Below are 71258 nucleotides of genomic sequence, written 5' to 3' on the forward strand. Positions count from 1 at the left end.
TGGGCAGGGTTTCAGGTGCTTTGCTTCAAATCATGTTACTCTTCTTCCTCTCCTCCAGCACTGGGTAGTTTGTCATATTTTTTTATTTCAGCACATTAATTTATACAGCTCTCCATCATTGCCTTCTCTAATCCCAAGAAAAATACTTGGGCTTACATGGGCTTCTAAGTATTCTTATTTTTGCCAGTAAGGGTGGGGAATAGTCTTCGCAACGAGTTTCAAACTTGCATATGTTACCCACATCAGTGAGGGTTTTCAGATCTAGACCAGAAATACAGGTGTGTGGTATGACTGGATTGCTAAGCGATACAATTTTCTCTGGCCCCCAAAAAGCAACTGATTCTGGTGTCTACTTGTCCAGTGTTACAGTGAAAGGCCATTTCCTCGTCTTGTGTAAAATACTTTACTACACTCTTGTTACGTGCTTGTCTCTTGATAGAGTTGCATTTACACTGTGAGACATACTACTCCTCTTTCCTTTTCCTGGCTCCAAAGACCATAGAGGTCTTTGGCCATGCTCACAATTTCCCCCCTCCTCTTTCTGTCCAGAGCATGTTTTCCTCATTGATGGTATTTCACATTGAGTTCTTGGGTCCTGCTCAGCATTAGCCCTCTGTCTTCTTTGGTCAGTCATGAGACTGGACATGATGTGGATGTCCTTCAAGGCACTTAGCTGATCTGTCTTCTGTCATTTAACTACATGCCCTGCCCACTGAAGTCATTGGGATTTCACTACATTTAATAGACTTGGTTCTCCATAGACCTCCTGCAGTTCCCTATTAATTCTTCTCCACACAGCATTCTCCCTTACTGGGCCAAAAATTCATTGCCACACTTTATTTTATATGGATGAGATACCTTGGCACTTACTAAAACGGTGGAAAGAGCTCAGTATCTTTGAAAATAATCAGCCTGGTAATGGTCTTGTCTATCTGAGGCTTGGTCTGTCTCGATAGTTTATTGGAGCTGAAAATCATTTGCAGGGAGAAGTAACAGACCTTAATTTTGTCCCTCACTAAATTATTGTTGGTGACTAATGCTCCTAGGTATTTAAACTGTCTGACTTGTTGATACTGTGACAAAGCTCTTCCTTTACCTCAGTGGGTCCAGCGCTTCCTTCTAGTGGCAGGTCAGGGAACTGCTTCACCCCTTAGTGTTCTTCCACCCTCTAGTTGTGGGTGAGGGTAATACAGCCTCTCTAAGATGGCCACTCCTTGTTGGCTCCCAGTCTTGTCTCTGGGTCTCACAGGACCTTGCCTCTTTGCTGGAGCTCTTGCCCCGCCAGTGAATGGCCGGTGGGGGAGAGGGGGTTCCACCCCCGACTCCGGGCCCCAACCCAGGGACCCTACAAGTAGCAGCCTCATGCTGTGGTTTCAGGAAAGCTGCTAGCTTCCGTGGGATACTTCCCCGTGCCCCTTGACTTAACGTCTGTACCCTGCTCTGACAGGGGCCTTTCTTGGCCTCCTTGCCAGGGGAGACTCTCGACCCCTGACAGCCTCACTGTGATGGGGAGGCTCTTGAGGTGTCCTTCCTGGTGCCCTATCAAGGGGCCCAGTACAGGATTCATTATTCATTGAGGGAAGCCCGGTGCTTCCTCTGCTGGGTGACAGGGCACGTCCAGAGGGACTGCCCCCTAGCTCATCATGGAGGAGCGCCTGGGTCCCCTGAGATCCCAGTAGACACCGGCCCTGCCACTGCCAGTGACCCAGAGCTCCCGGTCCCCGTGGATGCCCCTCCTCCTCCTCCTGTGCCCATCTCCACTCGGGACATGGAGGCAGCCCTCCCATAGCTCCCAGACAAGCGGACGGGCTCCGTTGCCGCTACAGCACGTCCTGGGGTGGGGCCCACAGAGGAGAGGGTGGCCAGGTTGGTCTCAGGCCTAGGAGAGGGCTCACCCCAGGGGGAAGTCTCCCGTCCCCTTGTCACCCCGTCCCCTCTGCCCCTGACATCTTTTCTCTTGACCCTGGCCCCTCCCCACTGGCCAGCCCTCCGCTAACACCGTGGAGGGCTGGGTGCTCATCGAGGGGAAGTGCGGCAAGCGCAAGAAGGCCCAAAACCTCCCTGCCACCTCAGACGCAGAGGAAGCCCTCCGAAAGTCTTTGCGGGGGGTCACCACTGACGGGGCCTCTGCCGTGCTCCCCAACGAGGTCCAGCAGGAGATGCCACTCGAGGAGGAAGTCACAGCAGTGAAGAGGGGCAGCACAGCCCCACTCCTGGAGGCCCTTTTAGATTCCCTCCCTGGGGAGGCCTCAGAGGAAACTTCCCCTGCCGCCTTGTCATCTGTGCTCCCTGTCAGCACCGAGACGATTGTCACCTCGGCTTCCAGCAGGGTGGACCCCATGGTGGCGGAGAGGGACTTTGGATCCATCTTTGAGGAGATCGAGGCCCTGGGTCTGACCCCAGTCACCCAGGGGTAGGACAATCCCCTGCCAGCAGGCCTCGATCTGGGTGGCGACCTCCTCATGCTGCTCCTTCATCTTCCTCCTTCCCCAGACTGCTGTCCCCGCCCTTGCCTTCGTGTCACCCCCCAGACCCTTCCACCTGCCTGGACGCATGCCCCTGACCCCATGCTGGGTCAAGTGGAGCTGAAACCCTGATCCCAGCCCTGCCCCTGCCTCTGTCCCCACCACCGCCTTGATCCTGATCCCCCTCCTGCCCTTAGTACCACCCCCATCCACCTCCTGTCCCCTCCCATACTGCTGCTGCCCCCAGGGTTGTCATTTCCCATTCCATCCACCAAGTCCTGGAAGGCGGCATTTGTGTTCCCCCTTCCACCTGGAGTTGCTGTTTTCCATTCGTCACTGTCCCTTGTGCCAGGGGCCGAGCTGGGCAGCACAGCGCCCACAATATCGGCGCCGTGTTGGGGATCAGCCCCCTGTTTGTCCGTCTCGGCTGGCCTCAGGGTTACCATGGGGACCCAACTGGAGAGCAGCCGGGATTCTTCGATCCCAGACCCTCTTGCGCTGCAGGACGAGCTGTGCTCTTTCCTGGATGACTCCCAAGGGGCCAGGAACAGGGTGCAGCTTGCCCTGCAGCACTGGGGGGACTTCCACCTCCTCCTCTGGACTGTGATGGCTATACTGAGGAAGGGTAAAGGGACGGGTGGCAGGACATCGTGGCCTACCAGCAGGCCCACGGCTTCCGTGACTCCCTGATGACCTTCGGAGTCGGTCACGGATTGCTGTGGGGCCTAACGGGGGCTGCTGGCAGTCCTGTCTGTGAGGATCCTCCCCAGCCTCCTCATGGCCCTAACCACCTTTGCCACATTAAATGTCCGGGGTTGTAGGATGGGTCTCCGCAGGTGTCAGGTGCTTCTCCTTCGGGAAGGAGAGTACTCTGTGGTATTCCTGCAGGAGACCCATATGGATCCAACCGCCAAGGCCAGCTGGCCGGCTGGGGTGAGGGGACAGGGTGTATTTTAGCCATCTCTCCACCCGGGTGGCAGAAGTGGACACCTTGTTCTCCCCTGACCCACAGCCCAAGGTGCTGGGGGTTTCTGAAGACATGCCAGGTTGCTGAAGAGATGCCAGGTTAATGACTACGCCCCAAATTTGGGCCCGGTGCGGGTGTGTTTTTTTTCAGCAGACATCTGCCTTCCTCAGCACCTTGGATCCTCACGAGTGCCTGGTCTTGGGCGGGGAATTTAACACCACCCTCAAGGAATGGGACCACACGGGAACGGAGCACTGCAAGGCCGCCACAGACATCCTCTGGGAGATCATCGACCATCATTCCCTGGTGGACATCTGGCGCAACCATCACCCAGATGACGTCTTCACCTTTGTCTGGGTGGGGGAAGATCGGTCACGCCACTCCCAGGTGGACCGAATCTATTTCTCCCATTACTATATGTCACAGGCCCACTCCTCCAGCGTCCGGCCAGCCCCATTCCTGGATCACCATATGGTGACCATGATGGCCTCTCTCACTGTGGAGAGGCCAGGGCCGGCCAACTGGCATTTCAATAATAGCTTGCTGGAGGACGTGGACTTCGTGGTGTCCTTCCGGGAGTTCTGGCTGGACTAGCAAGGGCACAGGCATGCATTTCCCTGGGCGCGGCACTGGTGGGACATGGGGAAGTTGTGTGCCTGGCTCTTCGGCCATGACTACACTTGGGGGGCCAGCTGGCAGAGGGATGCGGGAATAGAGCAGCTAGAGTGGGAGGTCTTCGAGCTGGAGAGGCATCTGGCCACCAGCCCCAAGGATCCATCCCTCTGTGGAGAGTGCCAAGAGAAGCAGGAGGCGCTCCGGGCCCTCGAAGACCTTTGTGTTCAGGGCGCCTTCGTTCGATCCCGCATCGGAGATGAATCATGCCTCCCTCTTCTTCTACGCCCTGGAGAAAAGGAACGGGGCCCAGAAGCATGTCACCTGCCTTCTGGCAGAGGACGGCGCCCCCCTCACGGATCCTGCGAAGATGCGTGGAAGGGCCAGGGCCTTCTACACTAGCCTCTTCTCTCCAGATCTGACTGAAGCCGCCGCCTGCAGGGTGCTCTGGAATGAACTTCCCACGGTCAGCGCAGGCAACCGGAACCACTGGAGCTACCTCTCACTCTAGCCGAGTTCTTAGAAGCCCTCCATCTCATGCCCACGAACAAATCCCCAGGCATGGATGGGCTGACCGTGAAGTTTTACCATGCGTTCTGGGACATCCTCGACCCAGACCTTGCCACCATCTGGGCTGAGTCTGAAGGCAGCTGAGTACTCCCCGTCTCGTGCAGGTGAGCCGTGCTCGCCCTGCTACCCAAGAAGGGGGACCTCCGCAACCATTGGAACTGTCTCACTCCTCAGCACGGACTATAAAATCATAGCCAAGGCCATCTCACTGAGGCTGGCGTCCGTGCTGAAGGACATGGTCATCCCAACAAAACCTACACTGTCCTGGGCCATACCATCTTCAACAACATATATTTGGTCCAGGACCTCTTGGAACTCGGGTGTAGGGGTGGTCTGTCATTCACCCTTCTGTCCCTGGACCAGGAGAAGGCATTCGAGAGGATGGACCATGGGTATCTCCTGAGCACCTTGCAGGCATTCAGCTTCAGGCCCTGTTTCATGGGCTTTCTCCAGGTGCTGTATGCCTCCGCAGAGTGCCTGGTCAAGCTCAACTGCACTCTGATCAAACCAGTCGGCTTCAGGTGAGAGTGTGCCAAGGCTATCTGCTGTCGGGCCAGCTGTACACTCTGGCCATCGGGCCCTTCCTCCGTTTCCTCCACTGGAGGATGACAGCATTGATGCTCTGTGAGCCAGAGCTGAGGCTGGTCCTGTCAGAGAATGCCAATGACATACTCCTTGCGGTCCAGGACCTGGGCGACCTGGTGCAGTTGGAGGCCTGCCTGGTCATCTACTCGGCGGCCTCCTCCGCCCGGGTCAACTGGGTCAAGAGCTCTGGCCTGATGGTAGGGGCTGCATGGAGGATGAACTCCCTCCCACCTGTGCTTCAAGCCATCTGATGGAGTGTGGATCCATTGCTCTATCTGGGCATTTACCTTTCTTCCACCCATCCCTTCCTGGCAGAGGACTGGCACGATTTTGAGGGCGGGGTGTCTGAGCAGCTGCAAATATGGACAGGACTGCTCCGGTTTCTTTCCCTTTGGGGGAGGGCACTGGTGCCCAACCAGCTAGTCCTGTCCATGCTCTGGCACCGGCTCAACACCCTGGTCCCACCTCCGAGGTTCCCGGCCCACCTCCAGAAGACAATTCTGGAGTTCTTTTGGCCAGGACTGCACTGGGTCTCTGCAGGGAGCCTGAGTCTCTCCCTGAAGGAAGGAGAGTAGGGCCTATGCTGTCTCTATAGCCAGGTCCACATCTTCCGCCTCCAGACTCCTTTATAGCGCAGGCGCACACCTTCCTCTGCCGCCTCCGAGGGTGCCGATATGACCGGCAGCTCTTTTATCTCCATCCGAGAGGTCTTCTGCGAGACCTCTTCGAGCTGCTGGTCTTCTACCAGGATCTCCTCCAGGCCTGGAGGCTGGAGGGGTAGGATCTCCTTATGAAGCCCCTGCTACACAACCCTCAACTCCGTGTGCAGGTGGCGGAGGCCCCCTTGGTGTGACGGAGGATGGTCCTGGCAGGATCACCAGGATCGAAGACCTCCTGGACTACGACCAGGGGGACTGGGTGGATCCCCAGGTGCTGGCTCGGCACATGGGGCTCTCCACCCTTCAAACCCCGCAGCATATACTCCAGGAGGTGAGGGCAGCCTTGCTTCCCACTACTTGGGTTTATCTCGAACGGGTCCTGCAAGAGGGCGCTCCCTGCCCCCTCCTCAGTCCTACTCCTCTGGAGCTTTTCATCGGGCCGCTGCCCCGTGTGCCCGCCCGGCTACCCTCTCCCCATGTACCGAGTCAGCTGCTAGACTTGCAGCCGATCCGTTTCTGCACCACACCCAGGGACCATCTGTACACACTTGTGCTCCATACCCTTCATTTCCTCATCCTCGTGTCTCGCCCAGACACCAGTTGGCGAGACCTGATACCACCTATGGAGGATGAGGACCCCCGGTAGGCCAGCCTCTATTCCACCTTGATCTCGCAGCCTGCTGGGGACATCAGTTGGTGGCTCCTTACGGAGCCATGAGCACAGATGTGTACTTGGCACGGTTCACCCCTCACCCCGACACCTGCGCCTTCTGCGGCATGAGAGAGACCCTGGCCCACATTTACCTCGAGTGCGCCAGGCTGCAGCCCCTGTTCCAGCTCCTCCAGATCCTCCTGCTGAGGTTCTGGCTGCACTTTTCCCCGCACCTGTTCCTCAACGCACACCCCATCTGGGGCCCCACACAGTCGCAGGACCTTCTTGTCAACCTCCTCCTAGCGCTGGCCAAGGTGGCCATTGTAGAAGAAAACACAGTCTTCACTTCTGTTTGGGTGGGCAAGGAAAAGACCTTTATTACAAGGTAATTCTCTGGGGCAACAGCTTCAGCTGAACTGCGCCCCCAATCTGTGTCACGTGAGGGTTTTTATACAGACTTATTACCAAGTCATTGTTATACAGCAAAATGCATTAAGCATGTGTAATACAAAGAAGAAATAATGGTGAGTTGCACAAACAGTGTCACGCATACAGCTGCACAAGGAATTTCCCATATTTGGTTACAAAAGAAGGCATGCACATAGCTTATTGCTAAATTGGAAAAATACAACTTCAGTCAAAAGAAAGAGACAGTTTGCTATCTTATTTAGCTTCAGAGAAAACTTCGCCTCCCACCTAGCTGACCATGCTTATCGATTAACACATTCCTAACTTCCTCTTGGCCTTCAGCTAGATGCTCAAACTGTCTTTGTGACAAACTTCATGTTTCCACACCATATATAACACCAGGGAGAGGTGGTTGGCTGGGGGGGTCGTTCTGTGACTGTGGGTCCTATTTCCATTCCTCCGTCCGTTCACGCATCTGGGCAGAGTTTCTCTGGGCAGCATCTGCTGGCTCCGTAGACACCTTCGGGGAGCAGTAGGTGCTGTCCAGGGTTCTCTGCTCGGTGTCCCCTTCCAGTTCCCTCTGTTTGAACCTATGACCCCCACACTCACTCCTGGTTTTTTTTTTCATTAGTTGTCCCCTGAAATCAATTGAGTCCCGGGTCCAATGGCTTCTCCTCTTAGACTGGAGGAGGGGCCTTTAGCAGTTCCACTTCCCGGAATTCAAATAGTAGCACTCTCCGCTATCCATCTAGTCTGACCCTGACACAATACGTTTGGCCATCAACTACTAGGCAAGATTATCCAAGATCATCTGGTTAGTTCACTACCCTATATTTGGTGTTATCTTCATGGATTATTAGTCCCATTTTTCTTGCCACATCCTTCAAGTCTCCAGTCATCCTTTGTAACATATCTTCTATCTTTCCTATGATAGCCAGATCATTAGCAGATCCAAAGAGTTGGTGCAAGCCCTTTAAATTCACTCTATCCTGAAAATTTTGCAATGATCATACCACTTTTTCCATAGCCACTATAAAGAGTATCAGGGTAGTACAGCTCTCCCTTCCTTAGAACAGTATCGATATCAAACAGGGCAGACAGATCACTCCCTATTTATGCTCTTTACTAGTGTGAGACTTAAAGTCCAGGTATAGTTGTGACCCTTCCGTGCCTAGGGTAGCCACCTGAAAATGCCAAGGTCAGGGCAGGCTGCAAAAGGAGAGCAGATTCTCCCAGCACTGGTGGGTGGCACTGAAACCAGACTTCCCAACCAGCCACAAACGGTGCTTCTGATCTCCCACACCGGTTATCAAGAAGCCAGTATACAAATACACACAGCCCCCTTTACTGCATTTCAGTCTCTGGCTCCCAATCAGCCACTAGTTCCAGTAAAGAGACCAGTTATTTAAACTCTATGCTCTTTACTAAAAAGGTTCCCTCTGACCCCAAAGGATCCGCCACAGTACCAGATCAATGTAAGTTTGGATCTTACCCAAAATACCATGCTGCCAGCCAATCCTTTAGTAACTAAAACTAAAGGTTTATTATAAAAGGAAAGAAACAAACCATAAGAGAAATGTTAAAGGATTTAAGCAATCAGATATATACAAGTGATTTGAAAGTCGATATACATCAGGTTTCTAGAAGAATTGTAGAGTTTGCAGGCTTGTATAGTCGCTCTGGTTTACATCCAGTACTTGGATGGGTCTCAGTCCTTTGTTTCACAGCTTCAGTTCAGTTGTAGATGAGCTGATCCAGAGGTAGGTTGGTATCTGAAGCTGAATCCCGACTGAAGAACAAAATGGATTCCCAGGCCTCTGCCTTATATATTCTTTGGCCCCTGCCATGCTGTTTGTGGAATTTTACAGGAACCAAAATGGAGTTCAGAGTCACATTAGCAAGTTCTGGTGACTCATCAGGTATACCTCTGGCTTTTCCCCCTGGGTCCCTTGCATCTGTGGATGTCTCAATGGGCCATTAAGCAGGCTATTGTTCTGCTGCCACTCTGTCTATGGTGTGTCTCAGACAGCACAATTTGAAATACAGATATGTCAAATATATCCATAACTTCCATTGCACATATAACACATGAACGTAAACATTATCATCTTACTTAGCACATTGTAGCCTTTCTAACAGTACCTGACATAGCATATCTCACATGAATTATTATGAATCTGACATACTGATGTCAAACAAGGTCTGAGAAGGGGGATCCCGTGGGGGCCTGGGTATGCACACCCTCCATCTCCCCGTGCTGTGGCTTTATACTAAGCCATGTCATTAAGCATGACAGCTCTAGGACAACTTTTCATGAGGACTAATACTGCTGACTCATGGCTTACTGGGTAAATCTTAAGTGGCCCTGAGACATCTGGCATCTGACCACGTGGCTTTCTGTTGTTCCCTTGCCTAGCTCTGTACTTACAACCAGATGAACATTCCTCTTACCTACCCCGATGGGCTCCATCAACCCCTCCTCCAGAAATGATCACTCAGGTAAGTGATATATGCTTACTTGGGTTTGAAGAGTAGCATCTGTAGACTCATTGCAGTCTGGATGTCTGAGATGTACAGGGAAAAGGAGTACTGATGACATGCAAAGGCAAAGGGGCTTTTATGGGAAACACCAATGCATTTGGGATCTCTATATGTAGCAACTGCCCCTTATTTGCTTCCTGTTCCTCTTCTGCAGAATGTGTAGAATTCCAAAAGCATTTAGAATATGACTTGGACAAGTGCCACAAAAGTTGATGCTGTATTTGGGGAGTAGATGAGATCTTTAAATGAGGGCAGAGCAGTTCCATGAATCCATGCTGTATAATAGCAGGAGAGTTTTGAATTCCATCGTCTAAATGCCCTGTATCTGCCAGCGCTCTTAGATCTCTTTTGTGCCCAGGACAGGAAACAAATTTATCCAGAATCCAAGCACCCTCCCTATTCAGCTTTGAAAGTTCCCCATTCTTCTGAGCAGCTCTTTCCAAGATCTCTTGTGCATGATTTGCCTGATCGGACACCGTAGCCTAATGGATTAAATATTGTCGTTAGCAGTTATTTTTACTTCTGCTTTTGCCCTGCTGTGATACCTTGGACAACTCACTTGTGCCTCAGCTTCTCCAGCTAAAGTAGAATAACAAAAATCATGAGATTTGTTTTTTAAAGGGTTCTTTTGCTTTCTGGCTTCCGAGACTTTAGGGTTCACATTTTCAGGGTTTCCTTCACAACCCTGAGGGTTAGAAACTTTAGTCTGGGGTTTAAAACTGAGAGTCTCACTTAATAAGGCTCCACAAGCTGAGGCTTTGAGGAAGACAGCAAATAATGTGAGCTGGCAATGCTGCAATAAAGTTCAGCTCAAGCCTTCTCTCCAGGCTTGGCTACTCCTCAGGACTGCTCAGCCCAAACACTAGATCCTCAGTCAGCAGTCATGAGTGGCCAGATGGGGTAAAACTTGCCTCAGTGAGTCAACTTAACTTTTCTTCTTCAGTAGGATCACATCTAACAGAGTGGGATGTTTCAAGGAAACACTGCCAGCCTCTTGGAGTTGCCTCTGCTCTGTGTGTCATTCTCTGTGGGATACCTGGCTGCTGCCCTCCACATGAAATGTAAAACAATTTGAGACCAAAGGTGCTAAATCAATGTAAAGTATTATGGCAGCATGGCAGCTCTTCCATAGTTAAGGGTTAAGAGTAATTTACTGTTTAAAAGACAACTATTCTAAGCCCTCTAAAGCCCATGTGACTCAGATTGTCTTGAATTTTGCTGTGCCTTATAGGGACATGGGGGAGGGTTAATAGTCCAAATTTGAGATCCTTTGAGCAAGGGGTTCCTGACATATAACCGCCCTAAAAATTAACCGTTGACAAAAATCACCTGCTTCTGTCATTTTTTGTACACACGTGGGGCTCCAATCCTCTCATATTTATCTCAACTGCTGAGGATTCTCTCAGCTGGAGCATGGTATCCACTGCCACTTTGGAGAGTAATAATGACAAAGTTATTTAGATGTTAATGTAGAACTCCAGGGCAGCCTGAGCTAAACTGGCTCTCCAAAGAGTGAAATGCATGTGTGAAGCAAGACTAGCCCACTGTTGTCTTATCAAGGAAGCTGTGTGATGTGCTGTGGTCATGAAACCTGAGCCCTACCCCTTGGCAGCTTTCAGAGAATGGTTAGTGGGGCTCATCCCTTTCTCTCTGCTTGAAACACTACAGGTTAGTTTAGACAGGAAGTGATTAATTTCATATATAACTGAAACTGCAGAGAGAATTTAAGAAAGTAAAATGTAATTACCTGAGCTACAATTTGGGCAGCACACAAGGATTCACACCCGTTTTTATGTAAAGTCTTAGTTGAATGCTGTCTCAAATGTGTCATCTGGACTGTTTTCGTATAATGGAGACACTAATCCCAATGCTGATTTGGGAAAAAAGAAAAGTAAAACTTAAGTGTAGAGCTAGTACATGATGGTTTGAAACTTCTGGGTGTCCAGGCTACTTAGGTCTGGTTTAAACTAGGAAATTAGGTTAGTATAACTACATTGCGTATGGGGTGTGAAAAATCCACACCCTTGAGCGACAGTAAAATCAATCAAACCTCTGGTGTAGATAGCGCTAGGTTGATGGGAGAATTCTCGGGGAGGTGGGGCCAACGGGTCTCCTGTTGGTTGCAGGGGTTCTCAACCTAGCCCCTGCTGTAGACCATCTGCCTTGGTGCCCGTACCAGCCCTATTCTGACTGAGGTAGTCTAAGTCAGACTCCTTTTGGAGTAAAAACAGGTATAACTGATGTCCAAAGTCCCGAATAATCAGCCCATCTTCTGGGCTCCATTCCCAGCCCCTTTTCAAGCTGCTCAAAATTTTTCTTCTTCTTCGAGATGTGTGGCTCATGTCCATTGCACTATAGGTGTGTGTACGCCTCCATGCATGGGTTTCAGGAACTTTTTTCCCCTTAGCAAATCCCGTAGGGCCGGCTCCAGCACCCCCTGGAGCCCTGCGCACATGCCACAGTATATGAGGCGCCACCGGCTCTACGCCCCCTCAGTTCCTTCTTCCACCCATGATGGTTGCTGGAAGTAGCCTTGCTCTCAGCAAGTACTATTCCCCTTATTTGAACTTGTTTGTTATTCTAAGTTAGTTTTAGTTAGTTAAGTAGTTGTTAAGTGTTGTTAAGGTTAGTTAGAGATAAGGCAGTCCCCGAGGGGACTTCGAGCGGCTGGGCTATGCCCCAGTCGCCAGGATTCAAGCCACGTGCCTCCTGCGGGAAGGCCTTCCCGCTCAGTGAACCCCCACAATTGCTGCCTTAAGTGCTTGGGGGAAGCACACAGAAAAGAAAAGTGTAAGATCTACAGGGCTTTTAAACCGAGGACTCAAAAGGACCGAGAAATCCGGTTGAAAGCCCTGCTGATGGAGGCAGCGCTCCGCCCGGCGTCCGAGCCGGCCCGCTCTACCTCAGCACCGAACGTGACCTCGGTGCAGAGTGCACCACCGGCACTGGCCTCGACTCGGCACCACACAATATCACCGGCACCAAAGAGGAAGAAGCAGCGCACGTAGCACAGACACTCCCCTGCACCGTCGGTACGGGCAGGGTCGAGTACGGAGATGCACCAGTCCCGGCCCATTGAGTCTTCTCTGGTGCCTGCATCTCCGGTAAGGGAGCCTCCCACGACTCCTGGGAGTGGGAGAGTGCCCCTGCCGACGCCGTCGACACCGGAGGCTTTTCATGCAGCAAGAGCCTTGTTGACCTTGCCTACGCCACCTCTGTCTGCCCCCCCCCCCGGCGAGGGAGAAGGGGCTGGTGTCACGGGGAGAACCCGCATTGGGTCCCCTTGAAGGGTGGTGGAGATCCCTGGTATGGGAAGGAAGATCTCCTGCTGGACGGCCTCCGGGGGTAGAGCAGAGCCGCTCCCCCAGAAGTTGCTCCAGGTTGGTGTTGTCATGCCGACCTGCACCGGCACCGGACGTGAAGTCTCCCTCTCGGTGCCGATGTTGATCCCCATCAGAGGCAGCGCATGCCAGGAGGCGGCACTGGTCGAGGTCTGCCAGGTGGCACTCGCACAGCTCCTGTTCCAGATCCCCGGCACCGAGGAGTTTGCCCGCACCAAGGCGGTGCAGAACCCGGTCACCGTTGGAGGATCCGGCACTGAGGAGTTCGCCCGCACAGAGGCGCCTCAGAACCCAGTCGTTGTCAGAGGACCCAGCACTGAGGAGCCCACGACACGGAACCCGGTCACCGGCGTCCAGCTCAGCATCGAGGAGTTCGGAGCGGTGCCAACCCCGGTCACCGAAGGTGTCTGCAGAGATGCAAGGCAAGCAGCACCGGAAATCATCAATACCGAGACGACGCTCCAGTATCTGTAGCTCTTCGGAGTGCACCTCTGTTCGTTGGCACCGCTCGTGGCGATGGAGGCAGTCCTCATCGTCCTCCAGGTCAGAGGCATCGAGAAGGCGGTCCCCGGCACGGAAGGCCACCCGGGACCGAGGACGGACATGGCACTGCCGGTCCAGTGACTCGAGGTCTCCCAGGGGGGACAGTCATCGGGAGAGCCGACGCCCCCACAAAGCGTCACATCCTGTGTCACAGTCAGCCCCACTTTGGCCCCAGAGTCAATGACCGCAATAATGGGCCTCATTGGGCCCCTTGGGGTATCCGGATGGGGTCAGGGCCCCAATCCCGTATGTCATTGGGGGTGCAGTCCGTGCCTCCGGCACAGGAGAAGGCCCATAGACACCACTCCTTGGACGAGAAGTCAGACCCCATGAAAGGACCCTCGACGGGTGCAACCCTTCACTACGAGAGGGTACACCCGCAGGACACGCCTCAGCAGTCCTCTTCCTCCTCACTGGATGAGCAGTCTCCCAAGACAACTCGGCACCACTGGAGGATTTCAGGGAGCACCAGGAGCTGCTCAAGAGGGTGGTCTCCAACTTGGGGCTGGAGTGAAGGAGTTAGAAGAGTCTGAAGATAGCCTCTTTAATGTGCTGGCGGCGGCTGCCCCAGCAAGAGTGGCCCTCCCAGTCCAGGAAAGGGTCCTTAAGATTGTAAAGGCCCTGTGGCAAACCCCTTCCTCGGTCACCCCTATGTCAAGGGTGGCCGAGAAAAAATATCATGTCCCGGCTGAAGGGTTTGAATATTTATTCACTCACCCCGCCCCGGAAACCCTGGTGGTAGATGCAGCTAACCAGTGAGACAGGCAAAGTCAGCCAGGGTCCACTCCCAAAAACAAAGACAATAAGAAGCTGGACTTGTTTGGGAGAAAGGTTTATTCCCCGGCAAACCTGCTGTTCAGGATTGCCAACCATCAGGCCCTCCTGGGTAGATACAGTTTCAACCTGTGGGACTCCCTCAGGTGGTTTGCTGAGGCCCTGCCCCAGGACCAGGCTGCAGACTTTACCACCATTGTGGAGGAAGGAACCACGGTAGGTAGGGCGGCGTTCCAGATGTCCTGTGACGCTGCTGACTCGGCAGGCAGGGCTATAGCCTCCACCATCTGCATGAGAAGGTGCTTATGGCTGCAATCCTCAGGCCTTGTCACAGCAGTCTATTCAGGACCTCCCCTTTGATGGGTCAGCCCTGTTCTCCGACCAGACCGATGCGAAGTTACACGATCTGAAGGACTCCAGGGCCATGCTTCACTCCCTGGGCCTGTACATACCCCAGTTTTCCAGGCGTCAGTTTTCCCCTGCCTAGGCCTTTCCAACCCTATAGGAATAGGGATAGGAGTAGGGGGTTTAGAAGGAGAAATCAGCCCCCCAGCTCATCCTCAGTTCCCCACCAAGGGCCCCCCCAGGAGGTCGGGCAACCAGAGGAGACAATTTTGATGGTGCACCCGAGGGTGGCGCCCCGACTATTCTCCTAGATCCATCCTGTCCCTTCCTGAATAGGTTAAGGCCCTTCTATCCCGAATGGGCAAAGATAACTTCGGACCTTTGGGTCCTTGGGATAGTCTCAGGGGGCTATGCCCTACAGTTTACATCTCCCCCCGCCCCAACAATCCTCCCTCTCCATCCCTCTTCAGGGACCCCTTTCACGAGCAACTCCTCTTGCAGGAAGTGGACACCCTCCTCAACATAGGAGTGGTGGAAACGGTCCCCCAAGGCAGAAGGGGGAAGGGGTTCTATTCGAGGTACTTCCTCATCCCCAAGGCAGAGAGGGTTCTGAGACCCCTATTAGACCTGCGTTGACTAAACAAATATGTCAAATGACTCAGGTTCCGCATGGTTTCCCTAGCTTCCATAATCCCTTCCCTGGATCCTCGATCTCAAGGACGCATACTTTCATGTATCCACCCTCCCCAGTCACAGGCACTTCCTCCGCTGGCTCCCACTACCAGTTTATAGCCCTACCCTTTGGCCAATCTTTGGCTCCAAGGGTGTTCATCAAGTGCATGGCAGTAGTGGCTGCCCACCTGAGATGAAAGGGTGTGCACATTTTTCCTTACCTGGACGATTGGCTGATCAAGGGCAGGTCCAGGTCCCAAGTGCAGGAGAGTGTGGCCCTCACTTGCTCCACATGCAGCAGGCTGGGACTGCTCATAAAGAAGCAGAAGTCCACACGAACCCCAGTGCAACGCATAGAATTCATTGGGGCCACCCTGGATATTTCCCAGGCCAGAGCCTTCCTGCCTCAGCCGCATTTCAAGGCGATGGTCTCTATCATCTCCCAGCTGCACCGATGTCCCATGACAACAGCCAGGCACTGCCTACAGCTGTTAGGCCACATGGCGGCCTGCACATACATAATGAGACTAGCTTGCCTAAGGCTCAGACTGCTTCAGGCATGGTTGGCCTCGGTATATGTGCTGAGCAGACACACATTGGACCGGGTGGTCACAGTTCCCCTGCCCGTCTTAGCCTCCCTAAACTGGTGGTGGACTCCCCGGGCAGTGCTGAAGGGTGTTCTGTTCAGGGAACTGGTCCCATCAGTCATCCTAATTTCCGACGCTTCGGATGTAGGATGGGGAGCCCACATCAGCGCCAACCTAGGCACTCAGAAGCTCTGGTCGGGGGAGGAGAGGCACCTGCACATCAATGTGAAGGAGCTGAGGGCCATTTGCCTAGCGTGCAAGGTGTTTCTCCGATTCCTGACAGGCAGAGTGGTGCAGGTGCTGACAGACAACACCGCAGCCATGTTTTACATAAGCAGGCAGGGGGGGAGCGCGCTCCCCCGCCCTCTGCGAGAAAGCTATCCATCTGTGGGATTTTGCTGTTAGGCACGATTTCCACTTGATGGCCTTTCACCTTCCAGGAGTGAGGAACAACAAGGCGTGTCGCCTCAGCAGGTCGTTTCTACCCCACCATGACTGAGCGTTGCACCCAGAGGTGGTGGTTATGATCTTCCAGAAGTAGGACGTTCCCCAACTTGGGCACAAAGTGCCCAAAGTTCTGCTCACTCCGGGGTCACGAGACTGGATTGATTTCTGACGCATTCTTCATGGACTGGATGGGGACCCTCATGTACACATTTCTGCCCATTCCACTCCTGCCCAAGGTCCTGCTGAAAATAAAGAGGGACAGGGTGGACGTTATACTCATCGCTCCAGTCTGGCTGAGACAGCACTGGTTCAGCATGCTGCTGGACCTATCATTCGTCCCATTCCTGGAGCTCCTGAGGCAGCACAACCTTCTAACCCAGGACCATGGTCACCTGTTGCACCCGGACCTGGACTCCCTGCATCACATGGCCTGGAGGCTCTGTGGCTGATGGAGGGAGAGAGAGTCTGCTCGGTGCAGGTCCAACAAGTCCTGTTTGGCAGCGGCCTTCTATGCAGGTCGTGTATTGGGCTAAGTGGAGGTGGTTTACCTCTTTGGCGGAGTCCCAGGGCATTCCGCCCAGCCTCTTGCCTGTATAGGCGATCCTGGAGTACCTGCTCCAGCTAAAGTTCCAGGGTCTGGCGCTGGCCTCGCTGAAGGTTCACCTGGCGGCAATTTCGGCCTTCCATCAGCCGCTAGAGGGGAGATGGCTGTTCTCCCACCCCATGTCAGTCAGGTTCCTCAAGGGGATGGAGAGGCTTTATCTGCAGGTCCGTGATCCAGTGCCTCCCTGGGATCTCACCCTGTTCCTCTTGAGACTCATGGGGCCCCCCTTTGAACCCATGGCTTCATACCCGCTACTTATGCTTTCATGGAAGGTAGCCTTCCTGGTGGCCATTACCTCAGCTAGGAGGGTCTCCGAGATTAGGGCCTTGACCTCAGAGCCCCCTTATACTATATTCTATAAGGATACAGTGCAGTTGAGGCTGCATCCAGCCTTCCTGCCCAAGGTGGTTTCCCAATTTCATTGTAATCAAGATATTTTTCTCCCCGTGTTTTTTCCCAAACCACACGGCTCGGAGGAGGAGAGGAGATGGCATTTGCTGGACGTGAGACAAGCCCTGGCCTTCTACATTGAGCGTACAAAGCCGTTCCAGAAATCGACGCAGCTCTTTGTCGCAGTGGCTGACTGGATGAAAGGCTCACCTGTCTCCACCCAGTGCATCTCCTCATGGATTACAACTTGCATCAAGTTCTACTACGAGCAGGCGAAGGTACTGCTTCTGGGAACCATCACAGCGCACTCAACCACAGCTCAAGCCTCATCTACAGGCTTCCTGGAGAGAGTGCCCCTGCAGGATATCTGCAGAGCCACCACCTGGCCGTCGGTGCATACCTTCATGTCCCACTATGCTATCATCCAGCAGATGAGAGAGGACGCGGGATTTGGCAGAGCAGTGCTGCGGGCAGCTCACCAGTAACTCCGACCCACTTCCAAGGTACTGCTTGTTAGTCACCTATATTGGAATGGACATGAGCAAGCACTCGAAGAAGAAAAGAAGGTTACTTACCAGTGATGTTCTTTGAGATGTGTTGCTCATGTTTATTCCATTCCACAACCCACCCCCCGTCCCTGCTGCCGGAGTTGGCGGAAAGAAGGGACTGAGAGGGCGTAGGGCCAGCAGTGCCTCATATACCACAGCATGTGCGCAGGGCTCCAGGGGGCACCAGAGATGGCCCTACGGGATCTATTAAGGGGAAAAAAGTTCCGGGAACCATGCACGGAAGCGTGAACACACCTATAGTGGAATAGACGAGCAACACATCTTGAAGAACACCAGTTACTGGTAAATACCTTGTTTTCCAGAGCCACCCTCTCCTTTCTCAAAGCCACATGCTGGGAGCTTCCTCCTCCTGGGTGACAGTTACTAAACCAGGGAGACAGTTACCTGCCTCTAGCTGCCATGGAACCTAGCCCCTCCTCTGAGCACGTCCACTTGTGCAAGGTGAGCTGTCCAAGTGTCTGCAGCATCCTTTTCCCCCATGGCTCAGCAGAGGAAATGTGTTGTGACACCACCAGAGAGGTTAGCCTATTGTTAGTTGGCTGTTATACTTTTTGTGTCTTTGTTTTTTTTCTCCCCTTTTTAATTCTGTCTTTGGGAGGTTTAGAATGTGGTTTAACGACTGCAGTATAAACATATTTAGGGGAGGGAAATAAGTGATTATATCTGGCTACTGTATTGTGCTTTCTTGTTGAAGATATTAACAAATTTAATATTGGGGCAGGAGGGCACAAAATAAGGCCAGCATGTGTGACCCAGTGACTTTTTGTCCCTGAAAAGTTGTTCTGAGTGGAGAGGGCAGGAGAAAGGAGGAAATAAGGGTGAAATGGAAGATAAAATGGTGAAAAGGAGAGTAAAGCCTGTTGTACACAGTTGTATGGGTTAACGAAGGGGTGATTTTATTACATTGCTGCAATTTTCTGTAGAAACAGTTATCAGTGGAAACCTGGCTTATCGTGCTTTTGCTTGCCCTTATAAATTCATTGGGGCAAGGCTAGCAATCTAACCAGGCATGGGTGGCGGGTATCATAGGCCAGGGAGGCTAAGCCTCCCCAAACAGCCAGGCATGGTCCTGCCCGCAACTGAGACGCCACCCCCCCTGCTTTGTCCTGCTTTTCCCCCGTGGCCCCAGCCCAGGCCCGTTCTTGCTGCCCTTGCTCAGCCTCTCCCCCAAAGCAGGCAGGGACTGGGACTAGGATGGACCACACCGCCCATGCACCACCCATGTAACCAGGGTTAAAGCCAAAATAAGTGTCACTGGTTTAGCTGAACCAGTGCAAGTTTGTGTGTAGACAAGCCCTAGGAGTGATGAAAGCGATAGGCGCAAAGAGGACATTAGGAGGTAGAATACTTCACTTACACCTCCCTTGTTAATTGCTTTTCCTGCTACGCTCCTATCTTCTGGCTCCTCTGTATGTTAATCATACCAATTTAGACACAGGGGATCCTCATGGTGCTCACTAAATTATTTTGACTGGGATTTTCTAATTTTCTAAAGGCATTAGACACACAATTCTGTTTTAACCCAATTCATTTGAAGTGGGCATTGGGTGTCTAACATCCCATAGGAACATTAGAAAAATCTCAGCCTTATTACTTTTTTCCTTAATTATTCTGATCTGATTAAAGTCACTGTAGTTAAATTAAAAGCACAACTGGATTTTGGAAAACACTTATGACCTCAGAATTTGGTCCCTTGTGTCTAAATTGGTGTGATTAACATACAGAGGAGCCAGATCCAAATCCAAGTGCAAGTGATGAGTCTCTGAACTCTGCATCCAAAATGTTCCAGGCTTTAAAGGTGTGGTTGCTACAGTTCTTAAAGTTCCACCCATCACAAGGTGTAAAGGGGTATAAGTTGTATATTGGTCAGTGAGCGAGAGTTTGAGTGGATCTGTTTGTGCAACTTACCTGCTGAGTGGGCTGGAAGATTTACGTTGGACTTAGACTCTTCTTTACATTTGCCCGTGGTGGAGGAAGGTCAGGTGATCACCAGAGATCAGACCTCATGGCTTGATGCAAAGGGACCATATTGTAAATTTCCCAATAACTGGATATACAATTGCTCTGTGATATTTAGAGTCCTGAGCAGACCAGTCCATGAGAGGGGAGATGATCATAGAGCAATGTTGATCTGTAATCCTGAGAACTCCAAAAGACGAGCATTATTCAACTCACACTGAAGGGAGATATCCAAACTGTTGAGTTCTAGTGGAATGTTTGCAGATCCTGTTTATAGCTGAGGGGGAATTGAGTTCTTATTGCTAGGAAAGATGGGAGTGGACAATCCTCTTTTTCTCATGACAAATAACAATGAAAATGCCTCTGAACTAGATTTAGTGGGGTGATGCAGTGGGAAATTTTAGGAAGAGTTCTATCAGAGTTCTATAGTAAGGACCAAAGCTGCATTTTTGCAAGGTTTGAAAAGCGTTACCAAAGCACATCCTCAAATGCCTTCACATGAAGGGGAAGGAGAAGGCGCCCTGTTTTGATCTTATTGACATTTTCTATAATATTGAATGATCTCATTATGCGGACATGCTGAAATAATTTCTGACTGGTCCATATGAGTTCCTTTGACAGTGCTTTCCATACATATTAAAGCCAAAAGGGACTATTGTGTTGGTACTATTTCTATTCATCCGGCTGCTGGGATATGCCCACATGATGTTATATTATTTACATATTTTATTGTAGTGCCTAGGAGCTTCCTTACTGACACAGTTAATACCGACAAAATGAGAGAACACACTTCGAATGGCAGTAAACTTAGGCCAGGTATACACTAAGTTTTGTATAGCTGTCAGTCAGATGTGTGAAAATACCATGCCCTCTAGCAACATAGGTATGCTGGCAAAACCCTCAGGGCTGGTCTACACTAAAGTTAGGTCAGCTTAACTACATAGCCTAGGGCTGTGAAAAATGTCACACCCTATAAAATGTAGTTAAGCCCGACCCAAGCCTGGTGTAGATGCTGCTAGATTGACAAAAGAATTCTTCTATCTACACAGCTACTACCTCTCAGGGAGGTGGATTTACTCAGCAGTGGCAGAACCCCTTCTGTTGCTGTAGTAAGTGTGGACTCTACTGCAGGGCGGTAGCAGATATTCCATGGTAGCATTTCTAGTGGAGACATACCTTTAATGTAGATGTAGCTATGCCGAGAGGGTGCATCTGTCAGCATAACTAACATCTCTCTGGTACTATGCTGGCAGAAAAACTCCTTAATCTGGCAGCATGTGCTGTGGCTACACCAGGGGACTCTGTCAGTATAACTGTACCTGCAAATGATTTGTAGTGTAGATGAGGCCTTCTTCTCTACTCTGTGGGGCAAGGACTGACTCCCTATCTGCATTAAGAAACACCTACTGCTGCAGGCACTTCCTCAATCTAACTAATATTCACCCACAGCCTCTTTGGTAGTATTGAGGCCATTACTACTACAAGTGAAAGTTTCCTTGACATTTTCCTGGAGAAAGCTGTGTGGACTCTCCAGCTCTGTACTGATTGCTCCAACGAATGCAGTGCCTCCTTGTGACTGAGTGACTGACGGACAGGCATCCCCTGCTATATCCCCTTCTCACCACACACCAGCACAGCTGCAGTCTATTTTTTTAGGCCTTCTCCTCTCTTTCCTTTTCTTCCCTCTTACTTTGTTTCTCTTTTATTGGACCAACTTCTCCCGGTGACAGAGACTAGCTTTCCAGCTTCACAGGGCTCTTCTTCAGGTCTGGGAAATGTACCCGGTGTCACAGCCAAATACGAGTGGAACAGATTGTTTAGCAGAAGTAGTTAATACATATTCTAAGAGACCACTTGAGGTGAAATGGCCAGTTAACACTTCTGCAGTCACAGGACAACTAGGGGGGTTAGTGGGTACAGATTGTTGTAATAAACCACAAATCCAGCGTCCCTATTAAGACCTCTATGCGTAGGGTCTAGCAAAGTTATGAACTAAAGCTCCCCAGCTTGTCTGTGGCAGAGGTTATGAAGGTTTCCTTTAAGAACAAGGACTCCTATTTTTTCTCCTCTCCTTTCCTGCACACCTATTCCCTCACTCCCCCGAAAGCTAGTCACCGCACAGGGCCAGGAGTAACCATTGGCGGCGCTCTGGGCCCAAGACAAATGCTCCTGCAGGTGACCTTAGTGTTGCAAGAGCAGAGATGTGAAGCCTGGCTCCAGAGCTTCTCCTGGACGGGGTAGCCCTGCGCGTCAGCTGCTGCTTTGGCCATCCATAGTGGGAGAGGGCAAGGTGGGTGAGCCTAAAGAAGCTGCCTGCCACTTTACCTGCAGAAACAGGTTTGCAGTGGGGCACTGAAGTGGGTCCAAGATCAAACAGGTTTCCCATACCCTGTTGCATCTCTCCTACCCTGCACCATTCTTGGAGGACAGACCCGGTCTGGCGCCCCTGGATTGGGAAACACTGAATTAAAGGAAAAACTCAGACCCCTAATGACCTGACATCGTACAGGAATTTACGATGTAAAAAGGAGAAAACTGTTTGGTTGGGAATTGAGGGTCAAGTTGTCTGGCTCCTACATGGGTGCAGAGTGTCAGAGGGGGAGGAGGCTGCAGGAAACCTGTCACATTTTGGGGTGTAATCCAGACCAACAAGGGACTGTGTGTCATTGTCTTCCCTGCAAGCTAGAGGCTAGAGTTGCCAACTTTCAAACTTTCGGACACTACAGCCCCCTTTCCCAGTCGGTCGCTCCCTCCTCCCCTTACCCGGTTGGTCACTCTCCCCTCCAGTTAACCCCCCCTCCCCCCGTCACTTGCTCCCATCACTCACTCCTCTGCTGCCCCCACCCTTGTCACTCACTCACTACCCCTGCTTGCTAAATCTCTCCCCACCCTCCCCCCTCCCGTCACTTATTCATTTCCCCCTCCTCTGGGACTCACCTCACCTGCCGCCTGCAGAACCTGGCAGGGAGCTGATGTGGAGCCTGCCTGCCCAGGGGATGCAAGAGGCGGCCCTGGCTAAGAAGGGACTAGCGCAGGTTGATGACCCAGCACCCCCATCCCTGCACTGCTCTGTCCCCCCACCCTGGCTCCTCCCAATCCCCACACTCAAGGCCAGGCTAGCACATGGTGAGGGCCAGGCTGACGGTGGTGTGCAGGCAGTGACCCCCCTGTTCCAGCACCTTTGCAAGCAGTAGCCAGACTTTTGGTGTCTGGTCAGTACTTCTGACAGGACACCCTACAGGTCCCCTTTCAACCAGACTTTCCAGTCAAAAACCGGGCTTATGGCAACCTTAAACCTCACAATGTTTTGCTGTTGTAGCTTCCAGCCTGCACTGCTCACAGACAGCCTGCAGGTCACACCTGAAGCATCTGGGTATAGCTGCAGCCCTGGATCAGAGGCTCTGACACTAGCAGCCTGTCAGCAACACACCAGCCACACTTTGGCTTACAGCAGCCTGGGTTACAACTTGCAGGGTGATCCTAACACATTCCCAGCCCTCCTTGGACAGTTCAGATATTAAAGGTCCGTTGCCTCTGTAAAGGATTGATAGTCAAGAGTTTGCTCCTTTACCAGGCATTACTAAACAGTGCAGTTTAAACACAACACTGGATTGGTTTTGCTGAAAAAAAATAAAACCAGTTTTATTAACAAAAGAAGACAGAATTTTAAGTGAATTCAGGTATCAGGTATTAAAGTCAGAAATGGTTACAAGAGAAACACTTTCTAGTAGCTAAAACATTAACTAGACTTGGTTCAAGGTAAAATCCTTACCACCTGTGCCCAGCAACATGGCTGACCAAATTCTCCAGTCAGGATCTCCCCCAAAGTCAAAGGGCTGGTTCCTTTGTCATCTTTGGTGAGAGAGAGAGAGGGAGTGAGAGCCCTTGGGATTTTCTGCCCCTTTCTTTTATAGTCCAGTGAAACTTTAAAGTGGATTCTTCTGAGGGTTACCACTCAAAGCAAAGTTTATTCAAACAGTAAAGAAGGTGACATGGAGTCTGGTGATGAAGGAGGCTCCATGTTCTTTCTTCTCACATGTTTTTGCTGAAATGCAGATTTTCATTGTCTCCTGCCATCTCCTCTCACTGCTGTCTTGAGAACCCTGTTTACTCCTTATATATAAACTGAGGTAAACATACATTTATTGGGTCAGGATACTTCTGCCTGGGCAGGGCTGTGTGGTTTTGAACATGTTCTAAAAAGATCATAATCAGGGATTTCATAACTTGATATATAATGTTGCCACATACATTTTACCATGATAGTATTGACCAGTGAGTTATTAGCTTTCAAATGATCCCTCCCAAGGTGTCTTTTGTACAAATATTATTACAATAGTGTGTAGGGCATGAACACAGGAGTGCTTTCAGTCACACCTTCCTCCAACTTGCATGGCACCATAAGGCTAAGACAGTTTCAATCCTTGAATGGAAGCTGCACAGAGACACTTTCCTCCCTTGTGGTGTCCAGTACACCAAAGGCAATGGAGAGGAGGCAGGAACATGATTGTATAAAGGGGGTGTAGCAGCAGTTGCAGTTCCCCTGCAAACCAGGAATTCTTAAAAGGTTGGGGGAAGGAAGGGTACAGTTCTACATTGCCCGAAATGAGGGGAGATAGGAGATTGATTATGTAACCTTAATTTCCACGTTGACAGATGTGTGGGGTTTTCTTTAACTATGCTATAATATGGGGAGGGTTTTGGTTTAAGGACTATGTATTTTCAACCTTACCTCTATCTAAACAGTGTCTTGATTGGGAGTTGTCTTGTACAGTAAGAACTCTAGTACTTGCTGCAGCATAAATAGACATGTTAACACTGCTGGTCATGGATGAATTCAGTGTACACATTTTGTACATCGATGGGTGCACAGGTATTGGGTGTTGAACCCTTAGACTTGCACAAGTATGTGGGTGTTGTTCAGTATTTAAATAAGTGATTGCATCTTCCTAGACACTGTACAGTGTCATTTTAGCCTGGGGCTACTGTTGGCTTTGTTACAAATAATTCACTGGTTCCAGTTAGCCTGCGGGATGTTTGAAGGTTCCATCTGCACTACATAGTTTTTCACATGTTGTAAAAAGTGCCTAACTACAGTATTGCCCGGACTAATACCATGAGACTTTAGTATGCCTGTGCTTCCATAAGCAGAAAGTCTGAGGGGAGTATCACCTCCTTGGCACCGTTGCTGCAGTTCTCCTAGAAGATGCTCTCTGGGTTTTGCAGTAATCATTCTACGCAAAGAGCCTGTGGAGGGCTTGAGGGTGGTCAGGAGGCAGTACTGAGACATAGGACCATCATTCAGGTGACTATAGCCTCCATTGATACCCCTGGTTTCATGGACTAAACCCCTTACCATTTAAGGTGACCCATCAGCCCCTACATCTTGAAGGAAAGAATGCACTGTAAACTCAGAGCACAAACTCACAGTGTTTTCTTTCCCCTGCAGTATGGCCCATGGTGCTGATGAGATCAAACCATGTTAAGGAACCCTGCTGTGTCATGGAGCTTGGTTCTTTAACAAGCTTATAACCATTTGCTCCTGTTCATGCACATAGGACCAAACCATGCTATAATAACAGAAGGATCTATCACATTTGATAAAGTACAGTAGAATTTGTAGTCTTGGCCGGGCCTACTTCAAGCTGAGGCATAACTTAATTGTTGCTAGCTGGGTTCCAGCCCAGGTTTCCTGATGGGTGTGGACTGGCAACTCTTTGCTAGAGCATCATGCTGAAATACGGATGACTTTTCATGTTCCTATTGGGTTGTGTCTAGCCCACTCCTCAAGGATTGTTTTTCCCATAGCACTGATTGGTCAGGAAAGACTGACAGGCCCCTGCTGGAAAGAACCATTTAAACACAACTATAGCGCTGCAGTCCTGCTTACAACGTGTGGATCTGCATTAGAAAGTTGTAGGGTCATTTTCCAGCAGTAGTTCAGTTGCACTTGTGCCAGCAACAGTGTAAGTCCTAGTTCATACAGGACTCAGGTGCTATAAGCAGGCCATTAAAATCTGTTTTGTACCGGCTGTGAGGCAAGCTTGGTCAAACTTGGCTAGAAAGTTCAGCTTCCATCTATTGCTCCAAGCAGAGGCAGTCCTATGAAGCAATCCTATCCTTAAAATCAGGGACAAAAACTTATGTGGAGGGACTGGATGGAGAGCAGAACTCTGACTCTTGCAGCTAATTGACAATAATAAATTTAAACCATTTGTAGATCTTCAGCAACAATTTGTCTTGCCCTGCCCTGAGCACAGAAATATCTCCACTTAAAGTATTTACTTATGACTGTATTTGGACCGGATGCACTGGGAGCTCCAGCACTTTTGTAATTTTGAAGGAAATTTCTTGGCTTTACATGGCCATCCTTTTATGATTTTCTGACTCAGAAAACTCTGCCAAAGATTGATAATTTGAGAGTTGCCTGGAATAGTGACTTGGATACACAACTATCTTCAACCCAGTAGAATGCAGTTGTATCTGATGTTTAAAAGGCAACTATAGACCTGGCACTACATCTTATTCACCAAAAGACACTTTTCTGAATATACTGCTCCTGACATAGGCTAATGATAATGGGCCTCATAAATGCTGATCACTGTTGGAAATATAACTCCCATGGCGCTACATTAGCTTATACATTTTGTGAGTGCCTCTATATCAAGCATTTCTGGTCTGAGGTGGGTCAAAGGACCAATTTGATATTGGATGCTAAGTTGGAGCCCTCCCCCTTAAGTTCCGTTTTTGGGTAGATTCCTGATACCTAGAGGTCACCTGGTAACAAGGCAACATAATTCCAACATGCAGCTTTGGACACTTAGAAATTAATCCTGCAAAAATGGTTCAGTCGATCTCCACCAAACTTTGATGCCTGGCTCGGTGACATTGCTGGCCTCGCAGCTAATGAACAACTGGCACAGAAGGGGAATGCCTGAAAAATTCAAAGCAATTTGGGCTGATGTTTTGGAGGTCTTTTATTAATGTAGACCTTGAACATTGATATGTTGCTTCCCCCTCCCTTCCTTTTATCCTAACATGCTTTACTTACTTTGTATCTGATGATGAATCTGGTATTTTGGTATATTTGGTGTATCTGGAAAAATTAATAAATTATAAATATTAAAAATCTGTTCTGTAAAACATTGGAACCCCATATGCACTAGCATGTATCCTATTGGAACTGGCCCATTAACTGGGAAATGGGCACAGTTGTGTGAACAGGGCTTGTAGCAACAGTTCAATCTGCAGCCAATGCTTTCTTCCCAATGCATATCCTTCCAAAGCTCCAGTTCTTTAATGGCATAAAATTTTAGAAGTTCTTTGGGGACATGACAACGAAAGATCTTGATAAGGTATTACCTAGTGCTATGCTTCCTGTGGGCTTGATTACAGACCTCCATCCAGCCCCTACATAAGTGTGGGATTGTTTCCATCAGCATCCCCCATGTAAGGCAAACTTAATGTATGGTGAAGGCACCCTAGGAGCTCTGCTTACAGGAGTTGCCTTATGGGAGAGCTTCATCAGCACATCCTCTTGCTGCCCAGTGATGCCCAGTCTCCAGATGGTCCCTCCTGCCTTTCAAGCTTGTTCCAGACCCCTTGGTGGAGCTCAGATTGTAGGTGCAGTCTACTCCTGTGATCCCCATCTGCCCACACAGGTAGACTTTGCCATGAGGGGAGTTCCACCCGGGCTTGATCCAGATTCCATGGATGGCCAACAAAGACACAGAACTTTTAAAAAATTTTAAATGAGGCCAAAAGTTTCCATCATTTCTGCACTGGGAGTACAGTATATGTTGAGATGCTGATTCTAGCATGTGGGGAAGAGAGAGCTTCAAATACTTACATTGTGGAATTGCAGAGATGTCCAGATATCAGATATGGTGTGTAGTGCTGGGATAGCTTCAGAACTTTCCTTTTTGGGGAATCACTACACAGAGATCACAGGACGGTAATCCTTCAGCTCGTTCAAATTCAGTAAGTCAGTCAGCTGTTGCTTCTGTTGCCTGTTTTTTGGCGTTTAATGATTTGTTTATAGAATGGGGTTATAAGATAGCCAATTGATCTGATCAGAAGATAATAAGGTTTTTGTTCCAGAACTAGGCTACAGAGAGTTTTGCAAGGACCCTCAGGATATATTACAAGGACACTTATACTGAGAACCAAAACATAGCCTTAAAGACTTTTATTGAGATAAAATAGGATAATAATCAAATGGATAATAATGAATTAGAATTACAAAGGCAATAATCTTGTTTTCAAGATACATGTGGTATGATATACTATAAAGCTTTGGATTAATATACTTACACCTTCCTTTGATAACCTGGAGGTAAGAGACAAAATACCAGCCTCTTCCCTGTGTGCTGATAGTCAGGTTTCTTAATTCTTAAGTGGGAGGTGGAGATTTTAGACAATGCTAGAGAGCTAAGAGCTATAGAAAGCCTACAATACTAGGACTAAGATAATGCTAAAAATAAGACACAAGACATTACTTAACATGGTGGGTTGCCCCTTTTATGACATGAGCACTATGTACCCTCCTTCCATGTCCAAACTTATCTTCCTAACCCACCAAATATTAAGGTATGCATATTCTATTGGCTGGCATGTTCATGTGTATTAATGATATGCTCATATTCTTTCCAGACAGTTCACTCATTTTCACCTTTGTTATTTATGGCCTAACCATGTTCTTGTGGTGTACCTGTTGAGTCTACCAAGGGCATGGACTGAGGTAGATCTCTCTATCTTAATGCCTCCTGATTTATCTAGGATAAAGGTTATAACTATATATATACTTTATCCTTTACCTCATCATCACTTATTTAGGCTAAAGATCCCAAACATATGTATGTTAACTTACCTTAACTTCTCATTCAGGATGTGGCCTGTAGGTTTCTTGCGTTACAGCCAAAATACTTTAATATAAATCTATAAATCTATTATAATAAAACAAGCAATTAAATTCCTAAGAAACAATAAATTCATATAAAAAGATATATATGCAAGCAAGCAGGCTAGTCCTATGGGCTACACTTCTCACTCCTAGTCCTCCTCTATTCCCCCAAGCCTGGGGTAAATCAGTGGTCCCTGTCTTTGGAAAAACCTGGGGTTGATTTTTCATTTTGTCTCTTTCCCCGCCCCCATCAGCCCACTGCTAACATCCATTTGGTCTGAAGCCATGGTTTCAATTACAGCCTCTGACACAGTCCCTCAGTGATACCTGGAAATTCCTCTGCCACCAGGGATGTGATTTCCAGGGAGCATTGTAACTCTTCCGGTCTTTGGGGAACTAAATGCCAGCTCATTGAAGTGAAGATATTATAAACCTTTTAGTGGATTTCATGCTGGGGGATAAATGCCAGCTCAGCAGTTTCAGAGTCGGAAATGGATGTCTTCAACACAGCCTTTAAGCAGAAACTGTACACGAAGAAGCAGTAAAAGCTCCCCCAAGCCTCTTGAGCCCCCCAACCCTGACCTGGAGAGACCACTTCTAGGGCTAAGAGGAAATTGAGTCTCTGGGTCTCACTTTGCCCTTGGCTTGACAGTTGAGGTTGCCACCCAGAGAGGGACAACTGTTGTCAGTGTGGTAGTGTTTGTGAGGTGGCCCTTGTGCTCTAGGCCAGAGGTTCTCAAAGTGGGGGGCGCAAGATGGATCCTGTGGGGGTGCCATGAGTGCCGGGTTGAGAGTGGGACTGGGTGGTGGTGGGGACCTCAGCACCTCACACAGGCAGCCCCGAGCAGGTGTTGGGGGTGGGGGACCCTTTGGAGGGGAGTGGGGGGAGGCTGCTGGTGAAGCGGGGGACACTTTGCGCAGCCCCCTGCTGCTGCCGGGCACACTCCCCACGCCAGTGCCGGGCCCGCTCCCCACGCTGTTGCCGGGCACACCAAGATTCTTGCACTTCTGCACAAGGGGCACACACAGAGTCCCTGCGCATCCTTCTGGTGTGCTCACTTTTGCTTCCCGCTGGGGAGCAGGACAGCCTGATCCTGTCCCACTTCTTACTGCAGGGGAGGGGCAATCTGCTCCATCTGAATGGACAGGCCTGCATGACACGCTGCTGCTGCCAGCAGCTGCTGCCGCCTCCCACAGCAGCAGCAGCCCCCCCCACCCCCTCCTGCTGCTGCCAGGTATGCTCCCCGTGCTGCTGCTGCCACTGCTGCTGCCCCTGCTCCCCTGCCACTGCTCCCAGCGCTGCCCCTGCTCCTTGTTTTTTCTGAAAGTGGGGGGTTGTTCGGGGGAAGGGGGGGCACGATTGTGACACAAAGGTCCACGGGGACTCCGTTTTGGAAGTTTGAGAACCACTGTTCTAGGCCCTTGGCTGGGGCCCACCAGGCACGCTTTACATGGCACTACCCTGCCCATCTTGGCCAGTAACTACAGTGATTCTAGTCCATTGGACTAGATTTGAATGGGAGACCTAGATGTGAAATAAAGGCAGTATTTAAGTATATGAAGACCTAACTAGATGCTTCAGCTCACTTACATGGAGGGGGCTGCCCAGTTCCCTACTTCAAGATGGGATTTTCTAACTTCTGTGGGTACGGGATGGAGTCTCAGACATAGGAAGTTGACACCCCCTCTGGAAAATACTGGTGGTCCTTCCCACTCTCCTGTACATACACACGGTGTCTCCGCTACACAAGGGCAGAGGATATAGGGCAGTCCTTTGGTGGCACAGAGTCAAAGTATCATGGCTGATCTTTGGTAGTACTAGCTGTCTGAGATGTCTAGGGCATTGGTGCTCAAACTCTGCCAAACCAGGGCCCTCCCATTTAACAGTATGGGAAGAGCAGTATGGGAAGAGCCCCCCACCCCTTCATGTGTTTATCATCTATGCGTTAGGCAGGTGTTGCAAATATTGTGTTTCACAGAGCTCCCAACTTCTAGGTCCACAACAAGCACGGTGGCAGAATTAATCTGAATTCCTGACTGAGTGTGAGGAAGACAGGGAAAAAACAATGGAGCTACCAGCATCCTCACTTCCTTGCTTTGGCCTAATAATGAGCTTGAGGAAGGAAGTGGAGTAGCCTCATCTAGTACTTGTACAGTCTAGTTGGATGAGAGAGGAATGCAGTTTTGGATACTGGCTTATGTTGCATCTCCATCATCCAGCCCTTGGAATTTCTTTTCAAGGCACAATTCTGAGGAAAAGGCAATGGTCTGAGAGTCTGTGGCCCCCAGCTCCGGGAGGGTTGTTATATACATTTTCAGGTGGAGTGTAGGCCCCCTGGAAGGACTTGGCTGGCTGAGGCCCCATAAGACTGAGGGCTTATTCTAAAGCTGTGATGAACTTGAAACCACAAGGGAACCCTGGGGGGTGGGTGTTGAAGGACTGCTCCTGCCAGAGCCTGTATTAGGATTGGCATAAGCTCTGGTAAGCTTATTAGGTCCTGCTATTGTTTGTAATGTTTTCTCTAGTGTTTTTACCTTAAGAATAAAATAGGCTTGCCTAGAAGGCAGGGGAGCTGGAACAACGTGTACTGCGGAGGTGCTGAGAGCCACTGAACTGAACTGTAAACCCTGGATAGAATGGAAACTACCTCAAGCCAGCGGCGGACAGCACCCCCTGCACCCCTTGTGCCAGCACCTCTGATAGGAATTGCTGTGTGGTAACTTTATCACTGTATACCCTCTCGGAGGAGAGAAATCAAGCAGGCCTCATTAGGCAGCCTGTCTCTTCTAGGGAGAGCACAGTGAAGGAAGGGAACTGCTCAACCTGGAAGGACCCTGGTCAGAAAGGGGGAAGAGAGACATCTCCACCCAAGAGAGGAGCGAGCCAGAGGAGCTGGCCGGAAGGCAGAGTGTGGGTGCCCTTACTGTACTGCAGAGGGGATGACAGATGCAAATGCCCTGAACTGTGACAGAGGCACTCTCCTAACACTAGGAGAATGCTCAAGAGAGATCCATTGAGTTGTGTTGAAACAAGACAGAAGCAATTTTCAATCATGTCAAGCTATTTGCCTCAGTATCAAGCAACAGTGAGTTGCACAGGTCAGTTATAGGCTGGATTAAAGTAGCTGCTTTATTACTTTTAAATTTGTCATCTTTTGGTTTCATCATGGCCTGGTCCAATGGGACATGGTAAACTGAAGCATAGAGAATGTCTGTTATGTGCTGTTTGTGATTTCATATACTTGTCAGTTGCTTTTATTCTTGGTAAAGTAGATTGGGCTAGGGCCAAATCCTGCCTTCCATCACTCAACAGATTGCATGGCTAAATCAGGTGAGCAGTCCTCAGTTTTTAAAAGCCCTCCCAAAGTAACCCTTTTTGTGGCCCTTTTCTGAACCTGTACTCTCTGGTATAGCTTCATATGATGAGATGACCAAAATGAACTGTGTTCAAGGTAGGGTAACCAGAGGGCAAGTGTGAAAAATTGGGACAAGGGTTGAGGGATAATGGGCGCCTAAGTAAGACAAAGCCCCAAATATTGGGACTGTCCCTATAAAATCAGGACATCTGGTCACCCTTGTTTAAGGTGAGGCTATACCATTCATTTATTCAATGCTACCATATCTGCCACATTCTCTCTCCCTCTCCTTTTAATTCATCCTACAGACTAACCATATTGGAGCTTTTCTACCAAGCTAACTCCATTGTCGGAACATGACCTTTCGGAACATCTAGAACAATGGCAAGATTATCTATTTTCACTCCCCTCTTAATACTTCACTAGTTTAAAATAATTACATAGCACCATAGATGCGCATAGTGCTCCAAGGTACAGACAAGGATGGATTCCTTGCCCTGAAGCGCATATGTTCAAAGCCAGCAGTTCTCAACCTCCTGTACACTGAGACCCCATGTTGCTGCAGCAACACAATTCTGCCCCCCCTAACCTAACCATTAAGAAAGTGAGGATTGTGACCCCCAAGTTTAGAACCTGGCTTCTAAGTGAAAACAAAAATGAAGGCAACACAGTGAGGGATGGCAAAGGTGGACGCCAAGGTGGAGGAAAATGAAAAAGCAATGAAAGCAGTGTAAAAAAGTGTGATGGAGCAGAATACAACTGGTGTTACCCTTCAGGAATCTTCTAGCTTTTGTGTGGTAAGATATAAATAGAGGCTACTTAGTGGTAGCCAGTCAAAGGAGCCGCTGAAGGCGGTGACCTGTAAGGAATGAGAGCTATGTGGTATGTTACTAATAAAAGTTTTGTGTAAGGAAAGGTTGTTATAAGAGAAAAGGAATAATTTCAGTCATGCTGTTGGCCAGGTGACTCTTGTAGCACAAGTTATGCAAGTCTAACTGGCTGGCTTGATGCAGAAAATTCTTATCTTGGTCTCTGCCTGTTGTATTCACAATTGCAGTACAACCCTGTTGTATATACCTGGTAGATGACAGAAGTGCAGGCAAGGACACAGTCAAGAGAAGTCTAAAAAAGAAGATCCAAGGTTTCTGAAACCCAGAGAGATATAGCCTGAGAACCCCTGCATTTCAACCAGTAGTATGTTTGTAAGCACTTTTAAAGAACATACTGTACCACCAAAGTAGTTTAAATGTGAGAATGCTGAGCTGGCTTAGCCTCTCTGTCTCCCAATCTGTCTCTGCAGCTCTCTGACCCTTTGTATAATTTTGTCTACCTTTTCCTGCGTTTGCTGATCCTTCTTTTTAGTGAAAAACTGTCCAGTGCTGTGAGCCTTTATTTGTGTTGCATCAATGGGAGGTCACTCTTCTGACTGGGAGGAAGACATGGTCCTTATGCTTGAGAGCTTATGCAAAACAGCAAACCTACAACACATGGGTTTTAGGATGCAAAAAAGGTAACATGATGGAGTGGTGATGTAGTGGGCACAGCGTGTTCCAATAATCTTGCTTATTGCCCTGGCATTCCAATACATAGGAACAACTGCAGTACTGATTAGACCAGGGATCCATCTGGTCTCTGACGGTGGCAAGGCCCAAATGCTTCCGAATAAGGTGCAAAAGAAGCCCATAGCGGACAACTGCGTTCTGATGTGCCTATAGGATAAGTGTCTCCCTAACCCTCATCAATGTGCCCCATATATTGTTTGGGCCATATAGAGTAGGATCAGCTAAGGTGTGGAAAGCCGTGCATGTGAATGGGGCTGGGGGAGGCTGGGTTGGGAGGGGGCTGCTGAGGGTAAAGGCCGGTTCCTAGTGTAACTGAAAGGAGCTCTGCAGGACCTGCGCCGCAGCACGGAGGGACGTAGGGAGCCCTCTGAGCCGCGAGGGCTGGCGGGAGTTCCCTCCCTGTCGCAACCGCCTGTCAATCAGAACGCGAGGTAGGTGGGGCCGCTGGCGTAGCCCGGCTCTGGGATTGGTTGCCGGCCGCAGGTGGGGGCGGGCCCGGAGGGGGCGGAGTCTAGGATGTATCAATTGGCCCGGGCCGGCAGCAAGGCGAGAGCGTGTGTGCGTCTCTGATTTTTAGTTGTAGGTTGCAGCCGCTTGGCTGCAGTGACAGTGCTGGGCCGGCGGCTCCGCGAGGGGGGACCGACCGACCGACCGACCGGCCGGCTCGCGCACTCGCTCGCTTTCTCTCTCTCAGGGACCGAGCCGCCCGCTCCGAGCCCGCCAGCGCCGCGCGCTCTCCGGGACCTAGCCCACGCCCGCATGGAGCTGCTGGGCGCCAACTTGTCGGTGCTGCCCCGCCCACGGGAGTACGATTTCGAGCGGCGCTTCGACGAGCTGCAGGCGCTGCAGTGGATGCGGGAGAACTGGTGAGCGCGGCCGGGGCGGCGGGGCGGCTGGAGGCGCGGCCCTTGAACAGGCGTTGGCGGCGCAGCCCCCGGGAAACCCACCTACTGCCAGCTGGACGCGAGACCTCGGGGCCCCGGGCAGCCGGCTCGCAGCGAAAACTCCTGCTCCTGGCCGGGGGCACCCTGCGACTCCAGCCTGCGGTGCCGGGGCGATCCGCGGGCCCCACTCGTGCTGCCGCGCCTGGAAGCAGAAGCCGGAGAAATTCTGCGGGGGTAATTCCCCATGGGAGCAATTGCCAAGGGGCGGCTGGATTCTCCCTCTGTCACGGGGCTGGGCCTCTTCTCGGGTTCGAACGGGAGCTGCTCAGGGAAGACCTGCGAGGCTCGTTCTGCTGGGTCCCCCTAGACTAACCCAGGCCGGGGTCGCGTCCCTTCGGACTGTGTAGCCTAGGAGCCAGCTCAGAGCGACGTGCACGTGTATCGGCTCTCGGGGTCCTCTCCTTTTATGTCTAGCTTCTCTTTCCCAAACCCGCATTCGGACGGAGAGACTGAGCAGGTGCAAAGGCTACATCTGTGTAGCCTTCCAGAGGGAGACATAACATAGTTAATAGAACAATTGCCTTGAAATAAAACGAGTTTAAGGAACCTGTTTACCTCAGTACAAATTTAGGGTTAACATTGCTGGTAAAAGTTTAATATTAAATTCCTTGGTAAATCTATGCCTGTTAAGATCCAACAATTAAACTACTGGCTTGAATAGTGAAACCCGTTGTGCAAAATTACTCAGAAATTGCTAGATTTCACAAAGCATTATTCAATGTGCAATTGTTTTCTGCATCTCAAAGGAGATGTTAGAGAGCAGCCTATTTGCACTCAATTCTTCTTGGAACTCTGGACATTTCTTCCCTTGACACAAGCATGCTTTGTAAAAGGAATGTCTACCCAGCAAATTTTAGCCCCGAGTTAGCTGGCCAGGCTGTGGGTCTTTTATTCCTGAACAGACGTCCCCTGAGAAGCAAGATGGTGGTAAAGAATCAGCAGTCTTCCCTAATGTACAAATATTGTATAAACACATTTGCATTCCTTGAGCACAGGAAGATTTGAGGGTGAAAAGCAGCAGCTTGAATGTAAACAGTTACAGTAGCCTTTAAAAAGCCTGCTGGTACAGTCCCTCTGTGTGAGGTCCTGAGTTCTGTATGGAGGGCTTGGCCTTGATCACAGTTGTCCCCAAGACTGGACCAGGAGGGGCTGCTGCAGGTCAGAATTTAGGGGTGGTGCAAGAGAGCTGTATTTGGAGAGAAGCTTCCTGCGTCGTACTTGAACCAAGTGAATGGGCTTGCTCCCTGGCTTTTGAGTAGCCTTGCTCAGCAGATACTGTAGGTAGAACACGTAAAACAATCACTGAGGTCCTGTCTGGTCTCCAAGGTGTTCTAAAAATTCCATGACCCCAGATCTTCTCTAATAAAATGAACCTTTGTGTGGCTATGGTGGCTTTGCCTCAGATGCAAGCAGGGTTCAGTGGATGTTGCCAATGTTTAGTTTACAGAGTGAGGTGGCCTGCTGGTTTGGAGGTAAGCGATTGCATAAGGTGATCACAATATGGTGGTACTTCAAAAGAGATGAATGATGTAAAATAGCTAATTCTGGGAGATGAGGGTAGTGTGTGGGAGAGATGTCACCTGCTTGGAGCAGCTGCTGATTCCCCACAGCACTGTTCTACTTCTGCATTGATTCCCTGTCCTGGAAGTATTGTTTTCCCAGGATTACAAAGTTGTCTGCACATTAGGAAACTAGTACTGAGGTGATGTGGCTTAGGATAACCTGCATGTCTGACAAGAAGACATGGTGCTATATTTTTTCTTTGTGGCAAAAGTGTGTCATGAAGTTGTTTTCGTCTCTTTCCTAAGGGAAAATTGCTGGTCCAATCTGTAGTTAAAATTCTTTGGTGCATCAGCCGACAAGCGCATCCAATTTGAGGCTGAAAATTAAAACTGCTCTCCTCTCTCTCATAGATGCTACTGAACAGCAGCATCACCCTGTGCCATGCCTCATAACAGGAAGAGCCTGCATACTGTTAGCCTCGTGGGGCAAAAGTGGCAGTGCGTGCAGCCAGAGGAGGAGTTAAGCCATCTAACAGTGAAATCCATTCACGTCTGCTTGTGGAATTTAAAGGGAAATCTGAGTAGGAGGCCATGTTTTCATTTGCACCTTCAGTTCAGACAAATGCAAGTTCAGCATACCTAGGATCTTGCCATGTGGGGTGGCAGGGTGCAGTTGTATTTGATTTGTCCATGCTTGGTATTGCTGGACTTGTAGCCAATCAGCTTTTCCTGACCTTCTGAGATTTGCACTAAGTCACAATATTTGTCAGGATTCAGGTGGTTTGTGTCTAGGGTTTTGGTTTGGTATTCAGTTAAATTGACACCAGAACTTAAAACGCGTGAGCTGTATTAAACTTCATAAATATTTCTTCTGCACACTGAGATTAGATGACAAAGGCCCATAGCGCACACCTCTTCCCCTTTCAAAATCCTCCAAGCCAGCAGTAAAACCCATAGTGGCTTGCTATTTGGGGATGCTAATCCGACTGCACCCTGTTTCCATTGGGACATCTTTTGTGCTTATGTTTCAGCTTTGTTAGATTTGCTACATTCCTGGTTCCTAGCATGGAAATATGAGTGGTTGGAAGATAAAGACAAGGTGGGTGTGGTAATATCTTTTATTGGACCAACTTCTGTTGGTTAGAGACACAAAGTTTTAGCTTACACAGAGATCTTTTTCAGGACCTGAGATACACTTGTTCCAGAGATAGCTACTGACCCTGTGTAACTTGTTAGCTCTTGGCTTAGTGCAGTTTGGAAGGATTTAGGCTCAGAATGAGACTTTCTTGGAGAGGGTGTCTCCTCAAAATGTTAGAGCACTTAATTGCTTTCTGATGGTGTGGGGAACTGCTGTAAGTGTTTGATGGAATGAATGGGTGGTTGTCATGGGTGGTTTTGATGCTGTTACTGCACAACATTCAGTAACTAAGCATGATTTAGATTTGGAGCAGAAACTTTCACTTGCTTAATCCCATGGCAAATATGCTATGGGGGGAGAAATTCATCCCAAAGCGAAGTTCGTTAATTGAATAGACAGAAGAATTCAAAATCAAACCAAGTATTTTGAAATCAAAACTAAGCCATTATTCACAAAACAATCGTATGCAAAACGCCCCAAAGTCCTCTTTCAGAGAGCAGCTATTAGTCCCTTGCCAAAGTCCCTTAGAGCCCTCCTGCTGCAGGCTGGGGGAACGGCTAATTCTTTTGCTGGACCTTGAACTTGCCGTTTGCTATTAAAGTTACTCGTGCCTCTCCCAGGCACAAGGGAGCAGGACAGGAGAACATCAACATTTAAAAACATGGGCTCAGCAACCCAGTTTGTCTCCTAATTTAACTTTCTGCCCTCAGAACTACATCCAAACCTAACAACACCTTAAATTGCAAACCCAAAAGTTCAGCGTTTCAAAAAGAGCTTGAATGTTAGAGATGGATAGTAGACTGTGGTCAAGCACTGTAGTGCTCTGTTAACTTTAATTTAGGTTGGTTTACAGTAATTGACAAATGCCTCTACAGGGAGGAATGGCTTGCTGCTGCTCAGCCCTGGACAGCTTATGCGCCTCTTGTGGCCAGTCTGCTTCCCCACTGCTTGGATCTGGCAGGTCCCTCTTTCTTTGGTTTTTCTTGGCTGCTTTGTCCCATTATGCTGATGCCAGATGGTGCAGTGATCTCAGGACAGGGTCAGAAACAGGATGAGAAGTAGGGGGGGGGGTCCCATGAATCTAATTGGGGCCCTCACTTGTTCGGCAGTGATGGTCCCATGTCCTTGCTGGTATGTTGACACCTGGATGGCCCCATCCCTCGCTACCTTGAGGATTCTGGAGTGAAGCAGAGGCCTTTAGATGTTTCCAAAGCAAACTCCTCAGGAGCCTGTTCTTGCTCTAGAGTCCCTGAAGGTGTGATGAGAGAATAGACCTTCCACGTAGCAGTTCAGCCTGGCTTCCTGCACACCAGTTTTGTCCAACTTCTGGTTTCAAACTCTCCTTGTTTGTAGGCTGTGACCTCAGCAGAATCCTTGGGTCATCGCAGCTGCCCTCTTCTGTTAATACCTATTCAGTCTCTTTTCTGTACCTCCTCTCTCACCGTTCTTTAACTTACTGTAATTCTGTAAGCTTTCATCCACTCCCCAGTTACAGTTCAAACGGCAGCTAGACCTGCTATGTCCTCTCACCAGCGCAATGATACTACCCTATTCAGACCAAAGTGGAGAGTGTGGGCAATGGCTCATTTGGAGTAGAGGGAGCCTCTTTGCCCTGTGAAATTAACACACCACCTCTTTCCTGAGCTATGAGGCAAAGTGAGGCAGTGGCTTGTAGGAGAGAAATCAATCAACCTCCCTCCCTCCTGGTCACGGCTGTCTAATATATAGCATTGCCTGACCTGGTAAGCTGCTGGTTGGGCCACGTGTACTGTGCGTCATACACTCTCTGGCTCCTAAGATCAGCTTTAGCCCTGATCCAGTCACACCCCTACACTGTCAGCACTGAGAGCTGGAATAGAATGTAAATTCAGTGCCTTATAAAATGAAAGTGCCATGAGCAGTATTACTGTGAAGGAGGCGCCTTTCCTGCTGCCTGACTGTATGTTAGGATTGGCTGCTGGTTCTGATCGGCCCCAGGAGATGCTGCTGAACCAGGAAAGATGATCTTGTGGTCAAAACTCTGGACTAGGAATTGGGAAGCCAGCTCTGCCTCAGAGTTGGTGTGACCAAGTAAATTGCTTAATCTTGGACTCATTTTCCCATCTTTTTAATGGATCTAATAGTACTCCCAGTCTGCCCTGGCCACTTTTGTGTTTCAGGGACAAGGGCCATCTCTTGGATATGTAGAGAACCTAGGACAAAGGGTCCCTGCGCTCATTTAGGTCTTCCCAAGCCCTTTGGTGTTACATTTATGTACAGCCATAGGGGCTTCAGAATCACCAGGCCAAACTCCATGTAGGTCTTCTTGAAAGACTGCTCGACGGCTGCTGCTGTGTGTTGGCATGAGCAGTGTCACATTGACTGAGAACCCGAGGAATTGGAGCATCTTCCTTTTCTTGTGGCCCTGGCTCTAGGGTACCCTTCCTTCTGGCTGCTATTACCCTCCACAGATACACCCCTTTCTGGTCATGTTGGGCCCAGTTCATCCTTGGTGGAACCCAGCCCCCGTTGATTTCACTACCCCCATTGCCCAGTTAGAATGGACTGGGAGGCTGGGCTTGGGCTGAGAGGCAGCATAACTGACTATTGAAGCTTGGACTTAGAGCCAGCATGGGCAAATATTGCTTGAACTGCTTCTCGGACCTGTCTTGCTCCCTGGGCTGGGTAGTACGTGAAATCTGCTAGCAAATGAGCACAGCCCCTTGGGAGGCGATTATGTTGAACCCTAGACCTACATGTCTGAGGGTACCAGATTGCCTACTGCGTACAGCAGTCCTGCCTGATATTTAAGACAAAGTTGCACCCAAACCACCACTAGAGTTTCCCTGGGTCTGCTCAGGCTTATGTGGGTCCCGTGTTCAACCCCATCTGTGCTCTGCAGCCTTCCATGTTGGCAGCACTTGGCAGGAGTTCAGTATGTAGGTGGGGATGGAAGAGGTGGATGCAAAGGTCAGGCTGCAGCACGCACCACTAGTCAATGGTGGGAGTAGCTGTTTACTCTTGGGGTGTCTTATCAAGTTGGAGGGTGGAGAGGTGTGTTCTGGGCTGTTGCATGGAAGGTGGCTGGAATATGACCTTAGTCCCAATTGCCAGCTGGTCTCTCTGGGCACACCTGCACTGCAAAAGAAAAAAATCCATGGCAGTAAGTCTCCAAGCCTGGCCCACTGATGCAGGTGCACGGGCTGAAGGTAGCGCTGGAACCTGGTCTCTAGAACCTGGCAAGGGATGAATCACAGATCCTGGGCTCCAGTCCATGCAGGGATGTTGGCACCAAGACATCTGACCCAGGCTCTGAAACTCACTGCTGCTGGCTGTCTTTGCAGTGTCCATGTACCCTTTGACTCTCCCCTGTTAGTGAGGGACTTTTAAGTCCTTTTCTTACTGGGGTGATAAGCCTGTTGAAGATGAGAGATGGGATAACCTGTGTGATTTTTTTTTCCTGCCTTCCTGTTCTGCAGAGGTGACTGGAGCTGCTCCTACCTCTGCAGAACAGATGAAAAATCGAGTCATTTGCCTGGAAGGGTGCAGCAGTGAGATCTTCCTGTTTGTTCTATAACTTACTAAATGAGTGGTCTCTGTGCTTTCACATAGCAGGGGCCAGAGCGTAAGGAAGAGTGTTTTACACACACCTGCCCTTCCAGTTGGCATCTTGTAATATGCTCTGGTTACTGTGATTGCTTAAGAGGAAAAGTAACATTGAAGTAATTAGTGTATTTTCTAGCTGTCTTCTCATGAAACTGCAGGAGAGGCGTGAGAACCATATGACCAGGTCGCTATTCACTGGCAAATGCCCGGCAGGCCCTGCGCCACAATTTGAGGAATTTCTCTGTTAAACCAAGGTCAATTTTCAAATGAGTTGTATGGTGCTAGGGAGTGAGCTGGAGGCTCCTGAATTACAGGCTGGATCTCTGGCTGCTTGGAATATGGCGCGAACTAGAGCAGAGGGTCTTGCCCAAGAACCCTGGGAGTGACTGTGAAATGCAGCCATTTGGCCCCTGCTCTTCCACTCTCAGGCTGTGAATCACAGAGCTGTTGGCAGTGTTGCAAATCAGTGAGATGTTGACTCCACCCTGCAATGCCTCTGGCACCACCTCTTCGTGCTGAGCTTGCTTGTGCACACCCCCTCACAGGCTCAGCAGGAAGGAAGGCTTAATCCTGTTCTGATCCGTACAAGCAGCCACTGCCCCTTTAGCAAACACTGGGCCATGGAAGCTTAACCCTGGCTCAGCTGAGTTCACTCCTTCTCAGGATGTCTTGGCACTTCCTGGTGCTGGGATCCTTCCTTGCCCTAAGCCTGCCTTTGCACTGGTTTGGGGGAATTCGAAGAGCTGTGGCTGTCAGCCCTGGGTATCTGGGCCTCATGCAGAAGGACCGTGTACATCCGGGAGGCAGGGATAAGGGAAACATCTGGAGCCCTGCTGCCCAGACTCGGTCTCTTCTCCTCTTGCACCCAATTCCTCATCAGGAGTCGGTGGGGCTGCAGCTGTCGGCCCCAGGGTGGCAGAGGCAGCGCAGAAGTAATCAGTCTGCTGTGGAAAGGGATATTAACAGATATCCCTTTTCACATTGCCACCCTTACTTCTGCACTGCTGCTGGCGTGTTGCTGCCTGCAGGGCTTGGTGCTTGGCCAGCAGCCGCTGGGTGGCAGTATATGTACTGGGAGGGTGAGGCACAAATGATTACAGACACAGAGAAGGGGGGTCTGATCAAATGCGTTTGAGAACCATTGGCCTGGGTTCTAATGGTCTCTTCGAGCCTTAATCTACTATTCTCCTTTTCTTTGTTGGGTGGGGAAGAAGGCCACACATCTCTCCCAATACCCCACAGTCCTGACCTGTAGCACGTCCTGCTTTTCTCCCAGCCAGCCAGTTCTGCTCATGCTTCTAAGTGCTGCCCCCCAGGGTACAGCCTAAGACCTTCAACCTCTTTGCTGTTGAGCTAAGTAGGTTTAGCTTGGACTCAAGTCTCTGGGGTTGAAAGGCTTGTGCAGTAGCCTGTGTTTCAGTTGATGTACAGATTCTCCTAGAGTGTAGGTACCATGCCTACAGATTCCTGACCTGGGAGTACAGTCCTAGCAATAGTACACTGGCTTGTGGGTCATATTTCAAACCCTAATTCTGCTGTTTCCTTGGAGACTCGTTCTGAATGCCTCTCTCTGTCCTTCAAATGTCTCTCTAAAACATCTGGCTTTTTCAATCCATGTGGACCCAGGAGTCCCTGTGACTGCAGTGTGAACTGGGACAAAGCGTGGGGATTCCCTCACAGCAGCGTCACTTTTGCCCAGGGATGTGGTAAGCCCATTGCCATGGGTCCTGGAAGCGAACTAATTTAAAGAACATAAGACTTAGGCTAAATTGGCCTAGGATGAGGGAAAGGAATGTAGATCTCATCGCAGTAACCTCCCCTTCTGCATGGTCAAAGAGGGACCCCGTTGCTTTGGTTCTTACCCCAGACAGGGATATGACTTATGGTGGCTGGAGTCAAGTCAGTGGACAGGAAGGAGCGGGCACATTCTTCTGGCTGTTTCCAGATGAGCCAAATCAAACCTCTCAGCTGCTGGGGCTGAGAGGAGGAGCCAGGAGAGGAGAGCAAAGGGGCCCTGAGGGGCAACTGTGCTCCATTGTTTACTCCCCCTTGCTTGTAGCCACCCAGTGAGAGGTGGGTGTTTCGTCCTAGGTCCTGAACTTGAGGATTTTAAGGAACAAAGTAACATGGGCAGACTGGGTTGGGTGGATGCTATCCACTCTGTCTCTTCTGGTTCTCTCCATACTTTCCCTGAAAGAGGGAAGATCTGCTCCCTTCAGAAATGGGAAAGGAAGCTAGTTGCTGGGAAAAGCTATTATTACTCTGTGCCTTACAATGGGCATTTCTGCCAGCAGCAGAGAAATGGAGTGAATGGGATTTGAAGGTGCCTTTGCTGCTGTGTTCAGGCTGCTACTCAGATGCAGAAGCCCCTTGCAGACAGGTTTGGCAGGACTGTTTGGAGAGGGAAGATAGGGATGGATCACTGACAATGCGGTTGCAATCTTAGATTTTTGCAAGCTAAGCAGAGTCTAACTAGGTTAGTACTTGGAAGGGACCTCCAAGGAGCACAGCTGCTGCAGGAAGTGGTATTTGTGGCTTTCTTCATAACACTAAACTCACATCCAGCTTAGTGTGGGGGCACTGGGGCTGTTGGAGCTGCCATACAGTTGAGCTATAAAGTGTGGGACCCTGGCCCCATAGTTATTAAAGATTCTGTAGTGCTCTTTGATTGGTAGCGGAAGCCAGGCCACAAGGACCGGTCTCCGGCTTGGATTCCTTTCTGCCACTCTACGTTCCACCTGCACGTCTCTTCGCTTCCTGTCCTGTTCCATTCCTGTGCGCGGCTAAGCAGCTGGGGCTGCGTTGGTATATGCCAGAACATGTCATGGCATGACAGAGCGTTGTTTTCAACCAAGTCTGTTGTGAGGTGCTCTGCCTGTGTAGAACGCTGTTACTTTCCTCTTTGTACCAAGAGCTTCTTGGTACAAAGCAAGGAATGGTGGCCACCTCACAAATCACAGTGAAGGAGATAATCTGTAAATGAATGAAACTGTCCTGTTTTCTCCACTTAAAATCTTTGCCTCACTTGGGATCTGAAGGGGCAGGGCGGTAGCATTGTAGGAAGTCTCCATAATATAAGACATCCCTTTTCTTTTTCTTCCCTCACCAAACGTATTTTTCACCAGCTCCAGTTATGGGTGGGGCCTGCTCCTTCTGACCATAGTTAGGGGAGTGGCAGATACTTCCGGTTCCCCCAGCAGTGCGGGGCTCAATTAGGTTCCTCCTTGTCCGGGCTACAGAAGTCCCACACCACGAGCAGGGGGTATCTGTACCATGCCACGTGCCAGCCTGTCTGAGAGTTCTTCTTCCCTGCTTGCAGGCGTAAATCATTCTCGTTCGCCTTGGCTTACGTGCTGCTGATTTTTGGAGGCCAGCATGTCATGAAGCAGCGGAGAAGGTACGACCTGCGCATGCCACTGGTCCTGTGGTCCCTCAGCCTGGCCCTGTTCAGGTAAGAACGGCGTCTCTAGCTGTCGTCTTCTGCCGGCGGTTACTGGGTAGCCAGAGAGCCCCACGGTGCCAGGTGCCCCTGGAGAGAAGCAGAGACATTCCCTTCAGTGATGCTAACCCAGAAGGGGCAATAAGGCTTTGATAAACTGCTGAGCCCACTCAGAGCCTGGCCATGTGGCTTAAAATCAGGCCTGAAATTAAAAACCTTTCCCCCCATTCTCTAATCCTGTAGAATTGATCCCAAAACTGGGGTGGTGGGAGGGTCCTTCTAAGTCTTCCTCCCACTCCCACAGCCCTCTGGTCCTGCTCCCATCCCTGCAAGACTTCTCTCTGCCTGCCCTACCAGCAGCTGCAGACTTTGCCCATGGGATGGTCGCGGCCTTTGTCTGAGGTTGGCAGGCAGCAATGTCAAAGGGAGAAGGCTCTGTCTCAGTTGTGGCTGCCATTGTGCAAAACGGAGGGTGCTTGCACTGTGTGAAGCTCAGCCTGACCTAGAGAGGAAGCAAGAGGATCTCAGAGCTGCTGCCCCGGATGAGATGAGCAATGTGGGGGCTGAAGGCTTCTGTGCTGTTCGTACAGGTTCTTACCCTGCCCTCATCACCACAAAATCTGAAACATTTTGGAGCTGTTGACTGTGGTCTTCATCCCAGAGCATTGGTTCTCCTAGGTACCCTGGGCCCAGGCACTGGAGCATCTTGACAATAATGACCAAGACCTTGAACTTGATGGCTCGATCCACTCCCTGAGCAGTTCCCTTAGAGCTTGGTCAGGCAGAGTTGCAGGCCCATCCCAGCTCCAGGTGACTGGATGGCCATGACCTGAGCAGAGGCAAAGATCAGCCTCTGCTGAGCAGGGGCCCAACTAGCCTGGTCTGGAGGTGCAGGATCCCGAAAGTGAGGGGTGAGCAGAGAAGTGTGTGATCCCTTCCTTGCTCCATGAGCTGAGACCCTCTGAATCCAGAGGCCACGAAAGGGATTGCCAACTCCTCTCTGGCCATCAGCACAAGCCGGCTGAATCTGTCGGTTACAAGCTTCACCATTCCTTGGCTTATCTTTACTGCACGTGTGAGATGCTCAGGGAAATTTTCCAGTGTGGAAAACTTGCTGCTGCTTTTAGCAGCGGTAAGGATAAAAGAAGCTGAACAACAAAACAAGGATGAAATGGTTCCTTTTGTGAACAGAGTATTCTTTTTCAAGAGTCAGCAACATACAAGTAATAAAAGTGAGACCAATCTTACACCTAAGGTCTCTGTAAAGACAAAACGGAATCTTTTAAACAGTCCATAAACTGTCCATAAACATACTGTGCTGGCAACTCTGTTTCGTGTGCGGACTCTGATAGCAGCCTGCAGAGAATGAATCAACTGCAGCTTAGCTCTGTAATTTAGGGCTCCAAGCCAACATCCTTCAGTTTTCCCACCCTCCTCTCAGCACCTGTTTACTGCAGCTCTCTCTGCTTGGGCAGAGTGAAGCCGTCATCCTCGTGAAGTTAATTGGTGTAAGATGCTGAAGACTTTATTCCTTTAGCATGAGGGGGATGAAGCTGGCTGAGAGTGATGCTGGATTCTGACTGGTATGTGTGGTCCATGTAAGGGAGGAAGGGGTAGGGGAAGATGTGGGAGGCTAAAATGATACCTTGCTGTGCAGTGTCCTGGCACGTATGCCAGCTCTTGCACTGATAGAACATGCACAACCATTGTGAAGCGATAGCCCCACTTAAATGACTGTTAGCTTTGGGTAGCCAGCCTGCATGTGTAAAGGGTTCTTCTTGATCTGCATGAGCATCTCTTTCAAAGTACCTTGAAGCGGATGGTGGGGCAGGGAGCATGCATTCTTCACTGTCCTGTTGTCTGGGTTTCCCAGGAGCCATTGCTTGGCATCAGGTAAGCTTGTGTATATGAGGTTGCTGTGATACCATTCTCAACTTCTTATCTCTTGCGTAGTATTTTACTGGTGGTGTGATTCTGACAAGGCAGTTCCAGATGAAAAACCACAACTGCATACTCCAGTTCAAACTGCTTTCAGCCTGTTGCACACATAGGAGGGTGTTTGTCATCACACCAGTGGTACTCAGAAGTTCTTCTACTTAGTCATGCAGTTATGGCCCCAATGCTTTGAGTACCTTAGCCTTTTCCTGAAAAACTCACTACAAGTGGTTCAGCTCTATCAGTAGTAACAATTGTGGGAGGGTTACCATAGTTGGGGTGGGTGCTGACGTTTCACCACTGTGCTGGTAAGAGAGGAGCTGCATGGAACTTTTTGGCTGAATAGTTCATTCACTGAAAAATGCAGTTTGGGGGCAAGTGAAACTATTGATGAATTGGGATCAAATTCAGCAAATAGCTTTGACCAAATTTAAAAAAAAAAAGAAGAAACTTCTTAGTCAAAATGATTTGTTCTCTCCCTTTTGAAATGAAAGGTTTTGACTTTATTTCATTTTGAAGGTTAGCTAGATTTGCTTCAAACTTTTTAGAAGGGTAAAAAAACACCCTAAATAAATAAACGAACATTTCCAGCTTAACAAAATGTTTCATATAACTGGAAATGAATTTTTCTCGGTTTTTCATTTTGCAAGAAAGAACAGAAATTTCAGTTTCGGTTCATTCTAAAACAACTTCTTTGGTTTTTTTTGCTTTTTGATTTGGCCACTGAACCAAAAAATGCATTATGAGCCCAGCTCTAGCGAAGACCTTATTTAAGCTTCAGTTTCTGAAATGGTGCTGACCACAAGTAGTCTGTACTTGCAGCTAAACCATGTGCAGGACTTGTGTAAGCTACAGAAGTTGTTGACAGGGACAGCTAAGCAAGTTCTGTGTGAAGTGGCAAAATCTACACTGTTTAAATACACTTGTCAACCTCTCAATGATTTCTTGCTTGTGTGGAGAAGGAGAGGGGAACCATGTCTTAGCTGAAGTATCTACAAGGGTTAAAATTTGACTCCTTATTGTCTTGTCTGGTTATTGTTTCTAGCATACAGTTGACCTTTAAGTCATTGCTGATCACTTTCCAGACTCAAACAAGTATTGATTCCTGCCAGCAGTGCAGAGCAGATGCAGCTGTTAGAGAAGGAGCTGGAGGTTTTTTTCCTTAAATTGAATTGTCTCGGATTCAGAATTTTTATTCTGGAGGTGGCGTAGGAGGCAGGATTCAAATGGATCTTTCAGATCCTGGCTGGAGTTTGCACTGCAGTAGAAGCTGTTGGATCGCTGCTCAGTCTGTAAACTGAGCCAGGCAACTAGTGCTGGTGACATCAATTTCCGGTCCAATCAGAACCACACACCAATCATACAGATCCTGCTTAGTGCTCTCTCTGTCATGTGTATGGGCTGCAGTGTGTCTGACGGAAGCTAGGAACTGGGTTAGGCAGAGAATCTTTAGAATGGCATGTTTGTGTTGTTCGTAGGGGTTGTGATGAGTTAGTTGAGTTGGTGGCTCTTTGCCTAATTCCGACTTCCAGTTATGCTTAGGACGTGGAGTGGTTTTTTTGTAGCCTTTGCTCATTTGTGGCCCAAGCCCAGCAAACATGCTGAAACTCCAGCTAAGAGGTATCCGAGGAGCTGGGTGAGAAGAGACTAGAGTATCCAAGGGCGCAGTAGTTCACTGTTGAGGTGCCCTGGAGGAATTTGGAGTGGGACTTGGGCAAGGGGGTTCTGCAGGCTCAGGACTGAAATGTGTTGGCAGAGCTGCCTGGGTACCTGTGGCTGGACGGACGGCTGCCCCGTCTGAGTCAGGTCAATTAGTTCTGATAGGGAGCCAGGATATTCAAATCTTTGCGTCCCATGACGAGGAGGAGCAGTAACTGGCGCAAATGCAGCATCAGGTGCCCTGCAGTGCAGGAGGCTGATCCACTTGGGCTTCCTACTTGTCCTATGGAGAGGACGGAGTTGGCCAAGCTTCTCTGCGGGGAGAAGTCAGCCTTTCTTGGGTGATTCTGGTTTGAGACTAGCGGCTCCTGTCCCATGACCGTCATGTGGTTCTCTTGCAGTATCACCGGCACCCTGAGGACATGGGGATACATGGGATTTGTCCTCTCCACCAGTGGATTTAAGCGATCTGTGTGCGATCAAGGCTTCTACAATGGCCCCGTCAGCAAGTTCTGGGCATATATGTTTGTCCTGAGCAAAGTACCGGAATTGGGTGAGTGTAAAACCTCCTTTGCTTTGGCCGATGAGGTTATAAACTCTTCCCTTGTTACTGGCACACTTTTTAAAGGCCTCCATCCTCCACAGGAGGGTCTGACTCAGCCAGCCTATGTTGTCTTCCTTGTTCTGACTCACTGTAGCTCAATGCAGACAGCATAGCATCACCTGTGACTTCCCAGGTAACCTCAGTATGGCTCAGTCCCACCTGCACAGTCACTTATCCTGGAAGGACGACTTGGGGATAAGACCATTCAAATTCAATTCTAATGTCTTGCCTGGAGGGAGAAGGGGCGGGTAAATATCACTGCCATGAGGTGTGTGATGTTGCAACACTGCATTGAGAGAAACTTGTTTGGTCCAGGGAGGGGTGGCACTGGTGGCATGGAAACAACCTGGGATGAATAAAGGTTCCAGTGAGGTTGAGCGGAACAGTGGATTTAGTGCAGGGATTTATCGCTTCGATCTAGCCTGAAAACCTATCAGCTGCTTTGTCTTATCTGACCAGTGATGTCTGTCTCCTAAGGTGATACTGTGTTCATCGTTCTCCGGAAGCAACGGCTCATCTTCCTGCACTGGTACCACCACGTCACGGTGCTGCTTTACACCTGGTACGCCTATAAGGACATGGTAGCCGGTGGCGGCTGGTTCATGACCATGAATTATAGTGTCCATGCCTTCATGTATTCCTACTACACAGTGCGGGCAGCAGGCGTGAGGGTGCCACGCCCACTGGCCATGGTGATCACCTTTACCCAGATCCTGCAGATGGTGATGGGCACTGCAGTGAGCATCATGGCGTACTCCTGGATGCAGGATGGCATCTGTTCCACCTCCTGGGAACAAATCTTCTGGTCCTCAATGATGTATCTCAGCTACCTAGTGCTCTTCTGCCACTTCTTCTGCAAGGCGTATCTTAAGGGGAGGGGCAAAACAAAAGGGGACTAAAATTGGGGTGGGGGCGCAGCTGGGAGTTGGTGGCACTCTTACTTCCTAGGCTGCTGGAGCTCAGGTGTGCTACAGGCTCGGTGTGATGAGGAGTGGGGAGATTGGAAGAAGCTGCTCACGATCAAAATTTCTGCTTTCGGACCTATGAAGAGGCATTGGCATCTGCCTCATTTGGCTGCTCCCTGGGTCGTTAGGCCAAAGACTGAGTGCTGTTTGCTCTGTAGTCTTTGGAGGGATGGGGGAGAAGAGATGGAGAGACTGAATGTCAGAGAAAGTGTTGGAGTATCAAGAACCCATAACTGAATTCCAGGCTCTCCCTTTTCTCTCCTGCCAACCCCTCTCCCCTCTGCACTCCCGGGGTTGTGTTGTGCATCTCTTGCACACATTTAATATTCCGTTCTGTTCTAAAAGGCAAATCTTTCCTAAGGGCCAGGAGTGTCTGCTCCCTGGCTGGAGCTTCACACACAAGGGATGATTGCGTACATGTTGAGCCAGTTGCATGCTTGTCCCTGCCAGTTCTGCAAAGGAGGGTTGGGATCCCGAGATAAGGAACTGTTGCCAACTAGAGGGAGACCCTTGAATTCAACCACTTGCTGGTGCAGGGGATGGGGCAGGAGATGGCACTGATGGCTGCATCCATTTGGAAAACACCCTAGTTTTCTCAGGTACCTAAACTGTTCTCCTGCAAGGAAACAGGGAGGGGAAGCCAGTAACAACTGGGAAGTCTTGATCACCCTGGTTTGCTTCAGAGTCCAGTGGCTTGAACTAAGGGATTGAAAGCTCACAGGTACTGACCTTATTTTAAGGGTTCTCCTGCTTCCCCAGGCTAGCTGGCTCGACTTGGCATTTGACTTCTCTCTTGGGTGACAAGAATGATCCTCTTTTCTGGGTTAGAACTGTGAACCCAATTGGGTTAGAGGGAAAAGGGGACAGTCCCCAACTGACTCAGTACATATCTCGACTCTCTACCTAGGGCAGAATGAAAATCCTCCTGAACTTGAGATGGAAAGCCTTGGAACCTGCTGCAAAAAGCCTGAGGCCAGAGCTCCAAGTAACTAGCGTAATCTCACCCCAGTAATGGTCTCATTTAACTTCTTGTGATGCTTGCTTTGGTAGGAACCTGTGTGCCTGGGCTGCCTGCCCAGATGTTCCCACCCTGGCATCCTGCCACTGACTCAGTGACCTTGTGATGGATGAAGGCAGTGTTTAAATCTGGCTTTGTGATGCTAGAGATGAAACACTAACGTCCCTCGTGAGACTGGAGGGGTTGCCCCCAAGCCGGCCCTTGGATGTACAGTGGCTGCACTTTTAAAAACCTGCTTTCCCATTGTGAGTACAGGGAACTGCTCCGATTGCAATGTTGGTAGAGCTGCTGGTCTCATAGTGGGTGAATTTAAAGCTCGTGGCACTTTATTAATTCAGGTCTGTGTGTAGGACTGGGTCCTGGATACCAGCCCCAGTTCTAACACATTTCCTTTGTGGCCTTGGGCAAAACATTTCACCACTCTGTGCCTCAGTTTCCTCACCTGTAAAATGGGGAATAATACTGACCTACCTCTGATGGGGGTTTGAGGCTTACTCTCTGTAAAGTGTTCTGAAGGCTAATGTGTGCAAAGACTTGCCATTGTGTAATGCAGCCCCCAACCCTGCTTTGATCGCAGGAATTGCCTCTTCTAGGCAAAGCACCTGTCTATTTCAGGCAGCTGTGCAGCTGGAGGAGGCTGAGGTCCCGATCGCTACCTCCATGGGGACAGCCACGCCAAAAGCTGCTTTATTTTCTAAACGGAGGCAAGAGTTTCTCTCCTAAAATCAAGATGAGTGAAGTACGTCCCTTTGTGGCAGCTGTGATGTGTGACTGAAGGTAACTAATGTCCTCTTCCTTGAACAGGAAAACAAAAGATAGAGTCCCTGGAGAAACAGAAATGAGTGTTAATGAAGCTGGGGAGCCTTTGAGTCCAGGTTCCCTTGTTAAGGTGCTGACTCTGATGGCACTCTAGTGGTGGGTTTAATCAGGAGTATGTGTTCTCACAGGGTTTAAGCTGCTCTTTAATTTTAGCAGTGAAATCAATTTATTGCTTCCTCATTCCCTCAGCTATTCTGCTGATGACTGACTTCCACTGCATCTAGGCATGTGGTTTTCTTCAATTCTTTCCCTGGCTGGGTGGCAATGCAGGAAGAGAATTCACCCCTTACTGCTGATCTCTGCATGGGACAAGCCTGCTACAGAACCCCCTTCCCTTGCATCCTGACACTGCAAGAGGGGTTTGGTGATGCTAGCTTTAACAGCAATACATTTCTTATAACTAACAAGCAGGCCCAGTGTATTCTATAGCATCAAAACTTGCTGCAGTCTTTCCGAATGCAGAACTATGCAGCCAAATCTAAGCCTTCATTTTTAAGTTTCTAGATGTTAGTTATGAAGAAAACATTAATCTGAACTAAATGTAAACTTACGCAGTACTGTGTGCCTCAGTCTACAGATTGCCAAAGCAATTTAGTTCAGATGGGTGTACACTCTGAAGCCTAATGACAGCAGGTTACATGTCATTAACTTTTACACTGCTGACGAATCTAGAAAAAACTTCTAGCTAAAGAGCTTGTTCTGCGATCCCAAACTACTTTCCCTCCAGTTTCATCCTACCCAGCTTCCCAAAGTTTCAGCTTTCTCTTGACAGTTTGCTACAGTGCAGTCCTACATCTTTATTCCAGAGCTCTGCAGCACAATGAAAACTGGGTGGCAGTGCAGAATAAAATCAGTTAAATAAGGAATGCTGTGCTGATTGTATTATTCATATTTATATTAAATAATCTCCGTTAATTTACCAGATGCTGCCTCAGTCTGCAGCCCACCCCAGAGTTTTGCAGAATCCATGTCTAGCTTGCTGCGGTGTACGTGGGGCCTTATAATAGTCAGTGCTGAGCACCTATGCCTCCCTTCAGTGTCGGTGACGTTTGCAGGTATTCTCATACCCAAAAGTCAGAGCAAGCTGTAGAAAGTTAGTTTGGACAGAAGCAGCGTCTGTATGTTGCGGAGTGTTGTCCTGGTTGTTACAAGACTTAGAGCAGCCAACAGCAGAGGAATGTAAATGTCTCTGAACCACATCTGCAAATCTATTCACACTGTGTCTGAAATGGTTTTTGTGATATGTGAATTTGGTTAATAAAGTATGTTTTTACCATTTCTCCTTCGTATCTGGCCTATGTTATGCTTAGCTTTTTTGCTAATTCAGAACGTAGCCTTTATAACCCTGAATCGTCGTCAAGAAGAACTAGCCTGGATGTAGGCCAGCCTCTGAACAGAGGCGACTGCAATGTCATGTGTTTGTTTATATTTTTATCCAGCAACTTTTTCACTGAGCTCTAGTAAAGCATCTGACCCTGCTTTTGTACTTCACACACTGTCTAACCAAGGGTCACCTTCCTCCATAAGATGGGTTTGAGGAGAAGCAGAAAACTGTTTGGTAGATATGGAATAAACAAAAGGCAATTAAACCATAATTCTTTCATTGCTCAACTAAGCAAATAAGAGCTTGCTCAGACCTTGTGCCAGGCCACAAATCACTGAGTTTTAAAACACTCATTTGCCCCAAGAGTTCAGTCCTCTTCATCTTGCTTATCCAATTGCATTTTTTTAAATGCCCTATTGGTTGTGCTTGCCTGGCACTGTTTTTGAATCACCTCCCCTCCCTTCCTCCCCCCTACACCCAGGGCATCAAGCTCATGAAATCATCAAGAATTCAGTAAAGACAAATGCAAAGTACTGAACTTAGGAATTAAAAAAAATCAAATGCACAGCCACAGAATGGGGAATAAGCGACATTGCTCAGAAGGATCTGGGAGTTATAGTGGATCAAAATTGAATGAGTCAACAATGTGATGCAGTTGTAAAAAAAGCTAATATAATTGTGGGATGTATTTAACAGAAGTATTATATAAAGAGGAGATGTAATTAAGAGCCAAATCCGGGGGGAGAATGAATTTTAAGCAGAAAAATGTGAATAATTGGAAATCGTTTAAGAACACTTTACTAGATGCCCCAAAAGTCACAATTGAGGAAATAGTCTGTTTTGGATAAATAAGTGACCTGGTTTAGCGGGGAAGTGAAAGCAGCTATTTAAAAAAAAAAAAAAAAAAAAAAAAAAGGGGGGGGGGGCCGACAAATGGAAGAAAGGGGAAGTTGTTTGTAATGAAGATTAAATCAGAAGTTAGGAATTGTAGCAAATTGATAAGGGAAGCAAAGAGACACAAGGGGGACTCTATGGTCAGCAAAGCTAAGGACAATAGGGAGTTTAATTATATTAGGAAAAAAAGAATCCTGACAATAGTACTGGTCCATTACTAGATGGGAATGGTAGAATTATCAATAATGCAGAAAAGGCAGAAGTGTTGAATAAATATTTGTTCTGTATTTGGGGGAAAAACATTATATAATCTCATTATATGGTGATAACTTTCCATTCCCCTATCATCTCTGGAGGATGTCAGACAAAAGCTACTATAAATCTTGGAGTACTGGGGAAGTTCTGGAAGAAAGCTAATGTTATGCCAGTACTTTAAAAACTAATTTTAGGACTGTCAGTGTGACATCGATCCTGGGCAACATAATGGAGCAGCTGATACAGGACTCGATTTAATAAAATATTAAAAGAGGATGATGTAATTAATGCAAATCAACATGGGCCTATGGAAAGTAAATCCTGTCAAACTAATTTGATTTTTTTTTTTAATTACAGGTTGGGTTGAAAAAGGTAATTGAGGTGACATAATATACTTAATTTCCCTAAGGTATTTGAGTTGATACTGCATGATATTTTGATTAAAAACTAAAATATAAATTTTAATCCATTTAATGTGTGCTATGTTAAATTTGGCTAACTGATAGGTCTCAAAATATAATTGTAAATCCAGAATCATCGCACAGGTATGTTTCCACTGGGATCCCCTGGGATAGATTCTTGGCCCTATGCTCTTTAACATTTTTATCAATGCCCTGGAAGAAAACATAAAATCCTCTCTGATAAAGTTTGCAGATGACACAACAATTGGGGAAATGACAAATAATGAAGAGGACAGGTCACTGATTCAGAGCAATCTTGATTTCTTGGTAATGGGAGTCCAAGCAAACTGTGTATTTTAATACACTTAAATGTAAATGTATACATCTAGGAACAAAGAATGTAGGCCATACTTCAGGTTAGGGGACTTTATCTTGGTAAGTAATGACTGAAAAGGATTTGGGAGTTGTGACAATCAGCTGAACATGAGCTCCCAGTGTGATGCTGTGGTCAAAAGGGCTAATGTGATCCAGGGATATATCAACAGGGGAATCTCGCATAGGAGTAGAGAGGTATGTTTCACATTGGGGCAACTGCTGCTGGAATACTATGTCTAGTTCTGATGCCCACAAATCAAGAAGCATGTTGATAAATTGGAGAGGGTTCAGAGAAGAGCTATGAGAATGAGTAAAGGATTGGAAAACCTGCCTTCTAGTGATACTCAAAGAGCTCAATCTATTAGCTTAATGAAGAGAAGGTTAAAGGGGTGCCTTGATCACAGTCTATAATATCTACAAGAGGAACAAATATTTAATAATGGGCTCTTCAATCTAGCAGTGAAAGGTGTAACACAATCCAATGGCTTGTAGTTGAAGCTAGACAAATTCAGACCGGATACAAAGTATACATTTTTAGTGGTGTGTGTAATGAACCTTTGGAACAATTTACCAAGAAGTGTGGTGGATTCTTCATCACTGACAATATTTTACATCAAGATTGGATGTTCTAAAAGATATGGGCCAGGAATTACTGTGGGGATGTTCTATTATCTCTGTTACCCAGGAGGCCAGACTAGATCACAATGGTCCTTTCTGCCTTTGGAATCTGAATTGTCCCACTCTCCTAGGCAGGGGGGAGGCCTCATATGGAATATTGTGTCCAGCTTTGGGTGTCACACTTAAGAAAGATGTGGACAAATTGAAGAGAGTCCACAGAAGAACAGCAAAAATGATCAAAGGTTTAGAAAACCTGACCTGTGAGGAAAGGTTAAAAAAAGTTGGGTATGTTCAGTTTTGAGAAAAGCAGACCGAGCGGGGACCTGATAGGTCTTCAAACATGTCAAGGGCTGTTATAAAGAGGATGGGGATCAATTGTCCTCTATGTCCACTGAAGGAAGAACAAGAAGTAATGGGCCTAATCTTCAGCAACAGAGATTTATGTTAGATATTGGGAAAAGCTTTCTAATTATAGGGTTAGTTAAACTCTAGCAAGGGCTTCCAAGGGAGGTTGTGGAATGTCTTTGGAGGTTTTTAAGAACAGGTTGGGTCCGGGATGGTTTAGTTTATTTGGTGCTGCCTCAGTGCAAGGGGCTGGTGACCTTCTGAGGTCCCTTCCAGCCCTACGTTTCTAAGGTTCTGTATGTAATTATATGAAGGCCTGTGGCCAAGAGTTTGAGCCATCTTCCATTGATGCAGGTTAGGGAGCTTACAAGCAGCCGTGCTGGTGTAATGTACCTTTGGTCCTGGTAACCTGGCCTGGAGCAGAAGCTGAATGTGGGCTTAGCCTTATCAAGGTTTCTCAGGCCGTTGCTGTCAGTCTAGCCAGCAGCTGTTACCTCACAGCTGGGCAGAGCTAGTCCTTGACCCAGATTTTCATCTCTGCTTCAGTATACCAGCAGAGAAACCTCAGTCACCCACATTTCCGTCCGTTATGTTCAATTGACTTCTCTGTCAGCATTTGTGCCCTACGTGTTTCCCTGCCGATGCCCCAGGGAAGATCCAAAGCACAGCTGCCATGTGAGTCGGGTTAAAAGCTGCAGCATGGCCGTGCTGGCCTGCTGTTTGCTGTGCCCAGGTCAGAGGTTTGTGCAGATCGGCTCCATGGCAGCCCTGGCTCTAACTGGAGAGTAGTTGAACTCTGTAGCAATGCCAAGGCCTCATCGAGGCTAGAAGTAAAACCATGAACGAGGCTGCACTCAGTTGCTTGTTTACAGAAGCTAGACTGTGTCTTTTTACCATGTGCCTGCATGTCAGCACCATGCTGCCTCAGGCTGCTTCTTGCTGTGATGGCAGAAGATCTAGGCTGCTGCCATCACGCTGCCTCCCCCAGGTCTAGAGTTCCTGGAGGGTGTGTAGCCAAGTGGGGGCGGCAGCAGGCAGGGTGGTCGGCACGGGCTGGAAAAAAAGCTGATGTGTTCAGAATTGGGGAGCTTGGGCATGGGTGTGAGGTGAGACTGCTTCACATCCTTCCTTTGCTACAGCTAGTGCCCACGGGATGGCTGCCCTCTGGGTTGACACCAGGGATTGAACCAGCAGAAACTGGAGCTAAAAACATGAGCAGCTACAGCTTGAGCTAAAACTCAGTGGGCTTTAACAATGCCTGTCCTCTGAGGCTTGGCCCTCCTGTGTGGGAACATGTAACTTATTCACCAGTGGATTGCACTTGTAATTTCCTCCATCAGCAGCACTAACTTCCCAGGGAGAGGTCCTTGAATATCTCTTATCCCAAATAACCTGTGATTCACAACAGTAGCAGACGAAGGCAAGATTTCAGCAGTGGGGAACTTGCTAGGGTACCAGAGACCCCCAAGCAGGTCAGTAACTTCAACAGAAAACCAAGACAGCAACTCCCAGATGTTGGCTCTCCTCGCTGTCAACTTGGCCAGTCCAGCCCTCCTTCCCAAATCAGCTTCCTCGCTAGTATCTTTGCCATTCAGCCTTTGGTCTTAACTAGTGTCCCTTGGGCCTTACTTCCATCACACTGGCCAACATACTGCTGTGGGAAATGGGCCCTTCACTCTGACTGCATCGCTGCTCTTCCTTCTGCTACCCACACCTGCTCCCTTGCTTGACTCCCTTTTGCCTTTCAAGTCAAAGCTCCTTGTTCATAGCCTCCGATTGTCACCCGCACACTATGTGGCAACCCACCTTTACCCAGTCCGTAGGGCTCTGGGGGAAAGGCACCCACCCTTACCCATTTTACACTCAAGGGGGTATTTTTCTTCAGGCTTGCGGGGGCCTTTTACCCATAAATGAGCCTTACACAGTTATATCCTTATTTTCTATTAACAATTACCAAAACAGAATAGACACACTAAGCATACAATGCTCACTACTCCCAATAAAGCAGACAGACTTCTCCTGGTGGCCAATCAAAATTAGATCATCCAGAGACTCCAGTTTCTGTATATACAGTTGGCCGGGTGTTGAGATCTGGCAGCTGGTCTGAGGCTGTGTCCTGGAGTTAGGTTCCAAAGAACTTCCTTTTGGACCTCAGTTTAAATAGTTAAAACATGAGTCCTGCTTAGCTGTACTTTAACCAACCATTTTAAATGAAAGTACTACAAAATACCAACCCTAGCCCATTACGAAACAGTTCTTTAACCAATCGTACACCACCACCTTAATTGATTTAAATACTGCACAATTAGTTATGCATCAGACAGAAACAATCAAAGAACCAGACAGAAATCATTCAAATAAACAATAGAGAAGTGGGTACCATAAAGACCAAACAATAAGTAAGTGTAGATTTTACAACCACAGCTGTTGACAAACAATTCCTTGCCAGACAGATTACTATCAAACTAGGGTGACCAGACAGCAAGTGTGAAAACTCAAGACCCAGGGGAGGTAGGCTGGTAATAGGCACCTATATAAGAAAAAGCTCTGAATGTAGGGACTGTCCGTATAAAATCAGGACACCAGGTCACCCTATATATTTCTTTAAACATCTTAAGATCTGTTTCTTTATCTGGGGGTGGTAAGTACTATTAAAGACAGGCATGCCTTCTTACTCCGCTATTACATTGATGCAATTGAGACGGAGCTGTGAGTATGTGACTGCCTGCTACTTAAGGCTGCTGCTGCTGCTTACCCGAAGAACAAGGCCTCGGACCTTGCAAAATGTGAGGGTAACTCATCTCCTACTGATCTCTGCTGTCACTTGCCTTTCCTCCATATTCTTGTGCTTCTCTGGTCCTCTCTCCCAACAGCTCCCTTTGTCCCCTTTCCCAGACTTACCCCTTCTTTCTGCCCCCCTCTGCTCCCCATTCCCATGCACCAAGCATCTAAGCATCCTCCTTCCAATGCACTTTGTTCCCCACCACTTGTGATGTGAATCTCAGCTCATTCCTGCCTTGCCCCTGATGGCCCCTGTGTATGGCATGGACTGGAAACTGCCTGGCATAAAGCTCTTGTAATTGTGTGTGTGTTCTGGGTACACTTCTCCTGTGGTGAAAGCCAAAGTTGTCTCCAAAATGCAGCTGATTCGACCTGATTGACTCTCATCAAACCCGCAGAAGGAACGGAGGCATCCATCAAGAATAGACAAGCTGCTACATTGGGCTTGCCAGGTGGGCATGTGTGATACAGGGGCCCATTAGTGCCACCTGGCAAAAGGTTCACATGGTCTTTAAAAGTAACTCCTGTCTCAGACCTGATGAACTCACTACACCGAATACATCACTGTCACAATATTTTTTGGAGGGAGGGTAGCATGTGAGGTCTCTACTGAAAACTTGTAACTTACCAATACTCTTAAGATGTGTGTGCTTGTGATATTTAAGGAACAGTGTCACTATATTGAAAATTAGGCTCTTACGGTCTTGGAGTAAAAGTTAGTCTCCAGGGAATCGTATGTCTTGGTGATGACCCATTCAATAATGAGGGAGCTGTCACCCCTCCCTGGATGTGTAACATCTTCCTCCATTGTCCATCTTTGACCAACCCAGGAAAGTCACTAGAAAGCCATCAAAGACAAACCATAAATATCAAAACCACATGGCAGTGAAAAGGAAAACAGAATAGCGAGGGGAGCATCCTCTCTGTGAATAAAGACAAAAGACTGACTCAGCATATCCACAGGTGAAGAGACGCACCCCGGATCCATTCATGGAGGAGGTGCCTTGATGAGTGGGGGTTCTTCATGAAAGACTAGTCCAAGGTTCATTGGACTAGCAAGTGCTACAAAAGAATGAACTTTCAGGAGTGAAGTTACTTGATTAGCTAGAGAAGGTAATGATTATTAAGGGTAGGCCCTCGCTTGTGTTTTATGCTTTTGGTTTGCATGTACCCATTTGTTTCCATCACTCACACTTGGTTCTTTTTGAATCTCTGTTCTTTCTTAAATACATTTCCGTTTGTTTTATTACAGTTGAACTCTAGTGCTGTGTGACAGGAGTGGTGGGCTAAGGTGAAACTTCTAAACTGGGGTACTGTAGTGAGGGGACATGGCCTCCTTCTGAGACTGATAGGGAGGAACCAGGCAAGCCACACACCCTGCCAGAAGCAGAGGGGCAGGACAGGAAGTTTAAAAGGCAGGCCCTGCAGCTCAGTTGTGTGAGAGCTGAAGAAGGAAGCAGATGTCTCTTGTCTGTTGCCAAGCCTTGCACCAGAGGTGGAGCTCTGCCACACCGAGGACCCAGAGGAGGTGCTGGGATTGCCAGCCGACCAGTACCCGGAGGAGCTATTGGGACTGCCGCTGGCCATGTACTCTGGGAAGATGGAGGAATCCCAGGAGATAGAAGTACACTCCAATGGGGTAATAGGAAGTAGCCCAGGGACACCAGATAATAATCTGGCTGTGTTGCCAGAATTCAGGTCAGTGTGTTTCAGTGTTATCCCCACTGACCCAGTGGAGGAACCATCTGCCACTGTTAGGGCCCTGGCCTAGGACCCGATGGAGTAGGATGGGCCTGGATCTCTCTCCCCCCTATGGCTGCCCCATGCTGGGGTGGCTGCCTACCCGCCTTAGGCCAGGAGGCCTGTATTTGTCTATCATCTGCCCATGCCAGGAGGCCAATGGAAAGACTGCTTATTGCTCTGCCCTGTCCAGAGGGCCAGAGCCCTGAGACTGCTCATTCCCCATTCAGTATTGCCTTCACAGACACACAGTAGCGAGAGGCATGGCCTCCCTCTGAGATGGATCGGGAGGTATAGCCATGGACCCCTATAGGTTCACAGTTCCCTTGGGAATGGAGGATCTGGCATTTCTGTGGTTATCCAGTGATCAGGAACTGGAAGCCACAGAGGGACACTAGGAAAGGGCAGGGGAGTATGTGTTTTCAACCTGCAGAGTAAAGTTGGACTGGTGTAGCCCAGAGCAGAGTTGTGTGAGGACGCTGACACCCAACTAGCCCAGGCAGGGGGTAACAAGGTACTCTGAGAAGTGTCACAGGTCGCGTAGCATAGTGGTGGGTGTAGAATGTCATGGTGCCACGTGCAAACTAGCATAGGAGTGCAAAGGTGGGAAAAGGAGACAATTGGATTGGTCAAGACTTTGGTATTTAAGACTTGCAGAGGCACTTTAGAGGTGCTCTCCGTCCAGGTGGCAGCCCTGTATTTTCCTGTGTCTTCAGACCTGTTCACTGAGCCTGCTCTGCCTGTCCCGTTCAGGGAGAGGTTTCATCCCTGATCATCTGCTCCTGATCCCAAACCTTCCTATGCCTCCCTGATTGGTCCTTACGTGCATCCCACCTGGTTGCGTGGCCTAGAGGGTGTGAGTTGAAACTTTATTATTGAGTTCTCCATTGCCCCCTTATTGCAATTTACCCTGGGTTCCTGGATCTCGGGTTCTGTGTAGTTTGTTAATACGTCGTTTCTTGTTTAATTATATTTCTGTCTTATTCATTCCTTCAGTGAGTCCTGGGATGAAAGAAGCTAGTGAGGGTGAGCCTGCAGAGGTCCTTAAATACATACGGATCTGTTCTCTCTTTGAGTTGGGAGGGAGTGGAGGCCCATTGGCTTGGGGAGAGAGTCTGGGTTTCTGCTGTCCTTTGCTCCCCCACTTCATTTGGTAACATCAGCTGAGCACTGACTAATTCATCTCTGGAAACCAGACCAGCTTCACCTGTACATTAGCGTTGTTCAAGATGGGCATTAGATTGGTGAGGATGTGTTTAGTGTTTAGACTCTATGGAATGCTTGTAAGCTGCTGCCTGCATTCATTTCCCTTGTAATGTCTGTCTCCTGTGCTATACGGTGATATGCAGGTTCTGCTTTATAACTAAAAATGCCTGCTCTGAACCTGTCAGCCCAGTCAGGAGGAATCATTCCCCCCGTCCGTCAAGAAGGACTATCAAAACTAAATGGGCCATTGTGGAACATCAAGACACAAAAGACTTGGTTTATGGCCCTCTGACACCCATCAAGGTGCTACCTATAAGAAAGCCTGTCCCATCAGCTTGAATGCTGGAAGAAGGGGATAAAACAGGGACACATGAGAATTCTCTCTCTCTTTCTCTCTCTCTCCCTCTCGGCTATTTGGACTCTGACAGGGCTGGAGCTAGGAAATAGAAACAGAGATCCCCAGGGTCAACCTGACTTAGCCCTATCAGACATTCAATGCTGACAGATTACTACAACTCTGTCATCTTCTGGAACCATAGACTGTAACTCATTTGTGTATATTTGTTGCCTGCTTTAACCTGTAAAAACTCTCATTTCTTTTTCCTGGCTAATAAGTCCTTAGTTAGCTTATTGTAGGATTGGCTACAAGCGTTGGCTTTGGTGTGAGATCTGAGGTATAAATAGACCTGGGGTAAGTGACTGGTCTCTTGGGACTAGAAACAACTTGAATCTTTTGTGATCTTTGGCGTATAGCAACTAACTATTACTTAGTCCGGCTTGCCTGGATGGCAAGATAGCTGGAGTGCCCAAGGGGACTGTCTGTGACTCCATGGTCAGACTGGGTTAGTGATCCAGGCGTTCACATCTGGTACTGGCTTAGTGAAAATTAATTATAGACCATACAGCCAGTTGGAGGTGTCTGCCCTGGGGTGGCACTCACAGTCATGAGCCAGCGTGCCAAAGCTACCACTAGAGAGCATCTGAAATACAGTTGCCCCTGTGACTAGACCACACATCTAGACTGGTGAGTGAGAACCAGGCGCCCTGTCAGGCCACCCCAGGATGAAGGCTGCATGGTGGCAGGCAGGGCCAGTGTCCAGCTGCCCACAGGGATGGTGTGTTTGGAACTAGATGAGGCTAGAATACATAGCAAGGCATGGTAATGGAGGCATGCGGCCCTGTGACATGCAGTGCCTCAGAGAGTGAGAAATGAAGACAGGGCATCTTGAACATTAATGAAGTAAGACAGTGGGGCCTGGTACTTATAGCCATCGGCAGCCACCCAGGAGGCTCAGATTCAGTTGTGCAAAGAGCCAGGGACACAAGAGGGGAAGCAGCCGGACCACTTGTTGACACACAACAGAAGGAGTGGCTCTCTCAGCTGCAGCCAGGGTCCCCTGCAAATGATGTGCCCAAGAACAGAGCACAGGATGGCACTGCCACTGCTTCTAACCCTGGTCTTCAGGGGCATAGGCCAGTGTTCCACATGGTGTGAAACCCTGACTCCACATGGCAGCGTAATGGCTGTGAAGGAGGGGACAGTCTCTGCACCCCTGATTGGTTACAAAGCTGGCATATGCTGGTCCTGAGATGGCAGCAGAGAGTTGGAGGAGAGGTGTGGGGAGTTATGTGGATGCATGCCCACTGCATGCTTTGACAGCAGCCAGGTTCAGCCCCCACCCCAAAGGGTGATCAATCGCTCAACGAGAAATAATTGGTCCAGTGGAGGTAGCTCACTGCCGTGTGGTGTGGCTAGATCCAATATTGCATGCTGGGAGCTGTAGTCTTTTTGAGTTTAGAAAAACTAACAGAAAGTAGGAAATGTCAGTTGTGTGTCACATGGCTGGGGTCAGGGACTACTGCTGCATCTGATTCTGGAGTTGCATGCTGCTTGTCTAAATAAAAACTTTGAAGAAAGAGTGAAGATGGATTCAGGGCCAGGAGAGCCATTCTCATTGCCAATTGATTGAGTAATGCAAATCAAGACTGAAATGGTGAAATCCATCAAAGCCCAGGTGAGCCTCCGATTGCTGTTAATGTGTGGATGAGAGTGTTTGTTTGAGAACTATGTCCTTGCAATTAATGGCAGAGAAATTTCGGAAGCAGGAAACCGTGCTCTGCTTATCCCCTGTCTTGGAGCAGAATGGCAGTGTATATTTTACGCTCTTCCCCTTCTAGATGATATATACAATACCACACTCACTGCATTAAAGAATTGGGGGGGTAAGGGGGCTAAAGTAAATGTGGTAGCTGAATTCTATAAATTCATTCAGAGTGAACGGAAACTCGGGGAATCGCCAGATCAGTATATTGCTGCTTTAAGGGAATTGATTGTCACATGTGATTTTGGCAATGTGGCAGACAAAATTGAGATCCGCTCAGTTGAACCTCGTATTAGAGAATGTCAACAGCGTGAATCACCCCTGACTTTACAGAAAGCTACAACCATTGCTAATCCCATCAAGTCAGCTATGGTGGAAGCAAGAATAATGAGGCACAGCAGGTGCAATTCAAGCCAGGCAACTGCTACAGACATTGACTATAACCGGGGTAGTTGAAGTTACAAGGGCAACATGAATGAGAAGGCACTGGACCCAGTGACTTAAAAACACACAAGGAAAAGTGTTAGTCTGTGGATCTACACAACACACTGTTAACTACACAGGATGTCCTGCAAAAGGAGCTCAGGGCAATCACTGCTAAAAGACCAGACATTTTCTGAAAGTAAACGGAAGCAACCATGTACATGCAGTTACTTTGCATGATGTTACTGTTCTGAGTGTGGACGGAAGCAGCTCACCCCGCATTGTGGATAAAATAATGTCTATTGTTCAAGTTTCTTCTACAGCAGGCGGGATGCCCCAGGCAGTGGAAATAATGTTGGACACTGGCTCAGCAGTTTCTATACTACCTGAATCAATTTACTTTACAATTTACTGCTTTGGATGTGTGCCACTCACTGGACCAAGCTTACATCTAGCATACTACTTGAGAAACTTCATTCCTGTGCTTGGTTGCTTACCTATACCTGTGATTTTTAATCCATACTGCGTACTGGCAGAATTCTGTATCATGCATAGCAGTACCCCTAACCTAGGCAGAGCTTTGTTTGATGCACTCCACTCACAAGGTAGTCAATGAGCGCGTTGCTCCTATGCCACCGGCCCCACTACAACACAAATTCCAGTCTCCGCTTTTAACGAGTATAGTACAGAGGAGGCCCTTGGCTGTGCTTTTGGATCTGTTCACAAAATTCAACTTTGACCTAATGTGACACCCATAGCACAGAAGTTGCACTGTCTCCCATTCTCAGTCAAGGCTGCTGTATTGCAGGAGCTTTTAAACATTAGTACAGAGTAGTATTACTGAAGAGATTGCATCCTCTGAATGCGTCTCACTGATAGTGAGGATGAAGGAGAAGACTGGAGATATTGACCTTTGTGTAGACATAAGGGAACCTAATAAAGCCATTGTGATTGACAGCCATCCACTCCCCCAAAGAAGAAGTGTTCATGGAACTTGGTGGTGAAAAGATATTTTCTACTCTTGATCTACAGAGTGCATGTCACCAAGTTATGCTACAGAAGAAAAGCACAGATCTCACAATGCTTGTTACGCATGATGAACTATTTTGCTTTAAATGGATACCGTGCGGACTACCATCAGTGCCCAGCGCTTTCCAAAGAATGATGTCAATGATTCTAAAGAACCAGCTTGGAGTCCAGTGTTGTATGGACAATATTGTTTTGTTCAGCAAGGCTGCAGAGAAACACTGTAGCAGATTGGGGTCATCTCTTGGCGTCCCTTCTCAGATGGAGTCTGTGCCATAGTATGGAAAGTTCCTGAGGACAAAGGCAGGGGCTCACATCTAGGTGCCTGATCCTTCAGGCAGGGTGGAGCAGCAAACAAAGTTAGGGGGACTGGTTGGCCACCAGGCAGCCCCAGAGGAGTCTGTAAGCCCAGGCCCTGTGGCAGGCTGGGGCAGCACACAGCTAGGGGTCCCTTAGGAGTCTATAAGCCCGGGCCTTTCAGGCAGGGCAGGGCAGCAAAGAGCTAGTAGCTCAGACAAGGGGGGAGCATCAGCACAGTTTAGGAGCTCAGGCATGGGTGACAAGGCAGCTGCCACCCCAGGGGTTAGGGTTGACAGCAGGGGAGGGGGTGGGGGACCTGGCCCCACCCTATTCCACCATGTCCCAGCCCAGGGCCCTGGTGGAATGTTCTGCCACTGGATCAGTGGGGCTCCGCCAAAACATGCCAACCCATATTCAGGGGAGGAAGGGACACAGGCAGACTGCAGTCGGCCACCCCTAGGCTACTTCCTACCTCCTTTTTGTAGCGTACTTGCAGCGGGGAGTTGTGAGCCGCATTCTGAGCAGCTCATTGGTGTTTGTCTGGTCGGGCAGCTCTGGTGGGTCTGGCCAATCTGCAGGGCAGTTGGTGTCTGTTCCAGCTCTCCACTCCCACAGCGGGCGAGGGGCATCTTCCTCCTCCAGCGGCTCTCTCTTGACTGAGCTACAAGGCTTGGCTTTTATAGCTCCCCTTTCTGTCCCGACCCTGTGCTACCAGCCCGCGGGTTGTACCGTACATAGATCTGCCCACCAGGTGGCATGGGTTGACCCCTCAATGTTGGCCTCGAAGGGAAGCTATGTCTCCTCGTTACACACAAAAACCATCTCCAAGTTGTACCACATTGTACTACAACAGCAGGATCAACTGAATGTAGCCCAATGCCAATTCAGACAGACTGAGTTGTTTCTGGGACATATAATTTCAAATACTGGACGAAACCTGACCCAGACCATGTCGTGGCGGTTACAAAAGTGCCACTTCAGAGAGACTGACAAACTTGCCCTGCTTTCTTACATTTTACAGCAGGGCATGGCCAAGTGTATTCCAAGCAACGCTTCAGTCAGAGAACATTTTTGAGCACTACTCTGGCGAGCCTTGAGCTTGGCCTGCATGGCTGGTGCACAAATTAGTTTTGAAACAGGGAAAGATTTGATTGCAAATAGTTCAGCACTTACTTTGTTGACACCTGCATTACCAACAATTGCGACTACAGATGCCTTAGACTATGGATTGGGAGCGATACTTATTCAACTGCACCATGGCGACATGGAAAAGATGGTTGCATTTGCTTTGTGAACACTTACAGAAGCTGAGAGGAGAAGTTTTCAGTTGTTGAAAAGATGGCCCTGGACTATGGGGTTTGGAAAAATGGAGAACTTACTTTCAAATTGCATACAGATTACAGCCCTTTGACAACACCGTTAACATCTAAAGGATTCAGACAAGCACCACACCAAATCACCAAATTGGTCAGCAAGAGCACTGTCTTTCCCTCTGACACAGAGTACAGGCTGGGAATCACAAATGAGTGCTGAGTGCTTGTCCCACCTTCCCTTGCCTTTGCCCAATGTACCAATGGATGCTGCCAAAGAAGTAGTTGCACTTATATCAGGCATTCTCATGGCTATTACTCAAGAGCAATTAAGAGCGGCTGGATCCAACTTTGCTCCCTTACTGCAGAGTACGCAACAAATTTTCTCTACAAAATGGATGAAAGATATGAAGTACTTACCAGTTGATTGTGCCAGATGAACTGCAGCCAAAATTCACACACCTAGCGCATGACACACATCAAGGGATTGTCGGGGCAAAACAGCATCTATGAGACCTGTATTAGTGGCCGGAAACGGATGCTCAAGTTGAAGTGGCTACAAAAAACATGCATTACTTGCCAGTTATATGACAGAATGGCAAGGTTGCCATTGATATTACAGGTCCTTTCGACAATGCATCACGTGATTGTTACTATGCTATCACCCTGATTGACTACTTAAATGGCTGGAAGTGGTATTTATGTCACAGGTCTCCTCTGTTATGGTGACCAAGTTCTTGTCAGTGGTCTTTAGCAAAGAGGGTAACCCAAAAGAATTGGTATCGGGACAACAGAACCAGCTCACTTCACTGGAATTTGAAACTTTCCTTGCAGACAGGAATATTAGATGTCGCAAATCATCTCTGTGTTACCCTCAGGCTAACAGAGAAATTGAATGATTCAGCAGAAGTTTGAAAGACAGTCTGCAGACAGCTAAGTTGGAAAGAAAAGCATGGATGACCTTCACTACAACTTTCTTTCAAATCTACCATGCCACAATGTAAAAGTCACCCATTGAATTATTGTATGGTAGAGAGATGTATATTAAATTAAATGTTGCTTGATTACAGAGGCCTGCATGTGATCTATCCCTGCAGCTGGATATAAGACAAACCATTCAACAGGAACAGCAAAAATGTAAGACATATCTAGATAAACATCCTGGGGCCTAGGAACCCAAATGCAAATGTGGTTTGTTTGTAAGAGAACAAAATCTTATGAGAGAGAGAACCCAGGTTCACATCTCCACTGAAAATTGTTGCAATTGCAAAGTCCCTTTTTAGCAAGCTGTGAGGTGGTCCAGTATGGAATGCCATTCAGCTTGCACCTGCTTACCAAGAGCGAAGCAGAAGTGTTTCAGGTCATCTAACTGGTCCCGATGAGTTTACTTTGCCACTGACAAGACAGGGAACAGACAGGCCATTGGGCCTGACAAACCTATGAACTAGAGACTATGTTATAGTTACATAACTATTTCTTAGTTATTGTTTATTAATTTGCTAATTACTTAACTGGTGTTTTAATATAGTAGCAAGTTTCTGCATTATTATTACTGATGTAAGATCAGGTTTGTTCTTGAGACAAATGTGGTGTGCCAGATCTAATATTGCATGCTGGGAGTTGTAGTCTGTGAGTTTAGAAAACCTAGTGGGGGGCGGGGAGGGAGAGCCCTATAATTTTTCTACAATTAAGTAAATGTTAAACAATAATTCAGACCAAGCCTTTAGCTTTCAGCCGCTTTGAAAGCAGCTGATTTCTCCTGCCTTCTGCCACGGATCTGCAGCTTCTGTGTTTTTTTTCCTGCTTTTTCAGCAAGAGACCCAGCCTGATGAAGGACCAGTCCAAAAGCCGCCCCTACTGAGACACCAGCAACACTGCTGAGTGGAAGTGCTGAGAAAGTTCACTTTCTTGAACGTTGTGGAATATTTGTGACAGCATAATCCTCTTCCTTTCTCTGCAGGCTCCTGGAGATGGGCTTAGGCTGGTGGCTGACGGGAGGAGAAGGGTCTCTTTCAGAAACAGCTATTCTATGAGCCGAAGTTGCCAGCAGTCCTGCTTTTGGAAGGGACGTCCTGTTTTTGCCTTTTTCTTCTGGACAGCTGGAGAGGGGAACAAAAATTGTCTGCAGTTCTTAAATGTGGTCCCTAGAGGGAGCTAGTGCCTGTGCAGCCAGAGGCCTGGCTGGCTGCCCCCCATTCACTGTTCAAGGGTGTGGGCTGTAGGGAGCACCAGCCCCTCAGTCCTCCGGGGGCAGGGGAGGGGAGGGGAGGGAGCGGGAAAGAACAAGCGACAGTGCGGGAGGAGACCCAGAGGGGAGGGGACACATGGGGGAGGCCATGGAGTGGGGGGAAGAGGAAGTGGAGGACACCCCTGGGGGCGATACTCCAAGAGGAGAGGTAGGGGATGATCCCAGGGAAGAGCCAGGGGTGATGTCCCTGGGAGATGTTGGGTGGGGGGATGGCTTTCCCAGAGGGGAATACCAGCCCACAGTCCCCATCTCTGGAGAGGCCTCCTCACAAGAAGGCAGGTGCAGGTGGAGGGGGCCTATTGTGGGCTGAGCTGAAAGGCTGGGGGCGGGTCCCCACACCAAGGCTGTAGGGTGTGTCTCTGAATGCTGAGCCTTGGGGTCTCCAGTCACTGGGGGGCTTTGGGTGCTTTATCCCGCTGGGCTGTGCTTTGTCCATGGTTTCCATGTCCTTTGCCACAGTTGGTCCCTTTGCACATATCTCTGGGACAGAGAACGCAGGGGGTGGGGTGGGTGAAGACACTGGAAAGCAAGGCCTGCTTCGACAGCCCTCTGCAGGTTTAGTGGCCTTGGAGCTCCAGCTTATCAGGGGGTGAGTCCTTGGGGCAAATCATTGCAGGTTCTCACTGTGCTCCCTACAACTTTACAGCAAATAATGGGGAAATAATGACCTTACCCGGAATAGAAACCACCGCTAGGTGGCACCATTGCATTTGGTTTTACACCAGAGCCATCCCTGCTGCCTAGCTAGTGCTGGCTCCGGTCGCCTAAGCCTCCCCAGGGGACCTTTGGCCCCTTGGCTGTTGCCCAGGGCTGGTTCTCCTCCAGCAGTGCCCAGCTGTGTGTGGGTCTGAGGGGAGAGACCGTGCCTCGCCTCCTGTGCTGGCTGTGTGGTGGTTCTGTTGGCACGACTGTCAGTCTGGACTCACCTATGGACCGCCAAGGCCAATGGGCCATAGGACTTTATAGGCAGTGCTAAACTCTGCTTCAGGGGCATGGGAACGCCCTGGCATCTTGTCTGGCCTCCTTAGGTGCCCCCCTCACTGGAGGTCAGGGCTCTGGCCTCCTCAGGGATCAGGCCCTCAATTTTCCCCAGCCCCCTGAATTTTGTGGGGACAGCCGGAGCGAAGGCAGCACAGGTGAGCGTGGCAGAGTGTGTGTAGGGTTAGTGCCGAGGCGGTGACTCTGGGCGAGTTCCTAGCTAGTGGGTGTGAGAGGGGTCCGGTGGTGTCAGGCTGACACCTAGGCTGGGCTGAAGGGTGCCACGCGCACAGAGGAGAGTGCCATGGAGCACAGCCTGTGTCTGGGCCTTTGCCAGTGACTCCACCCAGCGTGGCTATGGCACAGACCCCCCTGGCACTCCCTGCAGGGTCTCACCAGGCTCTGTAGTTAGAAGCCGTCTTGCCTCGTAGTCGGGGGCTCCCTTGGGAAATGCATTCCTGGCAGCCTGTTGTGTTCACCTCACCTCTGCACCATGGGGCCCTCTTGCCACCATTGGGGGGCTGGGGCAGGTCTGAGCCGGATGGCATGTAGGGGGCATTGACGGGCGGGGGGGCAGCCTTGAGGGACTCAGTGTCTGTGCTGGCTGGTATGTGGGGGGCGCGGATAGGCTGGCACGGGGCTCAGGGGGGGGGTGTTGGGTGCTGGCCGGTGGGGGCAGGAACGAATGGGCTGGTCACAGGGCTCTTTGAAGGCTGTGTGTTCGGTGCGGATTCACTATCCTGCACTCCACCCCCCACTCCAGCTGGATGCCTGTCATGGTGGCCTGCAGTCTGTCTCACTTCCCCCTCAGGGGAAGGTTGGGGGTGCATTGCCAGCCAGCCTGACCGCAGAGCCCTATGTGAGCCTGTGCCAGTTTGGCTGGTGGGTAGCGGAAGGGGTTTCTAGCTGTGATATTTCCCTCTCCCCACTGAAGGGGCAGGGTACAGAACTACAGACAATCCCTGCCTGGCAGTGAGGGATTTCTGGGGGGGGAGGGGAGGCGAGGCAAGCATGGCAGGGGACTAGCCACTGTGACAAATTAATGGGAGACCCTGTCTTCCCCGGGAATCCTCACCAATAAACTGGAGAGGCATGAGGCCAGTTCGCTGGGGCAGCCAGGATCCATTAGCAGCCACAGGTGCCCTGTTCCTCCTCCTCCCCCAGGCCAGGACAATTGGCATCCCCACTATTTGGGGGTGGAGGGAGAGACCCATGTAGGTCACCGGTATATGCAGCGCTCTGGGATCCCACTGTCTTCTCATCAATGCCCCTGTAAGAAGGTGCTGTGGCCTTCCCCAGAGTCTGGACCTGAGGAAGGGCCGCAGTGACTGGGCTGGACTGAAACAGCCCCAGCAGACAAGTCTGCCCAGCACCAGAGAGGCCGGGCAGTGATAGGATCAGCCCAATTGGCCGCAGCGGGGCGGAGTCTCTCCCAGAAGGGGCAGTATGAAGGTCAGGCCCCAGGGCCCAGTAGGGAAAAGACTGCCATAGGAGGCAGACGTGCTGCCCTGCCGGCTGAGGCCTTGGCTGGAGTGGAGCCGGGCCGATACCAGGGACCCTGACTATCCCCCGATCCTGTCTCAGGGCCTGGGGACTGGGTAGGGCCTTCGGGTAGCTGGACCAAGCTACCAGATCCCCAGGACTGGATCGAGTCCCCCGAGCAACCCAGATGGGAGATACCCTCCAAGGCCAGACGGGACCTGGAAGAGCTGCCTGACGCCGAGCCCCCAGAGATGAGACAGGACCTGGACAAGCTGCCTGATGCCAAGCCATCCCAAGAGCCCTGTGACCTGGAGGACCTTGCCACCTGTGGA

The 71258-nt window shown here is 49.1% G+C and overlaps 1 protein-coding gene across 1 annotated transcript; it reads left to right on the forward strand.

The window, feature by feature from the left end:
• The first annotated feature begins 34112 nt into the window (after window positions 1–34112).
• On the forward strand, window positions 34113–52396 carry ELOVL3 (ELOVL fatty acid elongase 3). Its single transcript, XM_067535960.1, has 4 exons — window positions 34113–34376; window positions 43999–44130; window positions 48114–48265; window positions 48794–52396. The coding sequence occupies exons 1-4, from the start codon at window positions 34270–34272 to the stop codon at window positions 49213–49215; spliced, it is 813 nt and encodes a 270-aa protein (XP_067392061.1). The 5' UTR covers window positions 34113–34269; the 3' UTR covers window positions 49216–52396.
• The last annotated feature ends 18862 nt before the right edge of the window (window positions 52397–71258 follow it).

This window comes from Emydura macquarii, unplaced genomic scaffold, assembly GCF_026122565.2.
Source record: "Emydura macquarii macquarii isolate MOO-44397 ecotype Brisbane River unplaced genomic scaffold, CSIRO-AGI_Emac_v2 contig_67, whole genome shotgun sequence".
NCBI lineage: Eukaryota > Metazoa > Chordata > Testudines > Chelidae > Emydura > Emydura macquarii.

What these genes read in the sequence shown, in the direction of transcription:
- ELOVL3 (XM_067535960.1), top strand. Translation starts at nt 34,270, where the DNA reads ATGGAGCTGCTGGGCGCCAACTTGTCGGTGCTGCCCCGCCCACGGGAG. An exon ending in CAGTGGATGCGGGAGAACTG is followed by an intron (nt 34,377 to 43,998) that starts GTGAGCGCGGCC and finishes CCCTGCTTGCAG; the next exon opens with GCGTAAATCATTCTCGTTCG. An exon ending in GAGCAAAGTACCGGAATTGG is followed by an intron (nt 48,266 to 48,793) that starts GTGAGTGTAAAA and finishes CTGTCTCCTAAG; the next exon opens with GTGATACTGTGTTCATCGTT.